At 42.2% G+C, this 69,495-nt stretch overlaps 7 protein-coding genes and 1 long non-coding RNA gene across 10 annotated transcripts in view; 6 read left to right on the top strand and 2 right to left on the bottom strand.

The window, feature by feature from the left end:
• LOC109474085 (SCO-spondin-like) overlaps nucleotides 1-13,559 on the top strand; it is a 15,726-nt gene extending 2,167 nt beyond the window's left edge. The window contains exons 6-16 of the mRNA XM_019774297.1: nucleotides 234-411; nucleotides 778-827; nucleotides 1,174-1,292; nucleotides 1,458-1,524; nucleotides 8,888-9,061; nucleotides 9,426-9,515; nucleotides 9,927-10,031; nucleotides 10,168-10,225; nucleotides 10,410-10,633; nucleotides 10,954-11,124; nucleotides 13,351-13,559. Coding sequence (XP_019629856.1) covers nucleotides 234-411; nucleotides 778-827; nucleotides 1,174-1,292; nucleotides 1,458-1,524; nucleotides 8,888-9,061; nucleotides 9,426-9,515; nucleotides 9,927-10,031; nucleotides 10,168-10,225; nucleotides 10,410-10,633; nucleotides 10,954-11,124; nucleotides 13,351-13,559 — 1,445 coding nt within the window. The remainder of the gene's footprint in view (nucleotides 1-233; nucleotides 412-777; nucleotides 828-1,173; nucleotides 1,293-1,457; nucleotides 1,525-8,887; nucleotides 9,062-9,425; nucleotides 9,516-9,926; nucleotides 10,032-10,167; nucleotides 10,226-10,409; nucleotides 10,634-10,953; nucleotides 11,125-13,350) is intronic.
• Nucleotides 13,560-13,679: 120 nt separating this feature from the next.
• LOC109474219 lies at nucleotides 13,680-15,372 on the top strand. The gene is made up of 4 exons (XR_002140464.1): nucleotides 13,680-13,810; nucleotides 14,246-14,361; nucleotides 14,729-14,814; nucleotides 15,142-15,372. It is a non-coding gene; the product is annotated as an uncharacterized LOC109474219 (long non-coding RNA).
• A 17,866-nt stretch (nucleotides 15,373-33,238) lies between these two features.
• Nucleotides 33,239-37,035, top strand: LOC109474292. Of its 2 annotated transcripts, none has more exons than XM_019774577.1 (5): nucleotides 33,239-33,480; nucleotides 35,417-35,492; nucleotides 35,706-35,769; nucleotides 36,059-36,189; nucleotides 36,609-37,035. In XM_019774577.1, the coding sequence occupies exons 1-5, from the start codon at nucleotides 33,357-33,359 to the stop codon at nucleotides 36,709-36,711; spliced, it is 498 nt and encodes a 165-aa protein (XP_019630136.1). In that variant the 5' UTR covers nucleotides 33,239-33,356; the 3' UTR covers nucleotides 36,712-37,035. The 2 variants fall into 2 exon arrangements, with proteins under 2 accessions (XP_019630136.1, XP_019630137.1); XM_019774578.1 differs by lacking the exon at nucleotides 33,239-33,480 and adding an exon at nucleotides 33,899-34,121 and having other exon boundaries at nucleotides 36,609-37,030.
• Nucleotides 37,036-37,541: 506 nt separating this feature from the next.
• LOC109474291 (sulfotransferase 1A3-like) lies at nucleotides 37,542-40,666 on the top strand. Its single transcript, XM_019774576.1, has 6 exons — nucleotides 37,542-37,726; nucleotides 38,971-39,191; nucleotides 39,629-39,755; nucleotides 39,873-39,967; nucleotides 40,166-40,355; nucleotides 40,529-40,666. The coding sequence occupies exons 1-6, from the start codon at nucleotides 37,582-37,584 to the stop codon at nucleotides 40,639-40,641; spliced, it is 891 nt and encodes a 296-aa protein (XP_019630135.1). The 5' UTR covers nucleotides 37,542-37,581; the 3' UTR covers nucleotides 40,642-40,666.
• A 900-nt stretch (nucleotides 40,667-41,566) lies between these two features.
• On the top strand, nucleotides 41,567-47,849 carry LOC109474290 (melanoregulin-like). Of its 2 annotated transcripts, XM_019774574.1 has the most exons (6): nucleotides 41,567-41,673; nucleotides 42,602-42,913; nucleotides 45,263-45,434; nucleotides 45,718-45,808; nucleotides 46,201-46,361; nucleotides 46,677-47,759. In XM_019774574.1, the coding sequence occupies exons 2-6, from the start codon at nucleotides 42,735-42,737 to the stop codon at nucleotides 47,004-47,006; spliced, it is 933 nt and encodes a 310-aa protein (XP_019630133.1). In that variant the 5' UTR covers nucleotides 41,567-41,673; nucleotides 42,602-42,734; the 3' UTR covers nucleotides 47,007-47,759. The 2 variants fall into 2 exon arrangements, with proteins under 2 accessions (XP_019630133.1, XP_019630134.1); XM_019774575.1 differs by lacking the exons at nucleotides 41,567-41,673; nucleotides 42,602-42,913 and adding an exon at nucleotides 44,273-44,986 and having other exon boundaries at nucleotides 46,677-47,849.
• A 6,457-nt stretch (nucleotides 47,850-54,306) lies between these two features.
• On the top strand, nucleotides 54,307-60,809 carry LOC109474289 (72 kDa type IV collagenase-like). Its single transcript, XM_019774573.1, has 11 exons — nucleotides 54,307-54,486; nucleotides 55,523-55,658; nucleotides 55,888-56,069; nucleotides 56,545-56,752; nucleotides 57,335-57,493; nucleotides 57,844-58,003; nucleotides 58,205-58,338; nucleotides 58,534-58,664; nucleotides 58,775-58,898; nucleotides 59,235-59,399; nucleotides 60,125-60,809. Exons 1-11 carry the CDS (start codon nucleotides 54,397-54,399, stop codon nucleotides 60,223-60,225), a joined length of 1,590 nt encoding a protein of 529 aa, XP_019630132.1. The 5' UTR covers nucleotides 54,307-54,396; the 3' UTR covers nucleotides 60,226-60,809.
• A 372-nt stretch (nucleotides 60,810-61,181) lies between these two features.
• On the bottom strand, nucleotides 61,182-62,900 carry LOC109474084 (complement C1q tumor necrosis factor-related protein 3-like). The gene is made up of 3 exons (XM_019774296.1): nucleotides 62,814-62,900; nucleotides 62,457-62,546; nucleotides 61,182-61,607 (listed from the first exon to the last, which is right to left on the bottom strand). The coding sequence occupies exons 1-3, from the start codon at nucleotides 62,898-62,900 to the stop codon at nucleotides 61,182-61,184; spliced, it is 603 nt and encodes a 200-aa protein (XP_019629855.1).
• A 1,838-nt stretch (nucleotides 62,901-64,738) lies between these two features.
• The window catches only part of LOC109474307, a 10,111-nt gene continuing 5,354 nt past the window's right edge, over nucleotides 64,739-69,495 (bottom strand). Inside the window, exons 3-8 of the mRNA XM_019774596.1 lie at nucleotides 68,330-68,453; nucleotides 67,738-67,894; nucleotides 67,164-67,394; nucleotides 66,667-66,768; nucleotides 66,074-66,265; nucleotides 64,739-65,738 (exon numbers count right to left, since the gene is read on the bottom strand). Coding sequence (XP_019630155.1) covers nucleotides 65,440-65,738; nucleotides 66,074-66,265; nucleotides 66,667-66,768; nucleotides 67,164-67,394; nucleotides 67,738-67,894; nucleotides 68,330-68,453 — 1,105 coding nt within the window. The 3' untranslated portion in view covers nucleotides 64,739-65,439. The remainder of the gene's footprint in view (nucleotides 65,739-66,073; nucleotides 66,266-66,666; nucleotides 66,769-67,163; nucleotides 67,395-67,737; nucleotides 67,895-68,329; nucleotides 68,454-69,495) is intronic.

Here is a 69,495-nt window from a genome sequence, read left to right as displayed (position 1 = left end):
GTAACGTTGGTTTTGCCCCCAGAAGACGAAAAATTATGTTTTGCAGTATTCACCTCAGTCCCTGTTTGTGAAGTTCACAGAAAAAAAGCATGTTGTTGTTAAGGTGCCTACGACCTGTTTGTATACATCCTAACCAGTGTTGATGTGAGATCACAGCGCTAATGATTTCAAACTTGTTTATTTGTTTACTTACATGTATGTCTTGCATAACAAACAAACATGTTGTTGTTCAGGAACCTACGAGCAGAACGGTACGTGCGTGCCTCCGGACGAATGTCGATGTGAGATCACGGCACTGATGATCTCGGACAGCAACCTGTCACCTGACCAGTTCCAGAACCTGACACAGGCTGGCAACGGCAACTACATCATGGACGCTCTGGACGTCATCATCGGAAACTGCTCCGTCTGGTAAGGCACCAGATAAGAATCTACAGCTCAGAGTTTAATCCTAGACTATCTGTCAATATTCTGAAGTCACATACATGTAAATGAATCCATCCACAAAACATTCATGTTTCAGTCCATCTTATGCTTATCTTATACATTTCCAAACCCCGGTCGGGCTGTTTGTATGAACCAAAAATAACAATTCATATCAAGAATGTACAGTAATAGTGCCCATGATTGTCATCAACAAGTTCTCTGTGCTTTGTTGTCTTTTATGTCGTATATTTCGTTCCCAAAAGCTGCCCAGCCAGGCCCCGTGTGGGAATTGTGACCTCAGCATTAGTATGTCACCATGTATGTAATGGAACAATTTTTTTTCTTTCACAGTATCTGCTACCAGGGTAGACTGAACTGCACAACAGATGAAAGCTGCTATGGTAAGGAATGGTGATAGAAATTATAAGTAGGCATCCCGGCCTTAAAAATGATATACATACAAACTATGCCAAACAAACTAGTCAATTCGTCAAGATATTACCACATTGGTGAATTTATTATAAAACTCATGTTGTAAACGGAATGATGTAAATAAATGGAAATCTACAGCTCAACTCACATATTAAACATTGCTCTGTACAGTGACTGCATGACAGCAATATGACTATAATTTAAAAGAAGTGTGTTCAAAAGTCATAATGAAACTTATATAAAATAATCAAAAGGATAAAGAGACCATAACACAGTCACTCTTTTTTACAATTCCATTCTCTACTTTGTCTACAGTACCACCCGGATGGTCTTCTTGGACCCCATGGACGCCTTGTTCGAAGACATGTATCGAGGTTAACGGAACAGACAGCGTGCGAGAGCGTGTCAGGACCTGTGACAATCCGCCTCCACAGGTATGGACTTTAAGTACCGATTGTGCAGCACTTACTTGATATATATATGTTATGTTACTTTGTTTGAGTTCTAAAGTGATTAGCCGGAGGTTGAGTTTCACTTACCAGTAATTCAACTAAAGACCTACAATAATTATCAAGAATTAAACACTACTTACGTTTCAGAACCCAGATGAGGACTGTGAAGGTTCAAACTACGAACAGACCACCTGCAATGTGCCAATATGTAACAGTAAGTATCCAGTTCTTGTACTCTTCACTTATTTAATGCATGAAAAATTTAATTATGTTCTACATGTAATATGTGCCTATGGATATAAGGTCATACCAATTTTCCTCTTGGTTTTCAAAACTTCTCAGAGATGTTATGTTTAAATCTAGTCTATACAACAAACGGCTGGGGCAAAAGCTCACAGGAAATTTATTCACTCACTGAAAGTGAGAACACTGGCTATCCAGTCAGAACTCTGTTTTCATGTTGGTATTCAAAATCTTGCTTTGTTTTAGATTTAATAACCAACCGATCAAATTGCTGTGGCCTTACATTAGTGATTGTATGGGAAAGTGATTCTAAACTCTGCACAGATTCTGATCTTTCTTTGACAATGCCTTAAACATGCGTAAAGGTTCCGTTTTTCTATTAGAAGGAATAAACAGGACCTTTATGCATTAATGTGCGCTGCATCCCTCGACCCATTCCCTACACCCCCTGCAACGCTACCCCAGTATCGCTCGCATGGTCGTCTGCACTCTGCGCATTAACAACTCGTATAGAAGAGCTGCCCGCTACCCTGCCATTCCTAGATTCCACCCTGATGCTCTGCCACATATTTTTAAATAGCTGCCGCAAAGCCATTTTTCCACACATTCATGCCCAATGTGTAGTTGATCACAGGGAATATGAACCCTAAAAAGGACACAAAAAAGTTTCGAGAAATAAACTACAAAATCAGAGCACAGGGTTTTTAGGGAATGGTCGGGACTTTGTTCCGCATTTTCAGCATCTTTTCGATCACCTTTTGGAAGTTATCAACATAAGCATTGGGCAAGGAATGAACTTTTTCTTGACGCCTTCCGCAATTCTGCATTGCTGGTAAGAGCCGCTGTGTATTTTTCTACACATCATTTTTCTATGTGACACTAGAGCTTAGAGCTACTAGAGCTGCTAGCAAATCCGGTGGAAAACCTCTTCATAGTCGTTTCTGTTGTAATTATGCAAGTTATGGTACTGTTACAGTAGTCATTTGAAAATCACAAAATATCCATAAAAAAAGGTAAATAATTTTATAGAAATTGAAATGGCAAAATATGAATCAAGGAGATCTGAGTTTTAAACCTCCATTTATGAACCAAAACAATCTGTTTCAACTGACATTGCATTGTCACTCAATGATAACTAAACTATGTATATGAGGCTTTACAATTATCTCAAAAAACAAAATTAAAGAATAAAGTAGTTTGATACAGAAGTGCAGTGCCTTAATTGTAGTTTGGCATCAGTCGTTATAATGACTGTTTTTGGGTATCCCTAGCACCCGGAGGTTGGACCCCATGGACCCTGTGGACCCCCTGCAGTGTGACCTGTGGGGCAGGGACCATCGTGAGGACAAGGACCTGTAGTAACCCCCCGCCGGACACCATGGAACTGGACTGCGAAGGGCCCACAGTGGAAACCATGATCTGCAATGCACCTGATGATTGCTATGGTAGGCTTAGTTCATTAGCAGTCCAGTTTTGGTAGACCTTTGGTCTAGAGAAGTGCATTGTTTGAGGCTGTAAGCTCCACAGCAGGTTTATAGATTTCTTTTTTAATTTCACTGTTTTTTGTGTATCTAATATCTCATTACGAGATTTTGTAGAGTTCGTGGGTTAGACAAAAAACGGCAATACAGCATGTTTACAAAAATACAGTGAAATGTGATGAAATTTTTCTCCTGGTTTATTTTACATATTGTTCAAGGAAGCCACCAAAATGTTGAAGATTATGAAGTGAGGACTGAAAATGAAACACATCTGGTTACATCCTTGTTCCGCCATGTTTGATGTTACATTTTACATCATAGATTTTTCTGAAAATAACCCTCTTCACTTGCACGTTTTAGAGTGCCCAGAGAACCAGCAGTACTACAGCTGTCTGGACTGTCCCAGGACATGTCTGGAGATCCAGAGCGGAGCGCACTGTAGCAACATTGGTGAGTGTCATGTAGCTTATAGGCTTCAAAAAGAAAGATGAAGATGTACAGATGTACAGATGTAAAGATGTACAGTCATGTGAAATATTTGTGCTTTTGCTGTCATGTTTTAAGCCTTACTTACACCTACAATTGATGGCTCATAATAGATCATTATCATTGTAAACTAAAGAAACATGGGCATATATTGTATGCTATAAAAGATGCAAGGGACGTATGTTAAGAGACGTAACTTTTGGCGAGCTTTCACATCAGTACAAAGTATCAGGAGCATGTTATGCATGAGATTACTTTAGCATGACTTACATGCAGGTAATTGCATCTCTGTTCCGGCAGGTTGCACACCGGGCTGTGGTTGCCCACCAGGAATGGTGCTGCTGAACCAAACCTGCATTGAGTATAACGAGTGTCCCTGCATAGTCCACGATCCAACAAATCCTGGTAAGACTCGTACTTTCTGAGGGCTGGAAATTCATGTTAAAATTTTATACATTGAGATGTTAATGCTAAAATGAATCAGCATCTGATACCGGTAATATCAGCAATTACCTTTCTGAATTATATATTCATGTATAATTTGTATGATTGAGCATCCTTTGCTATATCTGTTCAAACAGATGCAGATGCTGATGGATTTGTGAGCTACCCAGAAGGGTATAGCACAACTGTGGACTGTAACAACTGGTGAGTCTTATTATGAGCGTTTTTTCTTTACAGAAACAGTAAAATTAATAACTTTAACTTTTGTAAGGTTTCTGTGAACAATTGGTGAAATTAAGCTTTAAGGAAAACTGAATTTGTTCAAGGAAGATTTTTATGTTCTTGTGTCTATTTGCAGCACATGTGCAGAAGGCCAGTACACCTGTACTACGGAGACCTGCGACCAGGACTGCCAGTGGAACTCCTGGCAGACGTGGTCACCGTGCACAGAGACCTGCGGCGGTGGCATCCGCACACGCCAGCGCACCTACACCGCGCCGGTCGGGAACGGTCTCTGCGTTGACATGACGGAAACCACAGAGACAGAACACTGCAACACTGACTCTTGTCCAAGTAAGTATGGCCCAGTGGGCAAAAAATTATATTTCAGACAGATGCCAAGCGAAACGTCCAGAAGTAATCTTCGTACTCAATCAAGTAGTAGAATTTGCACTGTCTATAATTATCATTTACACGGATGCCTACCATCCGTTTATGCATATGCTAAATAGTCTGTTGTGCTTACAGCTGATGGCAACTGGAGTCCTTGGGGTGAGTGGACTCCCTGTGATGTGCCATGTGACGGAGGTATTCAGTACCGGTACAGGAACTGCACCAACCCACCACCCAAGAACAACGGCACGGACTGCCCAGCTAATGGAGGGGTGGAAACTATGCCTTGCAATGCTCAAATGTGCAGTACGTAGACGTTACATATTTCATAAAAGCTGTAAAGGGCCATACTGTTGGGCTAGGAGTCTAGAGTTTGAATTCCCGTTGTTGTCTCTCAACTCACCTACCAAAAACTTATGATCACACCTTATGTTGCCGTGTACCATGTATGCATACAACTGGAAAGGGGAAAGATTTTAGGGTGGAATATTACAAGTCCTAGTATTGCTCATTCCACTTTACTAGGGAAAAATACATGAACGTAATACTATGAAGGGAACTAGTGAAGATTTTACTTTATGATTGTAAATTTTTCAGTTTTCCCCATCAAAATTGCCTTTTTGTCTTGACCGGGTGTTTTTTACTATTAATCAATTAGACTATTTTCCTTCGTGTCCTATTTAACAAGTTCTAACATTGAATCAGATTTGTTTTTCCTAACTATCCCCCATGTTTCTGCATGGTTCCAGATGAGACCTGTCCGTACCCCACGGTTCTGTCTGGCTGTGCTAACCAGTGCGGTCACCAGTGTGGGGAGACTACAGGCAACTGTGTAAACGAGGAGGAGTGTGTGTCAGGTACAATGTACAGTCTGACAGTTACTGTAGTAAATAAACATCAACACTGTAGTAATGACTTACACCTGTCAAGAACTTGCCATTCACAAGCCAGCAACTGGACGATTTTGTACTGCCAGATGGTTCAGGTAGCATCCACTACCTTTCGTCAGTGATGTACGAAATAGTGACTCAAGCAGGATTGATTCTGAAAACTGTCTCAAATAGTATCCACTAGCTACTATTCGTCAGTGACTAATGTAGTATTGACTATAAGCAATAACAATGCATCTTATATTATATTACACAATATAACTAGAAGCAAATGTGACTTAACCCTTAATATACTACACAAAACATAAGCCTAACTATATGTTACAGGTTGCGTTTGCCCCAACAATACGATGTCCCTGAATGGAGACTGCGTGCCCGTGTCGCAATGTCCATGTATCATCGACGGAATTGAATACCAACCAGGCGATATCATCTATCAGGAGTGCAAGGAATGGTAAGGGCCCGGTCACAGACGTTGTCTGATCGCCCGCACTCTGAGGTCATTCTTGATATAGCCGTGCATTATCTACAGCATAATATGAAATAATAAAGTATCAATTTTCTGCGTTTTGTAAGTAAAGAAGCAAGCAAAACCAACTTAGGTACACTGCATCTTCAGTTCGAATTCAACCTTCATTAAACATTTCTGTGTTTTTCTCCACCAGCTTATGTGTGAATGGAGAGCTAAGCTGTACAGATGAGGACTGCCCAGGTAAAATATGGTCACTGTTTTTTAAACAAATTTTGTACTTTGGTGTGAGTAATACACTACTCCCTCCATTACGTTTACTCTTGATGATTTAGATGATTTTGATTTTGCAATTATATATATAGACATCTGTGTATACAATATGCATATCTACAGTCTGTACAGCATGTTTTGCTGCGTTAAATCAGTCCCCTTTGTCCCCACTGACATCGTTTCATCCCCTGTCTCTAGTTGACTGTGAGTGGAGTAACTGGCAGCCTTGGTTGACGTGTAGTGTCACCTGTGGCAATGGAACCACCACACGATACCGGTAAGACTTATATGTTTGCGTACACAGTAATAAGTTATAAATACTATGTGTGACTGTGTAAAATGTGAAAAAAACTTGAATATTCGGGAATGTAACTGACCGGTGTTTATTATAAGACATTTTTCATCTAAATGTATCTCAACTCGAATTCGTTTTCAGGTCCCCCAACAACCCTCCAGCCAGTAACGGTGGAGCGGAGTGTGAGGGAGAGGGCCAGGAGACTACTGAGTGTACAAATGATCCTTGTGAGACCCCGTGTCTGTACAACGGCCAGGAGTATCCTGTGGGCGCTGTGGTGGAGATATCCAACTGCAGGGAATGGTACGTGATTTTGATTCCTGCAGCCCTGTCTCTGTTTATCTAAAAGATATCAGAGAAGGAAAAGAAAGAGAGATGAACGGAAATTAGGAAAAAGGTTGAATCCAAGTAACATTTAGTACAGAAAGTGGAGAAAACAATAGTAGAAGATGTGCAGATCTTCATTGGCCGGTAGTATTCAAGTGAAGAACCAGTAAACCTTAAGCACTCTGCTGTATTTGTATGATTTATGTGCTTGATGTAATTTGCTTTAGCCTGACTTGTCTCACAATGCTTAAATAGTTGCCACTACATACTAACTGTGTTTCTATTCCTACAGTACATGTGAGGAGGGTGGCTTCACCTGCCAGGACACACAATGCCCAGTCGCTGCCTGGACAGACTGGGGCAGCTGGTCTGCGTGTGACGTGTCGTGCGGAAATGGCACCCAGACCCGCTCCAAGATCTGTAACGCTACGGAGACCGAGTGCTGCGACGCCTGCATGGGAGACCCGCCAACGGAGACACAGCCATGTCACCTCATGGACTGTCCAAGTATGTTACTTTATACATATATAACGTTACAGCCTTGAAGCTTTGCAGACAACAGTTTTGAACTGTTACAGTAACTGTAACATTAAGTATCCATTAAATGTGATTGATACTGATTTAACAAGACGCTTTTGTACGATAGACTTTCTGTCAAGTTACATCCCCAACTTGTGTCTTCCAGGTGTCTGTAGCGTCCAGACCGACGTGAGAGACCTTACGAAGGGCGAGTGCGTGGCCCAGGATGTGGAAGTGATGTACTGTTCAGGAAAGTGCGACTCCTACACCCGAATCAATTCCTTCGCGCCGGTGAACGACACGTACATCGAGAACCACCTGTACGCGCCGTTCTTCGACACCGTCTGTAAATGCTGCACCTTCATCCTAAACGAGAGCCAGCCGGTCAAGTTCGTGAGCCTCACGTGCCCGAACGGCGAGACCGACGACATCGTGCTGCCGGTCATTGACCGCTGCGAGTGCCTGGAGTGCGGAGGTGAACATTTCATTGTTGTTTGTTTGTTTAAGTAATTTCATACTAAGATTTCACACCAGGGTAAACGACTTTGTTGTTATGAAACCATTAAACTAACAATTGACTCATTCAACCACTTCTCTAAGAAAGGAACCTGTTTGAAATGATATTCTTTCCTCGCTATTGTTGTGCTTCTATTTTAATGTTAACAGTTATAATTCAAATTTCCTAAAGTCAATTAATAAATAAAGTCCATAGGCCATAATTATGTACCATCTCAACATGATGAAGAGAAACCACTAATGATATTTGTTGTACACTGATCTAATAACCGATACGGCACCACCCAATTTAACGGACAGTTCCATTATTTTTACAGGGGGCAATCCTGACGAACTACCCTCATCTTAAATAAACAAGAACAGACAAGAATCGATCAACCGGACCGGAGAACATGACAACGATATTGCAACTATCTTACGATAGTCCAACTTTTCCTTAGCTGGGACCTTCTCTGTTAAAGCATTCCTTGAAATCATTTCTAAGACAACTTTACAAACTTTGCTCTGGCTCAATTTAAGACATTAGTTATTTGCCAATGTTTAACATTGCTATATTCTAACGATCGGAAACTTTGTGATTCTGTTGTACACAACCTGCAAGGCACGTGTAACATATATCCCAGATATTGTGAACGTCATCAATGATATCAAGTGTAACATCTGAACAGGGAATTGAGGATTTAATGTAACTTGCAATATTCTGTTAGTCCCTTTCTGCTTTGTTCTGTCAAGGATGTGGAGAAAGTCGCGGCATTAAACTATCCCAGCATGTGAACACCTCGGTTGAGTCAGCGTCTTTCTTGAACTTGGCAGCGTGCGTGCGTGCGTGCGTGAGTGAGTGAATGAATGAATATATGAATGAATGAATGAATGAATGAATGAGATGTAGTAGTGTTCACCTCATGACGGACGAAACTAGGCTTCCCTGGCGTCCTTAGTCAAATTGCATGCAGCGCGATCTGAATAAATGATTACAGCCAGACTGTACCTAACGCATTCGCTACCATTAACGTATTTGACAGTTGAGGGTAACTGGTCCCCCTGGAGCCCGTGGTCGAACTGCAGCGCGATCTGTGGAGCTGGATCCATGATCCGGACCAGGACGTGCAGCGATCCGCCGCCCCAGATCCCAGAGCTGGGCTGTGTGGGGCCGGCCCTGGAGACGCAGGTCTGCATGGCACCTGCAGAGTGTGAGGGTAGGTCTCCTTCTTTTGTTTTACCATTGCACTATACAGATTCATTCTCCCACGGCAATATAGTGTTCTACAGACTACACAATCAGCACCAAGGACAGAACCATCATTTGTATAGTGTTGCAGAATGCACATATTTTGTTTACGGTGTCGTTTTTTTACTGTACAACTTCTGAATGTGCATTGGCCCATCTGGTAAAACCCACACTTTGGTGGAACACATCAGCTGACATACTGCAATTATACAATTTACAGGTTTATTGCCGACACTCTTTGCAATTCACGATATGTTTTATCTGTTACTGTTAACGTGCAGAGTCCAGTCCTTGTCATATTTACTCTTTATCCTTTACCGTTCCCGCATCAGAGTGTCCAGACGGTACTGTGTACCACGGCTGTCTGCCCTGCCCCAGAACCTGCCTGGACATTCAGGAGGGAGTCATCTGTACAGACGGAGGTAGGGAAAACTTTTATAACCTGTGCTAATATTATATGTACATTTGATTCATATCCATATTGACTTCAGTTGGTTTCTACATGATAGTGGTACATTTGCCTGGTATAATCTTATTGAAGGATTGTGGCAGTAGTCGTGTTGTTTTAGATAGTGTTCTTTGTTGCAGCTCCTCTCAGGTATCTGATGAAGCTGCACCACCGTTGCTCTAGTTTGCGTTCCGGGTTGCTTCCTTGACTTACTTTGACTTGTTCCGGTACTTGTTCCTGTACAAAAGCCCTAGTTTTGTACAGCTGTGTACAAGGCTGTTTTGCTGTTGCTGCTGTTTTGTAGTTGATGTTGTAGTTCGCTTTCATGGTTGTAGCTTTCCCAAATGACTGTTAAACCAGGCTGTGCCGTTGTTAACTGTTTCAGGTTGCATTCCGGGTTGCAGCTGTCCCGAAGGACTGGTGTTTAACGAGGCAGGCGAGTGTGTGGAGATGGCCGAATGCCCCTGCATCTTCGTCAATCCGTTTGAATGTGAGAGACTCGAAATTTTGTACTTAAGAGAGTATTTATGGAGTTAACATCATGTAGTTGGTACTGGCAGCTGTCTTCAACAATTAAATAAGCATACATCTAAATCTTTTTCTCTCAATCTTTTTTTCTCTCCCAGCTGATGAACTACAACAGCATGTAGCCGGGACTGTGTTAAATGTGGACTGCAATAACTGGTAAGGAACCCTGTTTCTGAAAAGTTTGAGATTTTGAGACTTAATTTCTCTTTCTAAGAGAAAGACTGCGTATCGAAAGCTCCCCAAAGTAGCGAATAAGTCTGTTGTGTTCAAAAATTTCGTCAAAAGTTTGAGTTCTATTGTTAACGTTTCTTAATCTAAATCTGACTTTTCTCTACCCTAGTACCTGTGTGAATGGCCGCTTTGAGTGCACGAACGACATCTGCGACCAGGACTGCTCGTGGAACGCCTGGGAGTCGTGGGTGGAGTGTTCCCAGTCCTGCGGCGTCGGCATGACAACCCGAACCAGGACCTACACACAGCCGACCACGTCCAGCGGACTAGCGAGCTGCGCCGCCATGACAGAGAACAACGACATTCAGATCTGCAACACCCATGCCTGCTCAGGTAAGGGTCAGAAGTGGATAGGCAAGGGTGAAAGGTTGACAGTTAAGGGTCAGTATCATGGCCATGTAAATGAGATGAAAAATTAACAGATGTAATAGACCGAGATCGTAGTATTATTGTTTATATTAACGATTTTGTCTTTTTTATACAAAGGGCAACAGCGACAAAATCCATGAAAAAGTGACCAGGGTTGGATAGTTTGAAAAACCTGAAAAGAAATGCTAGAAAAGGCAGAACACAAACAACATATTACAGACCACAACAATACCAAATCTGACATGGGAGGTTAGATTATGACCGATTTAACCTTGCTCCTGTAGTTGTTGGGGAGTGGAGCCCGTGGGGCCCATGGTCGGACTGCAGCTCCACCTGTGGCGTGGAGGGCTACGCCTACCGTAACCGCTCGTGTGACAACCCGCCGCCTAAGAACGACGGGCCGACCTGCCCGGGAGACAGTGTGGAAGTGAAGATCTGCTCTTCTCTGCCGTGTGGTAAGGACCTGTTTCATTGAAAAATGGCCACAATGATTAGTAGTCGTTATGCTGAAGTGCACAGTGCTGTGCTTACCTCGAAATGTAAATTGCTTTGCATAAAGGCGCCTCTGTATTTCATGGTACTGTTGTTGTTTCTCACAGAATGTGTGAATGTTACTGTGAACTACACACTTCCCAACGCCCCGAGTTCCAACCTGACTGACTGCTGTCCTCCTGACATGATCTACTCAGAATGTGCGAACCGATGTGGACAAAGGTAACGTTAAGTGAACATAGAACTTTTGTCGTGAACATTTGTTGTGAATTTGATAAATCAATCATCATGGCAAATTTATTCCCGAGGGCTAGTGGCAAGTACATTGGAAGTGAGAAAATTATTGTAAACAATAAAAATGGACAGAAAAATACATAAAACTTACTAAGAATTCTCTAGTAATGCCCACCGTGAATTACACCTGCGAACACACAAACATTGACCAAGAACAGAACCCTTCCTTGGACGGATCGATGTCTCCTTCCCCGATGGCAATAAATAAACGCGTCCTTTCCCCACAGATGCTCCGATGTCCAGCTGGGTGCTACGTGTATAGAGGACGAGGATGACTGCCAGCCCGGGTGCGTGTGTCCAGACGGGTACGTCTGGCGAGCCGACCTGCAGCAGTGCGTCACGGAGGACGACTGTTACTGTGTCGTCCCCGGCAACGACACCATATACGAGGAAGGAGAGGTGATACGGGTTGGCTGTAACAACTGGTGAGAACTGACCGTTTATAGCGTCTGTAATAATTATTTTATATTATTTAATGAAAAATGGCTATGAGGTACACACGTCAAGCTTAAGACTCAAGTGTTACGCAGCTTTTCAAAATTCAGTTGCTTGAGTGACAATCTCCTTGTGTAGCTATTTCTAAACTAAATTTCAGCCCTTAGGATGGGGTGATGTACGTCATAGTCCCTAGTCCTAATCGTTGCACGTATGAAACTAAAGTTGAGAAGCACGCAAATTTTGGAGGTAAAGTTGACAGGTATCCGCTGTACATACTACATGTTCTTGTTCTTCTCTGTAACACTTCCTTATATATTTCAGCACGTGCACGCTGGGCCAGTTTGAGTGTGGGGACGAGCCGTGTCCGGTGGACTGTGGCTGGAGCGCCTGGTCACCCTGGTCAATCTGTAGCGCCACCTGCGGCAACGGAACCCAGAGCAGATACAGGTGACGCTAAAAATAATCAGTTTTAAGCCTTGCCCGCCTAGTGTAACTTAAGATGGTAATTAAGATACAGAGCAGATATAGATAACAGTTAACCTATTAGAGTTATGTTGTATTGCGGCACCCTGGACACTTTCAGAATTGTCATGATCAGTTATATCATCTCTTGATTTTGATTTTGCTTTAATAGAAAAGTTGCTCTGTACGCTATCCAAAACTGAAGTTCTAGTGTTCTACATGTGAAATCGTTTTTAAATATGTACATAATTATGTACATTTTGTAGTACTGTAACGGAATGGCCTTAATGTTATAGCCCATGGGGTTTGTATCGGCGATGCATCCACATTACAGTTTTTAATCTGCTGTTTCACAGATCTCCCAACAACCCGTCGGCTGCTAACGGAGGCCAGCCGTGCGAGCCCGCCACGTCCGAGGAGGTTCAGCCCTGCTCTGCGGACGACTGTCCCGCGGTCTGCGACTGGCTGGGACAGGTCGTGCCCGTGGGGGGAACGGTCGTTGTGGACTGCCGCGAATGGTTTGTGTCTTCACTTGTTTGTAATTGTGTGAGTTATGTTTGTTTTTGTTTATCTACTGAAAACGATGCTTACAAAAGTTTGACATGTCTTTTTTAACACCTTTGATGTAAACAAGAACTCACATCTATATGTGTTGAAAAGCTTGACTGTATACGTAATGTTATCAATTCGTCTCTACTTTTCTTCCCGCAGTATCTGCATGGAGGATGGAAGTGTGGTGTGCTACGACGTCGAGCCTTCCTGTAGTCGTAAGTGCTTCATAAAATCTTTCATCAAGTTGTATGACTTCGAAAGGAGGTACTAAAGCCGCCACCTGTACTTGCCACGTACATGCAGTAGAATATTCTTGATTTGTTAACGGTCACTTAATTAGGGACTTAAGTGTCACCATTCCATTGAAGTATGATGATGTATACTGATGTATACATGTACCAACAGAATTACTCTAATTTTCCTATCTATTATTCTTACATCAGTGCTGTCCTACTGGTCTGCCTGGTCGGAGTGGTCCGGCTGCAGCGCGTCGTGCGGCGAAGGGACCCAGACTAGAACCCGGGCGTGTGAGAATGTCGCGCCGTGTCAGGGCTGTGACACCTGCCCTGGGGTCAGCACGGAGGAGCAGTCCTGCAATGTGCAAACTTGTCCAGGTGGGCTTGTGTGTTTTCTTGTGTCTCATATGGCATAAAATGTTGTTGCACAGCAGATTCTGTTAAAATCTTCTCTGAAAATCGCATAACCAAATCTCACATGTCGAATGTGACATTAACGCATTTTCTTCTGTTTTCTTCCGTCACAGCTACGACCCCTCCCCCGACCACTCCTACCCCGGCGCCGACCACGCCCCTCCCCACCACTACTGCAGAAGTGTCTCCGTGCGAAAAGAAACAGGACATCAGAAACCTCACGTCCGACTCCTGTCGGGCCGAGAACGTGGAGGTAAATAAGGACAGTCTACGACGCATTTTCTCCATCTTAAGACACCAATTTTTCTGAACTACACCAGACCATTTTGATTCGTTGGTTAAAGAAACGATGCTGAGATGGAGGAATGACATAAAACGAGGAGGAAGTCAGGATATAAGGGTTTTCTTTTACACAATCAAAAGTCCTTGCTTACGTTTCGGTGTCTATTAGACACCTTCTTCAGAGCTTCTGACTGGAGTTCTGCTTCTCGCCGCTATATGTAGCCGATGTAGGTGGCGCTCTGATAGACACCGAAACATAAGCAAGGTAGGAACTTTTAGTTGTGTAAAAGAAAGCCCTTGTATCCTATACTTTACCAACACGATGAAACTATTTTCGGGAGGAGGAAGTCAATGCAATACTTTCGTCCTGGACGTTATATTCAACTTGAACTTGCACCCCCCCCAGGTCCAGTTCTGCTCCGGAATGTGCGACTCCTACACCCAGCTGCTGTCCTTTGATCCTTACTTCGAGACGGTGTGCGAGTGTTGTACCTACATCCTGGATGAGATGCAGCCTATCAGGTTATTTCGTACCTTTTTTTATAAATACGTCAACGGAGATGTAGAAAAAGACTCTTGAATCATTTAGATGCATTTGTGTTGTGCATTACCACACCGGTAGCCTTCTTGTATTAAATAATAACTGTACAGATACAGCCATATGAATGAAGACAAAGTACGTATTAATACAGACGCCGACGATAACTTGCTCCTTCCAGATTGTTACGCTGTGTCTGCATTAATTTGTCAAGCACCTAATACCCTCACGCCTGACAGTTATTTTATATCATGCAAGATCTTCTAGGTAGATTCGTTAACAACTTCCACGTTACATACATGGTAAAAACATGTTGATTTTCTTCTAATATTTTATTCTTTATTTTCCCAGATTCGTGACAATGCAGTGTGATAATGGGGAGACTGAGGACACCATTCTCCCCAACATTGCGGAGTGCCAGTGTCTCACCTGTCAAGGTAGGGATCATTTTCAGTGTCGTCTTTTTTAACACCTTCTTCCACCCATTTTGTACCTTTATTAAAATGATGGGAGTTACGGAAACCTCAAACACACACACCACAAACAAAATTCGATAATGTGTTATCAAAGAGATGGAAAAATGCAAGTAAGAAGATTACAATAAGCTTTAATTTAGCATTAACATTCTGCAAATAACTAACTTGATATGTATGAAAAAAATTATATCAACCGTTTCCATCACTTAATCGGAAATATATTTGGGGTAATTTGTTTATGTTGATAAAAACTAAGTCTTGTTTTCATTTTTTTTTTTGTTGCCACAGGAGAAAGCAACGTGCAACCGTAACAGGACGAGCATGGACAAAAAACATTAAAAAAGCGCATGGACAAAAAGAAATGAACGTTTATGACAATAAGTAGACATTAGTTCTTAGTAGTGACACACGTCAGAAAGTAAGAGTGAGTGACAACGTTTTCCGTTGTCTCAAGTGGAAGACCTCAGAAACACGCACAACTATGAAGACGCACAATAAAGATGAATAAATAAAGTTGAGCAGCATAAATGTTACTGTGTTGAAATGTTTCTTGTCTCACATAAGCATATAGTTTAACTTATACTTTAAACAAACCTTACTGTAAACATTATTAACACAGTGTTGAAAATAGAGCGAAAAATAAACCCCTCTGGCATTACATCTCCTACCTCGCCTAATTTTAGAATGCCCTTTTCAAAAACGTATTTCGCCAACAAAAGAGTCTCAAATTTCCAGATTTGTTTATGTTGTTAGACATGAGGATGCCATCCATAAAATGTTCTTGCTGTGGCCTTAAACTGGTTTAGTAGACGGAAAAGTCTTTCCGGACATTATAAAGTTACGTGAAGACGCCGAGACCTATGTCACAGCTGGGCTGTGTGGCGCTTGGAATATTTTCGTAGTTTACAAAACAGGAGTATATAATTATATTTATACCCAATTAGAGCATTATCTGCCGTACCGGTCACGGCCGTTTCCAGAAAAGTCATACTAGTCGACTAAACTCATGAACATCTGCTCATCTTAACAAGAGTTATCCTCTTAATTAACTGACAGATACTAAAGATCCCTACAGCAAGATTTAAGTAAGCATAACCAGACTTACCGTCATCGATAAATCCCACCTGTTAAGGCCACACTGACTTAATCATAAATATGACATCCGCTCGCGCATCAATTTTCGTCCATTTCCAAAAAGAATCAGTTTCAGTTTATTTATTTAACCAGAAGATACACTCAGGTCATTTGACCTGTTTTTCAGGTAGATCTGGGTACAATAAAAATGCAGAAACAATACAATGATAACAACACAGTACATAGCACATAACATAGCACATAATAGCCATACAGCAGTACAAATACAATATAATTACAATGAGTTTTTGAAGGCCGTTACAGTTCGGAGCTTTCTCTGTTCTATTGAGAGCTGGTTCCACAGCACTGGACCCTGGTACTGCAGGCTCCCTTTGTATGTGTTAATGTTTGCCGGTGGAACAACCAGCATGTGAGGGTCCCAATTTGCTAACTGGTTTACAGCTAACCTCGTCCGTCTGTTCAACATTGGGGGTGGCATCCACTTACACATTTCAGACAAGTAAGGCGGCATTTTCTTGTTTAGTACCTTAAAGACAGAATGGCTTTTGAATATAATGTGTTACTCCTTCGTTCTCGTTCTTGTCCTTTTGAGTTAACCCAGTTTGCCTCAAATGGCCACGAAGATTTTATTTTGTGGCTAGCTTATGATTGTGCTTTACTAAAATTGGATGGTGTTCAGCACAAACGATAGGATAGGTGTGTTGTTCTGTGTGTGAATTGTGTGTTGTCCTGTGTGTGTCGGCGCTAAGACAGCTGTGTCTACCTGTTTGTGGATGGTTTTCAGAACAAAGGAAATACATATTTTAACCACGAACTTCAAACACCTCAAAAAAATCCGTCTTTTTGCTGCCGCGGAAGTAAATGTTACCACGAAAATGAATGAGTTTAGAGAACGAAAATGGGCCAAAAAGGTTTCGTTTAATACAGAGGCTTACAATATCAGACATAGTGGATTTTTAAGCCCTATAAAAAGTCTTTCTAAGATTGAAGTTGTCTTCGTAATAAGATTAACAGCTTCATATTAATTCGATAGGGCTGTTTCGAACACCTGTGCATAACACATTTGGTATGGTCCATTCAAGATGGCTGTTCGTTCAACCGACGGGGATGCTTTGGAATAATTTTTTGTAACTTTCCGGGTACTTTTGCGAGTCTTTGTTGGTAGAATACCTTTGTAAAGAGTGCAACAGGAGGTTTGAAAGTTTTCATGGTCAATTCATGCCGTTTTGGAGGAGAAAATGCGGATTTATTGACGTCAATTTTGGAGAAGAAACCAAAATGGCGAGGTGCAGTTTGGCATGGGAAGAGCGGCGTGGTTCGGAGACGACATCCCTTGTCTTTGGAGGTACGTTTAATATTAAATAAATACCAATTAATATTTTGCTGAATTATTCCCTCGCAACTCAGAAAAAGTTGTTAAGTTGTATGCTTTATAGGAAATAGAGAAGCTCTGTAAATTCTGAGCGACCATTCCTGATATAAGACATGTTTGGAAACGGTCATTTTTCCCCGTTTTGCCCATTTTCCATGTGTTGTGTTCTTGTTGAGTAACAAATGCGTATGTCTTTATTATCATCTATACGTTTTAAGTTTCTATTGCAATGAAAGAACACTCTAGCAAAACTGTCTTTTGTTTGTCTCCACGTGGTTCAAAAACACCCGTTGGAATGTGCACGTGTGCATAATTGAATCCGCCAAATACTCGAGTATAAGTCGCTTATGACATGAACGTAGCGCAAGGCTTGCTTTGTATATATCATTTAAAAACTTGTTTATTTCCCTTTAATATCAGTCGTGGAAACTCCAGATAAAAATAGCTGTTCCCTAAAATTAATTGATCGATAAATTATAATATGTGGTCAGTAGTGATGGAGAGCTTTTTGTGCTGTTGATATCTGCAGTAACTGGGGCGAGATGTTTTTGCTGTTGATTGTATTTCCTCAGGTAGCAGGGCTCGAAATTCATTTTTGGGAATAGGTGCGCTGGTGCACCCAACCTGAAAAAGCGGATGCACACAAAAAATTGGGTGCAGCAAAAAACTAATTATGTTGTATTTCTTAAGAAAAGTGTTATAACAATGATTTCATTATTCTTTTTACACTTAGGCCATAGCAAGTAAATTTCATGGATGGCATCCTCAGCAGAATTCAAATCTAATGCGATAGGGCAAAAAAACAAGGCTGGCTAAAAATAACAACATTCCTACATTTTCACATTTTTTTCCAATTCATGATTTACATACAAACATTACAGGCATACGATATAGAATTATAATGTTGACTGACTTGCATTGGTATTGGCATTTTACATTATAACCTTGTTAAGCAAGAAATGATACCTGATACTGTGGTAGCCTGGCCTGGCCGGTACCTGGTTTTCCGTAAACCCTGTTGTTCCTTTGTGTTAATCCTCAGAACATGTATAAAACTTGATGAAATGTACATCTTGTTGATATACAGGCTTCAATGTACTATATACTGTATATACATGTACTAAAATACATCAATCCCTCGCTTTTCCATGGGTGTACTGTTGTGTCAAACAAGCTGCAATACTTAATACATGCTCCAATACTTAATACATGGAATTGATGGTGAGTTCAGCACCAAGGACAGCTCCACGCTAAGGCCGCACAACACAGTATTTATGGGCGAACCCCTCAAAAGTAGTCCGGGCACAAAGTAGTGCTGCACAATAATAGAGAAAAGTGCAGAGACTGTTCTGTGAATGGCTTCGAGATGGCACCTGTGGTAAATTTTAGAGGAATGCGTCAGTTTTGAGACTGTAAAAGTTTAATTATGGTGCGTGTTCAGTCGGCGTAAATTTGCGCTTGGATACTTGTCCCGCCTGTGTGCGTCGGCTGAAGTTCCATAACCTTTGACACTTGGGCTTGGGGTCTCCCAAGTGTGCGGCGCGGCGTTTTGTGTGCGAATTCTCTCCAACATTTGAGGTACATTTTCGGCTTTTTTCCCCCGCAAATTATCCGTGTAAAGTATACAGTATATCGTCTGGACGTTTCCATGTTAGATGTGTGCCGTTCCTTGGATGTTTAAAGGGAGAAAATGCGTATTTTTCCTGGCGCTCGCGGGCGGAGTTTGGAGACTGGTGACGAAAATGGCGACTGCAAATTGCGGCGTGGTGCTGAAAAACACTCGTTACGTTCTTTCGAGGTAAGACAAGAAATTAGCTCTTAGCATGACGTAAAATTAAACTGTTATCATAAGAAACTAGAGGTCGGAGATCTGATGTCTTCGTCAGAGGGACGTTGTTCTAGATAAAGGAACGTTTTTTGATACTAGAAATCAATTTGGTCTAGAGTACAAAAGAATCTCTGTACCCCTTTTTTTCATATACATGTATCATTAAAAAGCTTGTTTATTTCCCTTTAATATCAGTCGTGGAAACTCCAGATGAAAATAGCAGTTCCCTAAAATTAATCGATCGATAAATTATAATATGTGGTCAGTAGTGATGGAGAGCTTTTTGTGCTGTTAATATCTGCAGTAACTGGGGCAAGATGCTTAAATTTGCTGTTGATTGTATTCAAGAAGTGTGAACTAAATTCTTGGATCTGTATTTGGTTGATGTTATCAACACCTACATTGTACAGTGCTTTTATAATCATAGAAACAGTACATGTACCTGTTCATGTTTTTTTAAACCAAAGTCATCGTAATGTCTTTCTATAGTAGAGTAGAATGACGAGGCATAAGTAGGAGCCATAGAATTCCAGTCTGCGCTACTCTTTATTTGGACAAGGACATTTTTTGTTTTCATATATTATCTGTCTGTATCTGTATCTGTATAGCCTGTATAACCGCCTTTCGGCGTAACACACCAGCTTCGCAGGCACGCGGCGCGGCGGTAGCTGGCTATATTACACCGATCGACTTGTTACACCTAACCCTTGAACTTCTAGCTCTAGACATTGTTTAAAGCTATCTATTGACAATGCCCCTACTGTACTTGGTGACAGTGAGTTCCACTCTGCGATAGTTCTAGGAAGGAATGCTCCGCAGTACATTTGTAGGTCAACCTGAATCTACCCTCTCCATAGCACCTTAATTGTTCTTCAATGCCAGATGCTTAATTATATATTATATAAAAATATTATATGCAGAATTATATAAAAAAAATTATAGCCTAAGGGTACTTATTAAGGGTACATTGTATCTGTAAGTGCCAGCCAAGGCTCTCTTGTTGCAATTGTAAATGCTGGTAACTTGAAAAACGTAAACTGAGCTATTCACTATCTGACTCTGAGCTCAATTGACTGACATTGAGATGGAACATAAGTCAGAGAAAAACACACCTTATTACACATTAAAATTGTATGACAAAAGCATGACAACTCCTGTTACGGTTTAACGATTTTATTTAAGCCTTAAATCTTTTATTAGAGACTTCGTAGAATATGCTGAAACACTATATATTTTGCGTACAGTCTTTGGTGAAATTTCTACTCAGTTTCGTATTATATTATACACACAATCCTATTTTATAATGTAGGGATTATCATTATCACAGTACATGGATTTGGTCCTTTTATCCATTGAGGAGGATTCTGGCTGATAGAGGAAAGCAGGATTGGCTCTGATACATTACAGAGATTGGAAATTGTGTCTGTCCGGATCAGTTGAAGCATCTCAGTTTCCTTGATTTGTAGCCTAATCTCTTGTTCATTAAGGTTTGTCCCCTTAAATTAATGTACATCATTGCTTAAGCTACAAAACAATTTGGGTACTACATGTACATGATAGTGTACTGGTCCATAGCCATCATTACCTACAGTACTGTTTCCTCTGAAGTTGTCCAACTGCTGGGTAGAGTGGGAGGCATGTTGAGCAATGCTGAGTTGGCTCCAAACAACTACTCCACTCTACTAATCTCAACATTGACTTCTGTGTAAGTCAGTCTGTGTTATAGCAATGGGAGCATGCCGTTCTTGGTGGCTTGTGTAAACTCCTGCTTTAGACTTACTGGTATTTCTCATTCTAACAGGTGTGCTTCAAATGAGACCTGAAAAGACACCAAAGGTGACAGAATCGAAGTGTAAGAAGAGAAAAATCTGCATTCTTCACTTTTGTACCATTTAGATATTAGTGTTACATCTTTACCCCAGACTAACATAACCATCTACATAGTTAGGTGTATCCTGAAGAGTTACTCTGTAGCAATGTAGTTGTACCTGTCTACACCAGATGAGATCTGACAAGACACCTCAAGTGACTGAATACCAGGTGAGAAAAATCTGCATTCTTCAGTTATAATGTTTTTTCTCCAGAAGAATAACTAGGTGCACATGTAATCTGAAGAGTAGCAGTGCAGTTGTACTTGTTTTCAACAGATTAAACTTGATAAGACAACACATGTCACAGGAGTATTAGGTGTTCGAAATCTGCATTCTTCACTTTTCTACCAGTTATTCAGTGTTACATCTCTACCCCAGACTAACATACTCTTCCTAGATAGTTAGGTGTATCCTGAAGAGTAGCAGTGCAGTTTTACCTGTCTCCAACTGATGAGACCTGACAAGACACCACAGCTGACAGGATACAGGAGCATCAGGTGAGAGAAATCTGCATTCCTCATTTTCTGTCGGTACTTCAGTGTTACTGTGTGTAACATCTTTGCCCCAGACTAACTTTTCTTTCTACATTAGCTGTCCTGAAGAGTAGCAGTGCAGTTGTACCTGTCTCCACCAGATGAATCCTGACAAGATGCCACAAGATGCCACAAGATGCAGGAGTATCAGGTGAGAGAAATCTGCATTCGTTACTTTTTCTATTAGTTATTTAGTGTTATATACCTCCAGTCCAACTCCTACATACTATATTTTAGTTAGGTGTATCCTGAAGAGTAATAGTCAGAGCTGCATCATAATAGCCAGATGTGCAGGGATTCTTTTCAGATTTGTGCATAAGCACTTATTATGTTACTAGTTAGGAGACTCCTGAAAACCTTTGAGTAAATTCAGGGTTCAAAGTGAAATGTGGTTTATGATTTTAGCAGCATTCTACATATAACTGTCATAAACTTGCTTGTTGAATGTTGTATGACATAATTTCTTTTCATTGCTGTTTTCAATCCACTGACTTTTGTTTCTATGTCTTCAAGATGCAGACCTGGAGACCAGACTGATCGGGAGGAAGAACCAGACTTTCATCGGCTGAGCTGTATGAAAGAAGATGGGGAGGTGTGAGTATGGTTTCTTTATTAACACGAGACAACACTCCACATGCTGTCAGGTGCACACACTGCACTCACATTGCTCTCTTTTGCCCAGTTCACTCTACTCTACTCTACTCTACTCTACTCTACTCCGTCTGCATGCCTTTTTCCTGTGAGGAGCCATTGAACGTTTTTCGTAGCCGCAGCCAGTATCACTGAAAAATTGGCGCTAATTGGACCTTTACACTGAATTAAAATGTTAAATGTGCCAAACTGCCCCAAAATTATTGCCTGGACCTTGAATCCCCGAACACGTTTGCCGCCCCCAAACTATCTTAGCCAGCCGCTTTAAACCCATGTCACTAAAATGTTTCATATTGTGTAGTTGAATGAGCCAAATTGCCCCAAAATTATTGCCTGGACCTTTTTCTCCGAACACGTTTTTCCGCCTGAAAACTATCTTAGCTGGTCGCCACTTTAATTGTACGTCACTGAAAATTCTTCGTATTGTGTAGTTTAATGTGCCAACTTGCCCCAAAGTTATTGCTCGGACCTTTATAACAAAATCTCCGAATACGTTTTCCTGCCAAAAACTTACCTTAGCCAGCCGCTGAAAATCCTCATTGCTTAAAAATTTTCATATTGCGTATACGAATGAGCCAAATTGCCCCAAAAATGTCTCTTGCACCTTGACACTTAAAAATCTCCTGAAAACTCTGTCCAGTTCACTCTGCCCCAAAATTATTGCTCGGACCTTTACACTTAAACTTATCTAAGCCAGACGCTTAAAATCCTCATCGCTAAAAAAAAATCTTCATGTTGTGTACTTGCATGTGCCAAATTGCCCCAAACTTATCACCTGGACCTTCACACTTACAACCTCCAAACATGTTTTTCCACCTGAAAACTATCTTAGCTGGCTGCTTTAATTGTACATCACTGAAAAAATCGTATTGCGTAGTTGAACATGCCCAAAAATTGTTGCTTGGACCTTTACACTGTTCCCGCCACAACTGATTACGACCCTCACCTGTCTAATTAATTGGATTAAAATTTTCCCGCCAAAAAACTTAGTATATACAGCACTCTAACCTTGAACTTGTGCCCCCCTCCTCACTCTTCCTGCCCACCTCCCACAACTCAGTATGTTAGTTGCACTGTTCTCTCGACTTCCTCGCACATGTAGTCACCACACTCTGCTACACAAACACTTCGTTTATCGAGTGCAGTTTTTCCACCACTTAGACTTTAGAATAATCTCCGGCTCTCCTGGTCAGTCAATTGCACTGGTATACTGATGTGTCGAAGCATCAATGTCTCCGGAAAGACATCCCACGGGGAGTACACTTAGTGCATTGACCGACCAGGAGAGCGAGAGATTATTCTAAAGTCTAAGTGGTGGAAAAACTGCACTCGATAAACCAAGTGTTTGTGTAGCGACTACATGTGCGAGAACAGTGCAACTAACATACTCTGAGTTGTGGGAGGTGGGCAGGAAGAGTGGGGAGGGGGGCACAAGTTCAAGGTTAGAGTGCTGTATATACTAAGTTTTTTGGCGGGAAAATTTTAATCCAATTAATTAGACAGGTGAGGGTCCTAATCAGTTGTGGCGGGAACAGTCCAAGCGAGAATTTTCAGTGACATACAAGTGGCCAGCTAAGATAGTTTTCAGGTGGGAAAGTTTAAGTGTAAAGGTCCAAGCGATAATGTTGGGGCAATTTGGCACAACTACAAAAAATGAATTTTTCAGTGACGTGGATTTTAAGCGGCTGGATAGGATACTAAGTTTTTGGCAGGAAAACGTGTTCGGTGATTTTATGAAGTGTAAAGGTCCAAGTGACAATTTTGGGGGCAATTTGGCTCATTCAACTACACAATATGAAGATTTTTTTACTTTTAGTGATATAGAATTAAAACGGCCAGCTAAGAGTGTTTTAGGGACATGGATTTTAAGTAGCCGGCTAGGATATAAGTTTTTTTGGGAAAACGTATTTGGGGATTTTATCATATTGATAAATGTGAAAATCCAAGCAATTTGGGGGCAATTTGGCACATTCACAACAGTACTACACAATACAAAGAATTTTCAGTGATCTACACAGACTACAGTTAAAGCGGCCGGCTAATAATAGTTTTTGGGAGGGGAAAAAGTGTTTGGAGATTTTACGTGTAAAGGCCCAAGTGATAATTTTGGGGCAATTTGGCTCTTTCAACTATACAATATGAAGAATTTTTCAATGACATTTAACATGAATTCAGGACAACAATATAGCAGCCAATAATAACTTCTTTGGCAAGAAAATTCAGTCAACTACGTGTTCAGAGAATTTAAGTGTAAGGTCCAAAAGCAACAATTTTGGGGGAATTTACATGGCTGGCTATGACAAAACGTTTAATGGCTCCTCTCGACAAAAGAGAGAAATGTGAGTGCTAGTGTGTGCACCTGAAGGCATGTGGTGTGTTGTCTCGTGTTAACAAAGAAACCATACTCACACCTCCCCATCTTCTTTCATACAGCTCGGCCGATAAAAGTCTGGTTTTTCCTCCCGCTCAGTCTGGTCTCCGGATCCGCATCTTGAAGACATAGAAACAAAAGTCAGTGGTTTGAAAACAGCAATGAAAAGAAATTGTCACACAACAAGCAAGTTTATTACAGTTACATGTAGAATGCTTCTAGAATTATAAACCACATTCAACTTTATTCTCAACCTTAAAACCCTTAACCCTTGTCCTGCTGGCATTCCTGGCACAATATTTTTCAATATTTTCAAGTCTTAATTAGATCATAGACCCCCCAATTTTTTTGCCCCGCAGTGGCATAGTTACTTCCGCATTCGTTGCGTTTCGCTGCGGTGTGATGCGTTGCACGAGAAATACCCCCAAATGGTACCTACACAGGGTGTTATATAGATGGTACTGTATGTGCCGCGCGACATATGTTGCGCACAGCAGGACAAGGGTTTTAATTTACTCAAAGACTGGTCTGGAAAGGTTTTCAGAATTCCCTTAGATGATAACAAAGTGAGTGGTTATGCACAAATCTGAAAAGAATCCCTGCACATCTGGCTTTCAGGATGCAGCTATGACTGATACTCTTCAGAATACACCTAACTATGTAGGAGTTAGACTGGAGGTATATAACACTAAATAACTGACAGAAAAAGTGACGAATAAAGATTTCTCTCACCTGATGCTACTGTATCCTGTGGTGTCTTCTCAGGATTCATCTGGTGGAGAGGGACACAACTGCACTGCTGCTCTTCAGGATACACCTAATGTAGAAAGAAAAGTTAGTCTAGGGCAAAGATGTTACACAAAGTAACACTGAAGAACTGACAAAAAGTGAGGAATGCAGATTTCTCTCACCTGATGCTTCTGTATCCTGTCAGCTGTGGTGTCTTGTCAGGTCTCATCTGGTGGAGACAGGTACAACTGCACTGCTACTCTTCAGGATACACCTAACCATGTAGACAGAAACAAAAGTTACTCTGGGGCAATGAGGAAACACGTAATAACTGATAGAGAAAGTGAAGAATGCAGTTTTTTCTCACCTGATCTCTTGTCACTTCTGGTGTCTTGTCAGGTCTAATCTGGTGGAGACAGGTACAACTGCACTGCTACTCTTCAGGATACACCTAACTATGTAGACAGAAACAAAAGTTACTCTGGGGCACAGATGTAACACGTCATAACGGATAGAGAAACTGAAGAATGCAGTTTTTTCTCACCTGATCTCTTGTCACTTGTGGTATCTTGTCAGGTCTCATCTGGTGGAGACAGGTACAACTGCACTGCTACTCTTCAGGATACACCTAAACAAAACATCTCCCTTACATAACTCCTCCACTAAAGAGCCTGATGAGGAAAAGAGATCGTTATTACAGAAAGACTAAAGGAGTAAACACAACTGAGAGAAAAGAAAAGCTCAACCAGTTCAAAAAAGAAATAAATAAGAAAATGAAAGAGTGCTACTGGAAATACATCGAAGAAGTAGTACTCGACATAAATACAGACACAACTGACTCTAACCAAAGCAAGTCTCCGTCATGCAAACAAGTCAACAAAAAATTCTGGAGCTTCTTGAAAAGCCTGAAGTCCGAGAGAGCCGGAGTATCTCACCTTAAGAACGAAGGTAGGCTCATCTCGGACGGAAAGGCCAAAGCAAATATACTAAACCAGCAATTTCAGTCAGTTTTCACTAATGAACCACTAGAAGCCCCTCTGCCTAACATGGGGCCAAGCCCTCACCCACTAATGCCAGAAATTAACATCGTTACAAACGGAATCACAACCCTGCTGGAAAACCTAAACCCTCACAAAGCATGTGGCCCGGACCATGTGCACGCATGTGTCCTTAAAGAACTCAGTTCTACATTGAGCCCCTTTCTCCAGGTGATCTTTCAAAAAAGTCTCGACACTGGAGCTGTACCAGAAGCCTGGAAGGAGGCTAACATCGCCCCGATATACAAGAAAGGCAATCGTCTCGACCCAGCCAACTACCGGCCTATTTCCTTAACATGTATCTGTTCAAAAATCATGGAACACATCATAGCAAGTTCTATGATGTCCCACTTTGATACTAATAACATCTTGTACGATCTCCAACATGGATTTAGGCACGGCAGGTCATGTGAAACTCAGCTTCTATCTCTTATTGATGATTTGGCCCACAACAGGGAAAACGGGACCCAGACGGACCTTATCATTATGGATTTTGCTAAAGCCTTTGATAAGGTCCCTCATCTACGGCTGATACACAAACTCCAGTTTTACGGCATTACTGGTAAGGCACTTGTCTGGATCCAGAATTTCCTGCAGGGCCGCTCACAAACTGTAGTGCTGGACGGGGAGCGTTCGGACCCAGTGCCTGTAACATCGGGCGTACCTCAGGGTACAGTCCTGGGTCCGATTCTCTTTCTAGCATACATCAATGACCTTCCTAAATACGCTGCACATGCTAAAGTCAGGCTCTTCGCCGACGATTGCATCCTGCAAATGAGTATCAAGGAAGAAGACGACTGTAAAAGACTGCAGCATGACATCGATAGTATATGTAGTTGGGAGAAGGAGTGGTTGATGGCCTTCAACCCATCTAAATGTGAAGTGATGACCGTCCCCTCTTCTAGGAACCCAATAACGTTCCCTTATTCCCTCCATGACCACGTTTTAACCAAGGTAAGTACCACCAAATATCTCGGTGTTTCCATCTCCTCAAACTTGACCTGGGGCAGACATGTCGATCTAGTTACAGCGAAAGCAAACAGAACCTTAGGAATGCTGAGACGCTGCCTACGAATCTCAAGCAATGCGGCAAAGGAGAGAGCTTACATGGCTCTTGTAAGACCCTCCTTAGAGTACGGCTGTAGTGTCTGGGATCCCCACACCAAGGACCAGGTGAGTAGGGTGGAGATGGTCCAGCGTAGAGCTGCCCGTTTTGTCTGCAGTGACTACAGACGTACAAGTTCTGTTTCATCGATGTTGCAAAACCTGGGCTGGCAGTCTCTGGAAGTACGCCGGAAGATCGCCCGCCAGGTCATGCTTTATAAGATCATACATAACGCTGTCTCCGTCCCACACTCAACCAGGATTGTCCCGGTGGCTCGATGCTCCCGTCGCATCAATCACACTCAAACATTGCAGGCCATCGCGAGCAGAACCAACTTCTACAGGCTCTCGTTCTTCCCCCGCACCATCAGGGAATGGAATGAACTTGAGCCTGGTGCGGCGGAGGCGGGGTCTCTTGCCCAGTTCAAATCTGAACTGGCGAGGACCCTGCTGCATTGAGCCACCCCATCATGTCTTGTATATATGTAAATATTACTAACGCACTAATGCACTTGTCCCGTCTTTAGCACACACAAAATCAGTTGTCTTATGTTCCCTTCTCATTTATCCTTGTTTTACCTTGTTTTATGTACTGGATCACAATTGTAACTAATCAATGCGTAACGGCTGCCAATAATCCTACATGGTAGGGCTAGGCAGTAACGGAGATGATGATGATGATGACCTAACTATGTAGAATGAATGAATGAATGCATGAATGACTTGATTTCAGGAAAAAACCCATAGTACAGACATAGAACCACATAAACGCTAAACATACAACAATCTATATACATTTTAAAAATATGTATTCCTGAATTGACAGTCTGACCTCAATAGACAGCATATTATACTATTGTTGGTGGTGTAGAGTCTATTAATGAAGGAATACCACAATTTCCTGCGTCTAGCATCGAATGTATCGGTCGAGAGGTGTACAAACATTGAACTAGCACTACAACCTCTTGGCAACTTGAGGATACGAAAGCAATTATTTTATGCAACACAACACTTAGCTAGTACACTCGCATGAACAGAGTTCAATAACTGTACTCCAAACAACTGAGAACAGTAGGTCATAAACAAAGTCTTTTTCACAACGGGCGAACAATGATAGAATTTACGATTTATACAATTAGTATGGCGATATAGGCGTCTAATTTCAACTCGAACACAGTCATTGTCACTTAACTTCGCATTTAAATGAATACCAAGATATACAAAAGAATCCACATATTTCAACTCAACATTATAAATTTTCACGGCGGGCAGAGGCTGCTGGAGTGGAAGGCCAGCGCTCGGAAAATACATACAACAAGTTTTATTTGTGTTAAACAAAATATCATTTTCCTTACCAAAATGTTTAGAAATCCCAACCAGTTTCTAAAGGGATTTAACACTGGGGCAAATCAAACACAGATCATCGGCGTACAGCAGATGGTTTACAATAAAACCGCCGACGCGACATCCAACTCTGGCATTTTTCAGTTTTATACTCAGATCATCAATATAGATGTTAAATAGATGATGCGACAGAAGGCTGCCTTGTCGTACCCCATTGGAGACAGTGAACCGGGTTGACAAAGTAGAACCCCATCTTACACACATGGTCTGGTTCTCATACCAGTAGACAGAAACAAAAGTTCGTCTGGGGCAAAGATGTAACATGCAATAACTGATAGAGGAACTGTAGAATGCAGTTTTATCTCACCTGATCTCTTGTCACTTGTGGTGTCTTGTCAGGTCTCATCTAGTGGAGACAGGTACAACTGCCCTGCCACTCTTCAGGATACACTTAACTATGTAGACAGAAAGAAAAGTTCGTCTGGGGCAAAGGTGTAACACTTAATAACAAGTAGAAAAACTGAGGAATGCAGATTTGTCTTACCTGATCCCCTGTGACTTGTGGTGTCTTGTCAGGTCTCGTCTTGTGGAGACAGGTACAACTGCACTGCTACTCTTCAGGACACACCTAACTATGTAGAAAGTTATGTTAGTCTGGGGCAAAGGGGAAAGATGTAACACTGATAACTAAATGGTAGAAAAGTGAAGAATGTAGATTTTTCTCACCTGACACTTCGATACTGTCACCTGTGGTGTCTTGTCAGGTTTCATCTGATGAGAACAGGTCTGAAGCACACCTGTTAGAATGAGAAATACCCGTAAGTCTAAAGCAGGAGTTGACACAAGACAGCAAGAAAGGCATGGTCTCATTGCTATAATACAGACTGACTTACACAAATAGAACTGTAGGTAATGGTGAATATGGACTAGTACAATATCAATAGGACACAGCAAGTAAATTTTATGGATGACATCCTCCGCAGACTCCAAGTCTAATGCGAGCGGGCGAAAAAAAAAAGGCGGGCCAAAAAAAATATATAAAAATTCCTACATCTTAAGATTTTGAATTAATCATTGTACAAATGGTTTTGATTCAGTGGAAACATCACATATACACAGCCAGCATCACATATCACTGCATCAATGTAAGAAACAAAACATTAAATCAAAGCTTTTTTGTCTCCTCTCTTCATAGTTATCTGCCATCCACCTTCTGGCATGGCAACAGACATCTTTGCACAGTTTCGGCATGTTGACCACTTTCAGAAAACAAAATTTCTTGTTTTTTTGTCTCCAAAATTAGGCAAAAATTAATGCGCGCACTGATGTCATCCATAAAAATTACTTGCTTTGGCCTTATATTAATGTCTTGTCATCAGCCACAGGAAACAAAGTGCCCCCAGAAAGTTGGACCGCACACAGAAATTGAAGTAGTCATAGAAACTCGAAATACTCATACAAACACTAAATAAATTCCCATACAAACCCCGCGTCGAGAGCGTTTTGTATCTCACCCTACCAGAGTACTGCGGGGGCGCTAACTACCCTGGCCGGCTGGATCGTGTTTCGCGGGCATATGTGCTTGCCGGGCCGATAAGAAATCAGCCGCGACCCGCTGTACTCTGGCTTTCCAGGGTAGTCTTTTTTCAGCACCACGCCGCCATGGTAGTCGCCATTTTCGTTTCCACTCTCCAAACTCCGCCCGCGAGCGCCAGGAAATACGATTTTCTCCCTCAAACATCCACAGAACGGCACACATCCGACCTGGACACGCCCAGACGATAAACTGTATACTTTAGACGGGTAATTTGCGGACAAAAAGCCGAAAATTTACCCCAAAAGTTGGAGAGAATTCACGCACAACACGCCGCACGTACCGCACACTTGGGAGACCCCAAGTGTCAAAGGTTATGGAACTTCAGCCGACGCACACAGGCGGGACAAGTATCCAAGCGCAAATCTACGCCGACTGAACACGCACCATAGTTAAACTTTTACAGCCTCAAAACTGACGCATTCCTCTAAAATTTACCACAGGTGCCATCTCGAAGCCATGCACAGAACAGTCTCTGCACTTTTCTCTAGTATTGTGCAGCACTACTTTGTGCCCGGACTACTTTTGACGGGTTCGCCCATAAATACTGTGTTGTGCGGCCTTAGTGTGGAGCTGTCCTTGGTGCTGAACTTACCATCAATTCTATGTATTAAGTATAGCAGCATGTATTAAGTATTGCAGCTTGTTTGGCACAACAGTACACCCATGGAAAAGCGAGGGATTGATGTATTTTAGTACATGTATATACAGTATATAGTACATTGAAGCCTGTATATCAACAAGATCTACATTTCATCAAGTTTTATACATTTTCTGAGGATTAACACAAATGAACAACAGGGTTTACGGAAAACCAGGTACCGGCCAGGCCAGGCTACCACAGTATCAGGTATCATCCAAGGTTATAATGTAAAATGCCAATACCAATGCAAGTCAGGCAACATTATAATTCTATATTGTATGCCTGTAATGTTGGTATGTAAATCATGAATTGGAAAAATATGTGAAAATGTAGGAATCTTGTTTTTTTTTAGCCAGCCTTGTTTTTTGCCCTATCGCATTAGATTTGAAATCTGCTGAGGATGTCATCCATGAAATTTACTTGCTATGGCCTAAGTGTAAAAAAAATAATAAAATCATTGTTATAACACTTTTCTTAAGAAATACAACATAATTAGTTTTTTGCTGCACCCAATTTTTTGTGTGCATCCGCTTTTTCAGGTTGGGTGCACCAGCGCACCTATTCCCAAAAATGAATTTCGAGCCCTGCTACCTGAGGAAATACAATCAACAGCAAAAACATCTTGCCCCAGTTACTGCAGATATTAACACAAAAAGCTCTCCATCACTACTGACCACATATTATAATTTATCGATCAATTAATTTAAGGGAACTGCTATTTTTATCTGGAGTTTCCACGACTGATATTAAAGGGAAATAAACAAGCTTTTAAATGATATATGCAAAGCAAGCCTTGTGCTACGTTCATTTTATAAGCGACTTATATACTCGAGTATTTGGCGGATTCAATTATGCACACGTGCACATTCCAACGGGTGTTTTTGAACCACGTGGAGACAAACATAAGACTTTTTTGCTAGAGTGTTCTTTCTTTGCAATATAAACTCAAAACGTTGTTAAGTTGATAAATAAAGACATACGCGTACATGTTTTACTCAACAAGAACACAACACATGGAAAATGGTCAAAACAGGGCAAAAATGACCGTTTCAGAACCAGTCTAAAATCAGGAATGGTCGCTCAGAACTTCCAAAGCTTCTGTATTTCCTAAAGAATACAACTTAATATGTTGTTACTAGTTGCTAGGGAATAATTCAGCCGAATAATTAGTTATTTTACCTCTTAAGACAAGGGATGTCGTCTCCGAACCACGCCACTCCTTCCATGCCAAACTGCACCTCGCCATTTTGGCTTCTTCTCCAAAATTGACCACGTCCAGAAATTCGCATTTTCTCCTCAAAACGTCACGAGAACGGCACGAGTCCACCACGAAAACTTTCCAACGTCCTACTGCACTTACAAAAAAGGCATTCTACCACCAAAAACTCGCAGAAGTATCCGGAAAGTTGCAGAAAATTATCCCAAAGCATCCCCGTCGGTTGAAAAACAGCCATCTTGAATGGACCATACCAAATGCGTTATACACAGGTGCTCAAAACAGCTCTATCTACAGCTATTAGGCTATTAATCGAATTACGAAGACTTCAATCTTGGAAATACTTTTTAAGAGCTTAAAAATAAATCCACTATTTCTGATATGCACGTGTAAGCCTCTGTATTAAACGAAACACTTTGTCCCATTTTCGTTCTGTAATCTCATTCATTTTCGAAGTAACATTTACTTCGAATTCCGCGGCGTATAGACGAAAGTTTTTGAAGTGTTTCAAGTTCGTGGTTAAAAATATCTTTCCTTCCTTCTGAAAATCATCTCCACACAGGTAGGCATAGCTGTCTTTAGCGCTAACACACACAGGAAAACACACCTTCACACACAGGACAACGCACATATTCTATATTTTCTGCTATTCTTCTGTATTTGGTGCCATTTACTTGCTTACATGGCCTATAAACGTGCGAAACGAAATAGGTCCCCAGCCTGACTTCACGGCCAATTGCAAGACCGCGGAGCCGGGGCCTAAAACCCATGGTTTATTTTGTATCATTCCCTTAATATGCAACTTGATATAATAACTCTGAAAACGTGTAAGAAAATTGGAAGGGGCGGCTAAATTTAGAGACTACCAGTATTTCTCACAATTAAACGTAAAAGCATCAAGAACGCACACCTACTTACGTCTGTAACATTTGCGTGACTGTATATACTGCCAGGGCAACTTGATACACTGCATAAGGTTACCTGAGGACAAGTGAACAAAGATAGTTTTACCCTTTGACCTCTGACACCGTCACACCAGGAAGTCAGGCATACTAGCATGTAGACAACAAGCTAGTGAGGAAACAGAACGATTTTGTTGCTTTCTCCCAAGTTTGATGAGGACCGAAAGCAGCATGAAGACCCTGGCGGTGTTTCTGATGTTCCTGGCCGGTACCTGGGCACACATGTGTATGATCAGTCCTCCTCAACGGGGGTCGATGGTGGGGATAAACAAACCTGGTAAGAGAACAGGAATACATGCATGTACCATTGTCATTTCATCGATCTTTGAGACACTTGTAGTTAGACAAATACTAAAGGTAAAGTTCAAAATACACTTGAATGCCCTCTTCACACTGATGAAAATGAGTACCTAGCTTCAGTTGGGGACGGTCTCTTGGATGGGACGTAAACCTGTATTTGAAGAGAGTCACACCGTTAAAGATCCCACTACACACCAAGTTGTATCGGGGTCCTTCCCAGTGCATGTGAGTGATTCAAACCTTACTGGTCTCTGGGTTGGCATCTTCAAAAGGTGATCGTCAAATGTTGAAAAGCTAAAAGTAGAATTAAAAAAAACACTTCGGCACACAAAGGTTCACCTGAGGTCAGACATTGTTTGCCTTTGTTCTCACCACTCCGACCATTGCACCCGGGGCCGGTATGACAGTCACGGGGTACACCGGGCGAGTAAAGTCTGAGGACGGGGCACTTGTTGTTCAGACGGCGGCGTGTTAACACATTTTCACTGTAGCTCCAAACTCTTCCACTAACCATGAAGACCCTGGCGGTGTTTCTGATGTTCCTGGCCGGTACCTGGGCCCACATGTGTATGATCAGTCCTCCACAGCGGGGGTCTATGATGGGGATTAACAAAGCAGGTGAGAAAAGACCCTCCAAGGAAAAATACAAGATACTACAACTACGCATAAGGAAGGTTTATATCAGTGTTACATGTAAAACGCTCGAAGGAGGAAAACCGTTGATTAGTTTTGTTGTTGGAAGGGAAAAATCCGTAGTATTGTGAATCCATGAACTTTACTTTCGAGGGGGTTTAATTGTCGCCGTTACCTCTCTACCACGATGTCATGACACCGCAAATAATATGTGTTTTATGGTGCTTAACTGTACCACGGAATTCTTTCAACCTAAAAGTTCATTTTTCCCAATACAGCAAAATAAAAACAACGCGAAGTAAATGTGTATATGGCCTTGAGGGACGTGTATACACGTAACAACGGACCCCGTAGAATTGAAGGCCACGCCCCCTTGTCTACATAGTCTTCGATTATCCTGTGTTTTTTAATCTTCATCATGTTGGTGTACAACTAATTATTATTCATGTGTGCATTTGTGACCTGAACAAAACGGTTTTGATGAACGAGACACATAACAGCGGGCCATGTATAATTCAAGGCCACGCCCCCTTGCCCATGTCTTCTTCAATTTCCTTCCCTTCTCTTCAATATATGGGTCTACAACTAACGTTACCCATTGACGATGACAACTGATGCAATTGTGACGTGTTTTCATGCAAGAAACTTCTATCTCCTCTACCATGTTACATAACCAGTGTGTGCAAAGCTAAGGTTGTTTGTGTGGTGTTATACCAACCTGGGCATGAGATCATCACGAGATGTCTGGAAACTGGGTCAGCTGACGTTAGGTAGAGCACAGTCCGAGGTCACTCTGCTCTGCGTGTGTACTGTGAAAACACACCTTACTGGTTATTACAAACACCTAGTAGCTAACCAAAGAGGCGCTAAAAATAAATCATGTATTGTTCAGTACCGTCGGTAAAGAGGTCACGTGAAACTGTAAATTTAACTTACTTCTGACCTGTGTTTTCTAAACAAACTGTGATTCTATTAACTTACATCACATATCAACACCAATTCTTGACCTTTTACCACAAAAGCCCGTCAATTTTTCATGACAGCACATACATATGATTTATTTTGTCTGTGTTGAGGTATGCATGTATGTCTGAGTCAATCGACGAGTTGCACAATTAGCCTGAAATAATCATGTCAATCAATTGATTTTAGATATTAGTTTGTAATACTAAATATTGTTTGCCAAGTATTACTACACTTATTCGTCATCATGACGTGACTTTATGTTATCCCCATAAAGCTTGGCTTTCCTGTAACCATGCCGTGTTTCCGTGTGTTAGGAGCGGATGACTGCGCCCTGGTGACTGGGCCGTGTGGCGGGAGGATGCCTATGCCACATACCGGGATCGCTCTTATGTAAGACTTGAATACTATACCTCTTCAAGAATCGTACATATTTTCATTTTTGGCTTAAACTGTTCATACACACAAACATACGTGCACAACTACACATACGTACATACATACATGCTCTAGTAATACACGTATTGTTAAATCTAAAATGTCTTGACAATGTGGTCTGTAGCCTTTGATATAATTGGTTTTATTGAATTATTTTCCTTTATCCAGGGCGGGCGAAAACTTCACCGTGACCCTGCAAAAGAACCTGGACCATTATACCGCCTCCTCACCGGTACAGTAGACCTTAGTAACAATCACCATCAATCTATGACAATCATGGTTTATTTTTATTAATTGCACACAATGCAGAATTACTTTTTTTAACTTCCGAGACAGAAGTATTGTTTTGGGCGGCGCCGTTGGTTTAGGCTCTGGGGTTGTATGTTTATGTATATTAGCGTTTGTCGGGGTCAGGGCTTGTCAGTGTGTAATGGTTGTTGAACTCTCTAATAAGTTGTAATAACGATTAGACTACATCATACAATCCGTCAGTCTGACATCTCCGCTTTCTTGCTCAACAGGGAATGTTCACTATCAACCTGAAGGAGGGAGAGCAGGGAGAGTTCAAGCAGCTGGGGATGATCAAAGACATGGGTGAACCGTCCCTGAGTCTCTACTCTACAAACATCACTATCCCGATGCACCCGATGGGGTAGGAAACAAACACATTCCATAGTGTTCATGTGTCATTTTGTTCAAAGATTCCTTGGGTTAACTTTCTAAACCGAACTTTGCAGCACACATTTGTTGCAAACTATACATGGGGGTGATTTATAATCTAATAACACTGTATATGACCGTGTATGACGGAGGAGAAAGAAATCATTTTTGTTGTTAGTGTCAAATAATAAATGTGCAGTTCTTGGTGCATTGGCACCACCAAATCAGTGTATGCCCGTGTTGGAACATTTTGTAGCCAATGGACTAGCAAAGATGCTCCGTGGGCGCCATTCTACATCTAAGTGATGTAATTACATCACTTAGATGTAGAATGGCGCCCACGGAGCATCTTTGCTAGCTAAAATGCCTTTTAAATATAGGGCAATTGAAAATGTTCTCTTGTCTCCTCAGGCACGGCATGGCGACTCTCCAGGCTGTGTACGTCACTAAGAACCCGCAGGCCCCCGCCATGTTCTATGAGTGCGCTGATGTCCACATCATGCCCCGGCCTTAAAAAAACATACCCGGGAAAATTCGATAACTGAAGGAAGAAAATCTGAATAATTAAAACATTGCATAATGCTTTTTAAATTGTTAAAAGATGGCACAAATATTCCTTATTTTGTTCTCTAGATTTTTTCTAAGTCACCTTACAATATGAACAAGTAAATGAGTTTTTGTTTTTCGCAGATTTTCCTCATTCAATTGTGTAAAAGATTACAATATTATCGCTAACTACAGTCTCCGCTACGCTAGCCTTGGAATCTTTGTGAACGACACTCTATGAATGTCATGACTCCTTTCCGCAAATGGTAATAAACTGCTGAAAATGACCAAACACATTTTGGTAACTATTTCTTTCTCAGAACTTGACTCAAGAACATAGTTACTACAGTAGTCTATGGGTTCTGCCACATACGTTATACGAGCATATCCCCATATGAGACGTTAAAAAATAGCCTGGATGCCGGCAGACCCACGGCACACTAGGCTGAAATTATCCAGTGTGCACGCTAAATAACTTTGAGCCTAGTACTAGTGTACTATCCAGGATATACTAACGAGGTATTCTGTGGACATGGCGATCTTAAGTATGCAAAATAGACTCTGATTTGCATAATGACCATTTATATATGCTATTGCCAATTATGCATATTCAGCAACACTTAAGGCTAGTTAAGCTATCTACATACAAAATATCACGACGATCCGTGAACTACTTGAGTTCTTGAGTTATCCTCCTGCAAAGATTTTCCAATAAACGCCAGAACGAGCTGCTAGGGGGCCAAAACTTACGTCACTTTTTCACCGAGCACAAGATTTCGTGACCCTGCCAGGTAATAGATACGGTGACCCCGGCACTGTCCGGTTCACTGCACCCAAAATGGCGGCCAGCGACGATCATGTCGAGTATAACTGGTACAAGGGGATGCGTCTCGCTAGTCACCTTGTACCTGAAGACATGGACGACATTCAGGACTTCGTCGTTCGAGACGATGACGTCTTTATCATCACGTATCCCAAGTCAGGTGAGTTTTCCCCGTCAGAATCGTCTGAACTAGAACACTTGGTGACGTACGACTGCGGAATTCGCAAAAATGGGTGAGGCTAACTTTTGAATATGCCCTCGAGCTCCCGCTTAACACTGTCGAACTCGTCCCAACCATGATGGGAAGTAGGTAGGGAACAAAGTCGGCTGTGGTTGGCCAGTGTTCGGCGATCGAGGTTGGCTAGGTGTTCGGCTGCGCCAGCCGAATGTTTCAAAATGTTCAAAACATTCGGGTGTAGACTTGAGGTTTGGTCATGCATGGTTGGCTTGCCAGGTGGTTGGGGATAATAGTAGTTCACCAGTGGTCGGGCGTGTTTGGGGGTCGACGCTCAAATTTAAGGGGTTTACGCTCAGATTTTAGGGATCGACGCTCAACTAAATGCAAACGTTTTAACTGCCACCAGACGCCTTTCCAGCAAAGTGTCTGCAAATAGTCTGCAAATAGCCTCCACCCAAACAGGAGCACTTGGGTTGGTCGTTTCACGGATTCAAGGAGTGAACTAACATTCATTCCACAATCTCATAGGGCTGCTAAAATGATTCATCGTAACGATTTAACTTATGGAGCGGACGTGTGTTGTTGTATCGGTTGGTTAGTTTGGGGTTTTTTTAAGAGTTTGTATGTTCAGGTTTCAGACATATGCTTCAGGTCCCATGAGAGACCACATGTATGATAACAGGGTCATGTGACATCGGGTCAAAAGGCCGGGTGACCGTACAGCCCGCTGAGGCACAGGTGCGTCCGCATATTGGGCATAGGACGTTGGCGCTGGGGTCGGGTCTCCTTCCCTTCTTGTCTCGTCGTTTCCGGTCCAGCTCGCTGAGTCTGTTCTCCTCGAAGGTCCTTACTCCTTGGCGAACAGCATGGCGCCAGGCACTTCTGTCAGCAGCAGTGGACTCCCATTCCCGATGTGGAATGCTGCATGCTGTGAGGTACGACTTCAGCGAGTCATTGTAGCGCTTGTAGGGGTGTCGGACCTTTCTCGAGCCGGAAGCAAGTTCACAGTAAAATACTATCTTCGGGAGACGAGTTTTGTCCATCCGAACCAGATGGCCACCCCATCCCCCATCTCAGCTGTGCTTTCACAGTCAGGAGGAAATCCAGAAGGCCGTCCATGTACTGACTATATAACATACAATCCGCTCCAAAGTTTCAATACATTCACGAAAACCCAAAAGAGTTTTGTTGTTTATACAGGAGATTATGTTTTGTTGTTTATACAGGAACAGCCTGGTTACAGCGCATCGTTTCTCTGCTGCATTTCGGCGGCGACGTTTCGAAGACTGACCAGAAAGAACAAGACGAACTGGTGCCTTACTTTGAACAGAAGTGTGGGGATAGCGCCACCTTTCGAAAACTACCGGAAGCTCCGTCACCAAGGTTGCTGAAGAGCCATCTTAACTTCTGTCATGCTCCTGTGCAACTTACGCAGGGGAAAGGAAAAGTAAGTGAAATGTAATATGTGTGCATACATATGACATATCATATGTACCTTTGTACAAATATGTATATTCTCTATGTGTACATTATGTGAAATGTTAAATGTGGTTTCTGTTTCCATATGCATAGAAATGTGATTGTAAAACTTTGTGCGTGCGTGTGCGTATGTGCATATATATGTGTGTGTGTGTGTGTGTGTGTATGTGTGTGTGTGAGTGTGTATGTGTGTGTGTGTGTGTGTGTGTGTGTATGTGTGTGTGTGCGTGCGTGTGCGTGTGTGTATGTGTGTGTGTATGTGTGTGTGTGTGTGTGAGTGTGTATGTGTGTGTGTATGTTTGTTTGTGTGTGAGCGCGCTTAAATGCCAGTGCGTAAGTTTATGCCATCATCATTCATTTTTGTTTCTTTGCTGACAAATCACATTGTATAATTATATGTTGTAGGTTATTTACGTCGCCAGGAACCCAAAAGATGTCGCGGTCTCCTATTATCACTTCCACTTCATGGTGACAACACTCAAGAACCCCACATCCTGGGAACAGTTCGTACAGGACTTCGTCAACGGCGATTGTAAGGGTCATTTTACACAATAATCAGGTATTTCATTTCTTTTGTTCTGCGTCATTAAACAGAACCTAGAACTTGACACTTAATTTTCTCTCAAACATTATTTGATATATTTACCAGTGAGCAGGGGTGCGTGGCACGATCATGTGTTGGAATGGTGGCAACATAAGGACAACCCAAACGTGTTATTCCTCCGGTATGAAGACCTACAAAAGGTAAGCCTTCATAGCGTCGGCCCGCCCAATATTCCCATTGGTTTGAATCTAAACTTGACATAGGATATTATAATGGTCTTAGTGCACAACCGTATATTACTGCTTACCTGTCCGTCAGACATCTTCCTCATAGCTTCTGACTGGATTACTTGACATATTCAACATTACCATAATTATTTTTTTACAATTTTCTGGCAGGACACCAGGAAGGAGGTGGAGAAAGTGGCAGAGTTCCTGGGCTGGTCTGTGACCCCGGAAGTGATTGATACGGTCGTGGAACACAGCAAGTTCAAGAAAATGGCGACCAATCCTACCACGAACAAGGTTGACGGGAAGGAGGTCAAAGGGGGGATATTTGACTCATCGAAGGGAACTTTCTTTAGAAAGGGTATAGAATATGGCTTTTACAATTTGTACTTTTTACGCTGTCAAGATTTTGATTTGAAATAGAAAAAAAAGAATGATGATATCAGAAGTCATCATTAAATTCGATCACCGTTATCGAATATGATTTTTTTTTTGCAAACCAGGTAGAAAATATATCTGTGTTTGTTTTTTCAGGTGTAGTCGGTGACTGGAAGTCTCACTTCAGTGACGAGCAGAGTCAGTGGTTTGACGCCTTCTACAAGGAAAAACTGGGGCCAACTGGACTACAGTTCGACTTTGAAGGATAGGTCCAAAAGATATTACATTGTACAATCTTTACTTCACAAAAAAAGATTCTAGAAACAGTAATATAATTCGGCAGCTGGATTTAAACACAATTTGTGTAAACAAATTAATGCATGGTTACATCTGAAAGCTGATGCGCTTTTGTCTCAACAAAATACAAATTATCGAAGACCTCTCAGATGTTACAACGTATGAAAAGGTTTTTAAATTCTAGTAAATAGTTTTATTACTTCTATTCTTGTCATTCAACTTGTAACAAATTTGTATGTGCAATGTTAAGGCAAAGAAATATCTTACATTGAAGTTGAAACTTTTTTTTTACAATTTCAGTATTGATTCTGGGAAGCCACAGTTTTATAAGATGTATAAAACATTGTATCTGCTTATTTACTATATAGCTAATATTAACCGACGCTCTACAAGTAGCAAAATTTAATTAGTTCCCACCCCCTTGAAATAAAAAAGTGGCGAAGCAACGTACACAAGATACGATATTGTGCGAAAGGATCTGCAAATACTGTACGTCGAATACCGTAGAATAAAAACTCAACCCTTAATTCAACACTCTTGCGTGTGGCTGGTTTATTTGTGCGTCTATCACTCATTAACCAGTATTACTCGTACTGTGTGCGTACATGTCATTAGTCACGTACCTTTCATCAGTTCAGTCACCTTTACATTGACCATAACGACCTGTTGCGGGTATCGTACATTAAAATCGAGCGCAAATCTGAGAAAATTACGTTGCCAATTTCGTTCCTGATATTCACTTCAGCAAAGGTATAGGCATATACAGAAGCATGCGTATTTGGCATTCCATGAAGTACGTTATCTCTCTGTCATCAACTTCTGGTAAAAATAGACTCTTCCAGGGACCAAGGTCCATTCTCCTGCCACTCATATGACCAGCTAGGTGAGGTAATGGTTAAAAGGAGCATTGAAACCGGCGAAAAGGGGAGGTACACTGGACTCTTCAATAACGGGAACTCGTTCAGGAAATACAACACTGCCGGTTTGCGACTTAACAGTTACTGGTAGGCAGACTTACTTGTCTTTTCGCTCGTCACACCTGTAAGCATTAGTCCATGACATATCTGGTGATCAGTGATTTGTTCATGACGACTTAAGTCCATATGTACCTGTTCACTGCATTTTGCTATTCGCCGTTTCTTACATCTGAAATACCAATGAGGTTTCTCTTTTTAAACCTCCTTGGAAATACCCACTGATGTTCCGAAAATAGTTTCATCAGGTTGGTAAAGTGTAGGATACAGGAGTTCTCATGTACACAATTATCTCACCTATAGAGTGCCACCTACATCGGCTACATATAGCGGCGAGAACTCCAGTCAGAAGTTAAGAGGAAGATGTCTGATAGACACCGAAACTTTAGCACTCTAGGTGAGATAATTGGCTGTGTAAATGAGAACTCCTGTAACCCACTGATGTTAAATTACAGGTGCAGTAAAACCAGATTTCTAGCTGACCCACCCTCACTTGTCTATGTTTTTGAGTGCCGTATAGCTTATAGGTGTTTTGGCTAGATAAGTAGCCCACAGTACACGTAACGACGTTACAGAGACGTGTATGAGATTGCCATGTAAACTGTACATGCTTCCTTTTTTTCCAAACTAGAATATTTGTTCAGTTTATAATTGTTTGTTATTCTCATCCTCCTAAAAATAGCTGGCCTTAGGTAATCATTTTCGCATCAATTTCCAAATGCAAACAAACTACCGACCGATGACAAAGTTTGCGAATCGAGTCCTCTTTTTTTCCCCAGACAGAATCGATTTGTCGAAAGAAAGTACTATCTAACTACGATTCTCTGATAGTTTATTTATTATTGACGTTAATTATATAAGGATGAAATGAATTGTATAAATTTATTTTGCAGATTATTTTCTGTTGTAGTCTAGACCTATTAAAGTAATTATGCTGAATTGTTATTCTTTCGTACAGGCAGAACAACTAAGAGAGATCAGGAGCTTATACATTAATCAACCAATTGGAACTATTTGTCGGACAACGTTGGCTTTTATGAAAAAAAAAACTATAGGCAACCCAAATTAAACGTCTGAAAAATTAAAGACAAATGGCAGAAGCTGTACCAGAGGGGAGAAGACGTCGAGTTAGGAGACGTCGAGTCATAGGACCAGACGACGCCATTTTGGAAGATGGCGGCCTGATCTCCATGTTGACATGTTGTTTCCGGGGGGAACCTTCAATGCTGAAAGATGAGAGGCAAGAAGAAACACAACCTCTGTTGACCAGGTACGAAGATAACTAGAATTAATAGTTTTAAGTTATAAATATATTTTATATAATCATAAAATATATTCAAGTTATAATTAGAAAAATCGTAAATACTACTGAGTCAAGGCCTACAAACTAAGATTAAATATCACAAACGACCTGAATCCTTTGTCTTATCATTTCGCTGATGTATCATTCTTCGTTTAGCCCTTCAATAAGGACGCCATATTTTGCTGACTATGCCTGAATTCGTACGAGTCATAGTCCATCCCGGTCACAAATAGACCAATGACCTAATACGAGAGAGCAAAGATCACGACTTGTTTGTGAAGTCCAATGGTCTAAAATATATGTATCTGGAACAAACACGTTGTACTAAAACAAATCGATAAAGCTTGTACAGTGTCGGACATGAACAAAGACACGAGGCGAGTTTCGCCCCCAAATCTAATGCGACGACAGTACGTGGCAAAACTAATCCACGATAAATGGAAATTAATATGAAGAAAGCAAAATGAATCAACACTTTTATCGAAAGGCCGCGATATGAATGACATGTTGGCATGGACAAACACATTATTCTGGTAATTATGCAAGCATGCAAGTAATGGTCTGATAATTTGTTATTCTGGTCTTTGATTAATGGGTATCGTGTCAGTCTTTTGGGTACAACTGGCTAAACATGAGTGCCGCAGACCCGTGTGTTCAGAGCTACGGAGAAAAAGAGGAACAGCTTTTAATAATGGTTACGGCTCTTGCCGAATATGGCAGTTATCGCCGTATAAAATATGTCAGAGTCAGGTTTCATGCATTTTAGACTGTTGTTGGCTTGTCAGACTTGGTTAGACCCCGAGTTCCATGCTCTACTGACTGAGCTAAATTACAAAGGCTGGGTTCTGATCACAGTTATGCTTTTGCGTACCCATTTGGACATACAAAGTGCGTGAGCTGGCTGAAAACATGTGTCCTACCATGTGCCTGGCACAGCATGGAGGTACTGTAATTGTCACTAATTGCCATGTATTGTTCTCCCAAGCATAAAATGAGGTATTAAGGGGGCGGGTAATTTGTCACTTAGATTAGATCTTGTTATTCGTTTAGATACAACTAAAGGGCTAAAACAGAATTCAAGGCACACCAGACAAGACCACGTTCCCGTATGCGATTCCTGGATTGCGTTGATGAACTAAGAATAAAATTTCAAGCTTGTATCAAGTCGTCTGAGTCCTAGTCTACAACAATACTGAATTTACAAGTTATGTAACAACTCCATAGTGCCTTGAACTAGGTAAGAGTGGAACAAGGGGTAAGCCACGTTGTCCGGCATGTGACAAACCTAGCTTCTAGGTAAAGCTTAAAGCCATGCCCATTAGGCCAGGGCATTCACCCTAATCATCGTGTAATTATGATAATTTGACCTGTTGTGTGTTTTTGGAAGTACTGCACGAGTCAGTCACGAGGAGACAGAACGCTGTACACAGGCCCTGCGTGTGGAGCTCTGTCGTTTGGCACAAGTTTGGTAGTCAATGTTTGTCCCTATAGCTTGGTGATAAAGACGTTATTTTAGAAGTGATTGTTGGTCTATATCGGGCTGTGTACACCCAGTGTCGAGGCGGTCTGAGAAGGCCTTGAAGATCGGGACGGAGACTCCAGGTCAGTTCCGTTGCGGTATGCATACCGCGAGTTCTTACCCGAAGTGGGCGTGAATCTTTCCACCGCTGGCCTGAAGACAACACTCTGAACCGATCGACTGGTCGTTTCGTTGCTTGACGCGTATATGGGATGCCCTTGAACGCCGAAAATGAGCTAGCTTATTATAAAACAATTTCACTTTCTGTGCTTTGATACCAAAGCAGCGAAAAAAGACGTTGTGCGACGGGAAATCCATGCTTTGAGACGAAGTACAAGGTGCCAAACTCGGGAATCCAAGCCAGTAAGAAGAGACAATTGTAAAGACGGACATTCTTTACGGTTCTTGATAGCTAAGACTAGTACTATGGGTCAGGTGTTAGCGACGTTACTCTGTGGACCGTTGTTCTTCCAAGGTCAGCAGCAGAAGCGAGTGTCCGGAAGACCATCGCTTCGGGACAGGTACAGTAGACACACTTCCCTGTATCAAGAACCAGTACGTATGCAAACGTGCGAGTAGATGCTGTAGGGTTACTGCAGGGACATTATCTAGCCTTGCTGCTTAGGTCAGGCAGGGTACGTACAGGGTAGTTCCACGGCTCCAGGGCCAACATGTCCCAAGGAAATTTTACCGAAGTAGCCCTTAGTTCTCAGGGTCTAGCCGAGGAGCTGGCCCCAACAACAGTTTGGCGTCCAGGCTAAAATGATATTATGACCCCGATTGTGTTTTTACCACAGAGATCGAGGTGGCAGTATCCACTACTACGACCAGCTTCCCGCCAGAAGACTGAAGGATGACGACCTCAACATCTGGCACGACCCCCATGACCGCACGCACATGGAGACTGATGAGGACCTGGAACTCTACAACCTCATCAGGCGGAGAGATGAATGTCCTAGGGGGTCAGATGTAAGAGGAATTATCGCTGTTCGATTGGTCAGATATCGTGAAATATCATACATAACGTAACGCTTAGTGCGTTTTATGTTATGTTGTATTGCTTTATTATACCATGGAGCTAGAAAAGACTACATGATTATACTATACGTACAATGTACTTGTGATGAAGATATTGCATGCAAGGATGGCTAAATATTTTGTCTATCTATATAAAGTGACCCACTAAACCGTGGTCAGGCGCTTCTTCTTATAATTGTCTTCTGTTTTTCTGTTGTTGTTTTTTTAACCATAGGAATGGAGTCACTTGAACTTTGACATCCACACCGTGCGGACGCGCAGAAGAGAAATCAGGGACAGATGGGTCAAGATTCTTGAAAGATTGGGTAAGTAACGTTTAAAACTAAAAGTACATATATCCCCTGTTTTTGTTCAAAAAGTTTTCGAGACGTTTCAGGATCCTTCTGATATGTAATTATGTTTACCGAAGGAAAACATATTGTTTTTGCACAGTTTCTTCTTCTTCTTCTTCAAACAGTGACCTCTGACCTGGTCAATGACCTGAACTAGGTTTTAAACTAGACCGTCTGTCACCATGGTAACTGGTGTTGGGTTACATAATGTTGCAATTTTATAGACTTAGACTCCTGTCACCATATATGTGAATGTGTTTAATGAGTAAGAATTAACAGAGCAGACCATATGCGAAGGTAAAAATTGTGTATTGGTTTTGCAAATGTTACTTTTCTAGTAGACAATTATATTTTATCGCACGCAGGTTTTGACGACCTGCAGGAGATTGACAACATCCTGACCGTGACAGCGGTTACCAAGGAAACCATCAGTCAGGGCGCCAAAGACCTGTTCAACGAGCTGGCGTCAGAATCGTCCATATTTGGCGTGTCCTCGACTAACCCCGCCAGATATCTTTACGTTCTGGTAGGTAGATTTGTAGATTATTACCTTCACCAAGAAGGTTATGTGTTAGCTATATCTAGCTACACTGTGACTATATGGGGTTAGCGATTTTAACCGGTCATAACTTAGGGTGTGGTACATGTATCTTTATGACATTTAGTAGGTAGGTTGGGTTTGGGATGACAAAGGTCAATGTCAATTATGGGTAGTCTAGCGGCTATGTATGGTACTGCAGGGTGGGCATGGGTATGGCAAAATAACAAATAGAGATCACCAATACATGTACTAGTATAATGATGATAGAATAGATTTCTAATGTCGTCTTTTTATCGACAGGAGCGCCTGACAGACATCGACCTCGCCCAGGCGTTTGTGGAGACGGCCAAACAGCTCTACCCCAGCTCCCTGGTTGTGTCGTGTTGCCATGGCAGAGCCACGCCCATCCCGGGCCAACCTGTCCTGATGGCAACGACCCCTGGCGGTCACCACGTGAAAGTCATGTCCAGAGTCCCGGGTCATCCAGTTCGCGTCCGGTCGTCTTCTCCAAAGCCGCACCAGAAAGTACACAGATCACTCGTCCCGGGAGATGTCTCCATCCAGACTAGGAAGAAGTCGAGCAGTCCGCAGACGTCTGACTATTCCAGTGGAGAGGACAACACGCCGTGAAATTAACAGTCAGGCCATTTCTATTGAACACGTGTTGAAAGAAAACAAGACGGCAAAAACAAGGTGTTAAGACAGTTCATCTCTTTTGTTTAACTCATTTGACACTCAAAAGAACGGATAGATGGAAGAGAGGCAGATATATTGCACATTTGAAGACAATTAATAAAATTGTTTCTGACTGAAGTTATCCCCATTTCAGTGGCCATAGTTGCAACAAATGTATACAGCCGACGATGGTTGTCAAAAGTCATTCAAGGTCATTCAAACGGAAAAGGAACGGTGCCTATCATTGGACTGTCATCTCAACATTGAAATAACGAATCTACTTCATAATTTGTATACTTAAGAGTCTAGTACTGTTGTGGAAAAATAAGACCTCTTAACGTTTTGTTATCGTGGAATATCGTGGAATGGATTTGTTGCAGATCCAGCATTTTAGAAAAGATGTTGCAATATATTTCTAGATTACTGTGATATATTATTGTGTCTCTGTAGTAGTACACGGTATCATCAAGAAAGTCTACAACAATGAAATGTATAAAGATGCATGTTGTGAATTTGGTCATTTTTGTAACGTTATCGTTATACATGAGTGTACGTACTACGAATATTGTTCCCCTTGCGTAATAATCAATTTTGATTCCCTTCATATTTGTCAGTATAAGACCGTACAACCTTATAAATGCGCCACGTGTGTAGACGGCGTTCTGTGTAAAGAACTCAGCTTGCCTCCCTACTAATTTTAAGCTTTGCAATCTTTAAGCATTCGTTGTATTCAATCATGTAGGCTTGTTGGCGAAATGTTCTTGGTTGTATGACGCTACAAGCTGAAACATAAATACATCATAATAAATATCAGACACTGTCGATTTTGTGTGTCGCATTGGTGAATGTTGCTGTGGTGATAATGTGTAATGCTTATTGTTGCTTTTTGCCCTGCGCGTACCGGTACGTACCGTACGTAAGCAGCACGTGTAAGTACGGCCTGCATACGGTAAAGTGGCAATCGCTCTTGCGCAGCGAACGATGCACGCAACCGTTCATGGCCAGACGTGGCATCCAAACCACATACTTACACCTTGCGCAACCGTTTGAGTGATGTGTGTTGACCATACTGCTCATGCTAGTCCTTCCCCACGTTTTCAGAAAAACGTAGCGGACGTGGCCTCCCAAAGAAATGTACGGACAAGAAAACACGTACGGCGGGTTGTGCCCCTCGCTTTAGCGGTGTCCGGGAGGGGCCCAGGGCTTTTAGGAAACATTTTGAGAAAGGCAGCTGATAAAATCTCTCTGTTATTTTCCGAAATCCGGGAGAAATCCTGGTGGTCCCAGCTTCTAAGTAGAACATGTATAGCCTGGAGCGACGGCGGTGAGGTCTTGTTGTTGTTAAACAAGGTTGCACTTCCTGAGGGGTTAACCCCAAACACACACTTCAGTCACATGGGCTCAGAGCCAGCACGTCGGCGGAACGTACTGCGACTGCGCAGAACCACGTATTTCCGCGTTTTTCGTTGGTTTTTTGGTCAACGTTGCATCAGAATTTTGCCTGTTGCAGAGGATATTCTTTCCGACAGAACATTTGGAAACTACTGTCGAAATGCTAACCTTATATGAGCGAATACAACCTTATATGAGACATTCTGCCGAAATGCTATGTACAATACATTACGGGTTTCGCGCAGGTGCAGTACGTTCTGCCGACGTGCTCTCAGAGCCGATGTTTCACCATGATATGCAGTTTTTTTTCACAGAAGAAAGAGGGTGCGAGCGTTGGTAACAAATGGATTTCACAACACCGACAGTCGTTTAGAATCAAAGAAGTCCGTAGGAAGAGAGTATATCCGCCGTTTGGGGAATTTGAACTTGTCCCATTCACTGGATTTCAAGAAGTTTGGAAGGAAACATCCTCTTGGTTTCCACGTCGTCAGACTTGTACGAATGGCAGTTGACGTTCTGCCTGTACAGTACACTTTGAAGTGAGTGTGAAGGGAACTTTCTGTATACCGACGAACTGCATACAGAGGTCCTCAATGGTTCGGTCACACTGAGACTTACCAGAAAGCCAAGTATTTAAAACTGGTAATGACCTGTCACAGCTGATACGCTATAGGCTATGAATATCACATTGTACCTATTTTGTCCGCGCGTGTATATGTATGTATGTATGTATGTACATGTATGTATGTACGATGCGCGCGTGTGTATGTGTGGCGTGTGTCACGGTACGTGTGCGCGTGGTATGTGTGTGTGTGTGTGTGTGTGTGTGTGTGTGTGTGTGTGTGTGTGTGTGTGTGTGTGTGTGTGTGTGTGTGTGTGTGTGTGTGTGTGTGTGTACTTGGGTACACTTTAGGACCGTGCCGCAATTGAAAATCACTGCCATATTTAAAAAAAAAATCCCTGCAAATGACCGCATGTGACCTCACATGGTACACCTTTTCAGGTGATTAGGGGGGAACCAGAGTTGATTCAAATCTACTGACAACATCATCAGAAAATCAAATCAAAACAACTTTATTGCTCAACAACTGTAATAACAAGAAAAAACAAGGGTAGATACATACTAAATATATTTCTAACAGAACCAGAGTTGTTTCTAATCTATTAAATACAACTACCTAACGTCATCAGAAAATCAAATAAACTTTATTGCTCAACAACTGTAACTGGTACAATGTATGGCAAAGAAAAAATAACAAGGGTAGATACATGAACTATACTAGATATATTTCTAACAGAGCGAATCCATAATAAAACTAAAGCTAAGCTATTGCGTTTTCTTAAGAAGTGTAGTTTGAGTGAGTACACCTGTGCACGTCACGTGACCCAGGGAAGGACAGGAAAGACGTTACTCACACTTCCGGTTGAGCGTGTAAAGGATCAAATTGTGGTCGAGGTACTCCAGAATTCGACAAGTACAACGTTTCTCATAACGTATTTACATACCGGATAAAGTACAAAGCTTTCACAACAACAGAACAACACGGGAGCAAGAGCCGTTTAAGGGACGGGTTTGAAAACAAAAATATTTCACTGAAAAAAGGCTTTGTCATTTCCTAACGTGAGTTAACGTACTTAAGTGTTTCCTGTGTGTGTTTATTTTTCTTAAGTTTTTAAGCGGCGCGCCTACATTTTAACTAAAAGTATAACGCTTGAGAACTAAATGAAAGTTGGGGTAAAAGTTTCGTTGGGTTTTTGGTCAACGTTGCATCAGAATTTTGCCTGTTGCAGAGGATATTCTTTCCGACAGAACATTTGGAAACTACTGTCGAAATGCTAACCTTATATGAGCGAATACAACCTTATATGAGACATTCTGCCGAAATGCTATGTACAATACATTACGGGTTTCGCGCAGGTGCAGTACGTTCTGCCGACGTGCTCTCAGAGCCAATGTTTCACCATGATATGCAGTTTTTTTTTCACAGAAGAAAGAGGGTGCGAGCGTTGGTAACAAATGGATTTCACAACACCGACAGTCGTTTAGAATCAAAGAAGTCCGTAGGAAGAGAGTATATCCGCCGTTTGGGGAATTTGAACTTGTCCCATTCACTGGATTTCAAGAAGTTTGGAAGGAAACATCCTCTTGGTTTCCACGTCGTCAGACTTGTACGAATGGCAGTTGACGTTCTGCCTGTACAGTACACTTTGAAGTCTTCTTCTTCTTCTTTCCCGTACGTGCACAACCTCAATAAGTTGAGGGCTCCAAGTAAGTTTGAAGGTCCACTAACGAACTGCATACAAAGATCCTCAGTGGTTCTGTCACACTGAGACTTACAAGAAAGCCAAGTATTCAAGACTGGTAATGACCTTTCACAGCTGATACGCTATAGGCTACGAATAGCACATTGTACCTATTTTGTCCGCGCGCGTATATGTATGTCGCTCGTGTATATGTATGTATGTATGTAACGTTAAATGTATGTATGTATGTAACGGCGCGAGGGCGCGTGTGTGTATGTGTGTGTGTGCACTTAAGGACCGAGCCGTAATTGAAAATCACTGCGGCCATATTTGAAAAAAAATCCTTGCAAATGACCGCATGTGACCTCACATGGTACACCTTTTCAGTTAATTAGGGGGTAGCCAGAGTTGATTCAAATCCACTGACAACGTCATCAGAAAATCACATCAAATCAACTTTATTGCTCAACAACTGTAAAAACAAGAAATAACAAGGGTAGATACATACTGAATATATTTCTAACAGAACCAGAGTTGTTTCTAATCTATTAACAACTACCTAACGTCATCAGAAAATCAAATAAACTTTATTGCTCAACAACTGTAACTGATACAATGTATGGCAAAGAAAAAAATAACAAGGGAAGATACATGAACTATACTAAATATATTTCTAACAGAGATAATCCATAATAACACTAAAACTAAGATATTGCGTTTTTTAAGGAGTGTAGTTTGAGTACACCTGTGCACGTCACGTGACCCAGAGAAGGACAGGAAAGACGTTACTCACACTTCCGGTTGAGAGTGTAAAGGATCAAATTGTGGTCGAGGTACTCCAGAATTCGACAAGTACAACGTTTCTCATAACGTATTTACATACCGGATAAAGTACAAAGCTTTCACAACAACAGAACAATACGGGAGCAAGAGCCGTTTAAGGGACGGGTTTGAAAACAAAAACATTTCACTGAAAAACAGGCTTTGTCATTTCCTATCGTGAGTTAACGTACTTAAGTGTTTCCTGTGTGGGTTTATTTTTCTTAAGTTTTTAAGCGGCGCGCCTACATTTTAACTAAAAGTATAACGCTTGCGGAACTAAATGACAGTTGGGGTAAAAGTTGCGGATCTTAAGCTTTTTTTTCTTTATTCTAAGTGGTTTATACTAGTACAGCTACGAATAAAGATTACAATGGATGTACAGGTACTGACAAAATAGTCGAGATTTGCAGCACCACGTACACGTTATTTCTCACTATGCCAACCTTCGGCTGTGTTAAGCATGGTGATAATTGGTACTTACCGGATCTTGAGCAGACACTTGGAATGTGGAAACAAGCAATTACGCAGATACTCTTATAAACTGCTAATTATGTTTGCTTGGGGGTTTGCGTAACGTGGTCGATGTAAGCTGTTTTTTTCTGCCCATGACACAGTCACCGTGACAAAAATAACACATTCACACGGTGAATAACTTGTTTAGAATGGTAGGCACGCGCTGGTGCGAAAAATCAACTCATTATCTAGACCTAGGCATTGTTGTTCATATCCTAACGATTTTTATAGGTCGTCCTTTGTCTACGTGAGTGCGTCATTGAAGAGGTTCGGTCAGTTCTGTCAATATTGTCTCCGTTTACGTTAACGAGCGGGGAGACCCTGTGTGTATTTGCTCTGCACGGATAACCCTGGTCTAAAGTAATCTTTCAGCTTGACCAGGGCACCAGTCACTGAGAAGGCTCTCCACATGCCTTTATGAACCTGCTAAAGGACGAAAGAACGTGAATTTTAAAGAATAGAAGAATGAATGATTGACTGAATGAATGAATGGATGAGTGAGTGATTATCTTTGCTTGTGGGTCGTCTTGAACTAAATCTTGATCTAAATCATTCAATTTGTGAAGGAACTGTGCCATCCTGTTGTTGCGCCATATTCTTTTGAGTCTGGCTGACAGAGGGAGAGAGAAGCTATACATATAGTAACTAGTAACTACACAGAAAACTATATACGCACAAAACTGAACAGCGTACCAATTGTCTTACAAGTACACTGAAGAAAAACTGTCCAGAAATCTGGTGCTCTAATGTTTGATTTTCAAGTGAAGACAGGGTTTCGTTTTTTTTTATGATCATGATAATGATCATTCTAATTGCATACTCATTTTCACCTGAAGTAAGTGAGGAAAGTCGGGTAATGTGCCTTTCCCAAGGGCACAAGGTTGGTGACTTAGCAGGATTTGAACCCGGGACCTTTTGGTTCTGAGCCGAATGCTCTGCCGTTGCGCCACACGACCCCAAAGACCCCAAAAAGGCTTTCTTGTTTTATTCTTTCCATAATCTATAAGGTAAATGCTTGTCAGTTTATACACTTGCTTGTGTCTTCTTGGTGAGATTACATAATGTTCTACCTGGGATCTGTCTCCTGTTTCTCCGTACGTCGCGTTTCCTGTGTATGTACGTCATGACAAGTGGTTGTACATCTCCGTACGGTGACACAAGTTGTCCGTGTGTTTGTTTAACCTGTACATTACCCCTGCCGACCAGACCATCCGCAAATAGCAGGCATTGTGCTGCTTTATTTGCTGATCAGATAACCGTGAAGATACGTAAGCCCGAGGCGATACACGCGCGATCGGCCGTACACGGTGACGACAACTTCCATATAAGGGAATATTCGGCAGTGTGTCGCGAACAGGTTTGCCGAAGCAAGCGATAGTCGTTTAACTCCTTTCAACTGTCCACGCACTGTAAGTCTTTTAAGACTCACAATGTGTAAAAGTGTAAGAAAACAACATGTTTTGAGGAAATGTGGATTTACAAGTTATGAACAGGATATCAGAAGGTAGCCTCCACCAGGCCTTTCTACGGTAATACGGATCGTAGAATTCGGCAAAAAAAGAGAGTAAAATTGGCCAAGGGAGTCCGGCCGCGGGAAGGTAGTTTCTTTCCCTCCGCGGCCAGTCCAACTATGAGGCGGCCAAACTCCCCTGGCAAATACTCTCCTGTATATATATATATATATATATATACGCAGCGTAGTTAGTCTGGTACAGACTGATCAGAGGGAGTGCGGTCTGTAAATGACATGAGAGATTTTTGATAAGGGAACAGTGCCTCAGGCAAACATAACCGGCAAACATAACCGGCCATGTTCCCAGAAGCTCGGTGCCATATCCGCCTATCTCTACAAACATGTACATCGGTATCTTCATTTTGCCGTTGAATCTTTCTCAGTCACAAAGTAATAAAAAGAGCGTTACTGCGTAAATCTGACGTATTTTGCTTACTTTTCCTGTGCGATTCTCATAAACAGTTGTCATTGCATGACTCGTCCCTGTGACACTTAAAGTGGACATTCCTTGAGTTTAAATGTATCATGATGGGATTTTTTACACTTAATCCCCATTTACACCTTTAAGTACTTGAACCACATCCTTTCACGGATGAGTGGCTGGACCGCTATTTTTATCTCCGTGTGGTCGGTGTGCTGACGGCATCCTTCCCGCCCGCGGTTGAATGCTCTCCTGAGAAGTCCGAGGAAACGCCCACGGAACCTGTGACGTCAACACCTGTGACGTCAAGGCCTTCGCCGCCTATATAACAGGGCAGGTGGTCGGCGTGAACAGCAGAATAGCCAAGCGGCAGAGAGCAGGCTTCAGCCAGGCATCCGCTTTTCACTGAGCAGTAGGTAAGAGACAAGACAAGTGCAGACATGGGACATCTCGGGCTGATCCGGGCCTTGATGCTTGTCGTCGGGCTGGCGGCTACCATGGCCAGGCCATCCAAGCGTATGGACCCTACGGTACGTGCACATTTTCACTTGCTCCATTCTTTGAAATGTTATGTCTAAGGCAGCCCCATAGCCTTTTTGAGGCCGTGTGTTGTTAGTACAATTGCGACTAGGGCACGGTAAGAGAAAGCGGAGCCCATCCATGCATTTTACGTCGTATTTACCTCCCCAACCAAAGTCAGGTTCCATTTTACACCTGAGTGAAGTGAAGAAAGCGGTGTCAAGTGCCTTTCCCAAGGGCACGGCGTCTGTCAGGGATCGAACCCGTGACCTCTTGATGTCGTATCCACTAGACCACTAGGCCTTTCTATGCCACAAATAGTACTTTATAGACGTTCATTCTTTAGCGCTCATGTTCAACAGCACTTGTATACCTACTACCATGTCGACTACAGTATTACTCGGAAGTTGACGGCTCGTCGCTTGTCTTTTGTCTCTTTTTCCGCTCAATATCCTAGACACCTTTCCGCGCCAAATAACCGCAAGGCAAATAAGTACAATGGGCGACCGGTGTACCAAACTAACAACCGGCATTCTTGTGGACAGACCTTTAAAACAGCGCAAACCTATCCTAATAACGACCAAACTTACTGCGTTTTCTCGTGTAATCCTTGGCCAATCGAGATTAAGCTATTACTTCACGAAGAACTGTACCGATAGTCGTTTGTTGTAACACCTTTGCGTCCTGGTCTGTGCAGATTTTTATTTTCACGTCCGAGAAGAAATCAGGAAGCGACAAATTGGCGACTTCATGATGCCCTGCGGCAAAATATGACCGCAAAATGTCCTTAATGCTGTAAATGACACTGCAACTGAATGTCCATTCCCTAAACTGCCTGTTTTAGTGAGCTTAAGCCAAAATTATCTGCGAATTATATATGAAGTATATGTTTTATATCTTTTCCATCTAATTTCGTACAAGTGGACCCTCACATAAGTGCTGCTATTTTGGTCTACTGTATATGCAAGTATCGGGAAGCAGCTTGGGTAAAAGGGTGAAGTCTACCACCTCTGATATCCTCTATTGTTTTTTTTTTATCTCGAACAGAAATACCTGACGAAGTTCGGTTACCTGAACAAGGACAAGATGAGTAAAGCTAATGAGATGACCCCCACCGAGATGGACAACATGGTCCGAGACGCCGTCATGCTGTTCCAAGAAATGGCACACCTCCCCATGACAGGTGAGCGTTTCTTTTTGGCTCTTTGTCAAGCTTTTATGTTGTACTTTAAAACATTATAAGTAGGGCAGATATAGTTCAAATAGTGACGGTTAGTTCATTGCCCAAAAGTGGTGCATGGCCTTGCCCTGGTCAATCTCGTTAAAAAAAGAACAAGCTAAAAGATTAAACTGTTATAAATTGTTTGACCGTTACAAGAATCTAATAAATAACACGTGATGTCCGTCACCAGGGTCACTTGACGAGATGACCATGCAGCAGATGACCATGCCCCGGTGTGGTGTGGCTGACCTGGGCGAGTTCAGACTGACCGGTCGGAAGTGGGACAAGACTGACCTCACCTACCGTCTGATCAACACCAGTCCGCAGCTGGACAGGGCTGAGGTGGAGGACGCCATCTACCGGGCTTTCAGGGTACTGCAACCTTTGTACTACATCCAGTGGGCACTTGTCATAACAAATGAATGAACGAATCAATTAATTGACTAATACAAAAATTAGAAACTCGAGATCCTCGAAAGGAATGAATGAGTGAGCGAGTGAATAAGGGAAATCATTTTATATTCTACGCATATTATTAATAATGTATGAATAATACTAATTGATACATTGAATTGATTATTGATGTGATCATATTTTCGTACTTTGTATGTATTTTGTGTTCATTTATTTTGACGTAGTACCTGTGTCGTGCATGTCTGTTTATGTCTGCTTTTTTGTTTTCCTCTGAAAATTGAATATAAAAAACATAGAAAATAATGCTAATTTTATTTCGATGTAGTACCTGTGCCATGCATGTCTGTTTATGTTTACTTTTTTGTCTTCCCGTAAAAATTGAATAAAAAGAACGTTAAAAAATAATGCTGATTGATGTATCTATCTTTGACAGGTATGGGAACAGGTGACGCCTCTCCGGTTCAGGAGGATCACCGGTGTGTCGGATATCGAGATCTCGTTCGTCCATTTCGACCACGGGGACGGCAACCCCTTCGACGGGCCGGGAGGCACCCTGGCGCACGCGTACTTCCCCGGGGCGGGCATCGGCGGAGACGCTCATTTTGACGAGTCTGAACAGTGGACAGTCAGGACGGCACGAGGTAACATTGGTGTTCCCAGAACCGCGCTTTAGATTTAATCTATCAAGACCCATGTTCAAGCACGGTTCTCATAGTCCAGTATCCCAAAACCATGCCTAGCACTATCCAGAACCGTGCCTGATCCTAACCCATTCAGGCATAAAACAAGATTCTACACAGTTCTGTATACACTAGGGTGACACATTCTCTAGTAATAACGACTGAAAATGCTCTTATTTACTCTCTTATGCGTTTTAACTACTGTATAGGACAAGTCAATTAAAATATTGCACATGTGTAAGCACAAAGTGACCGTTTTGTTGACGCATTCAATTGAAAAGTCAAGGCAGTCCATCTATTAAAGGTGACAGTCATTGAATAGATGGATAGCAAGAAATGAATTAGTAGGAACGAATGGTTGAACGATATGATATAAAGTTCAGGGCATATACTTACTTAGCCTGGAACTGTCGTAGATGTACAAAATCCAGCCGTCTTGTCGTTGATCATCGACGACGCTCGTGCGACCAAACAACACGACTTGAGAATCGCACGACAAATGAAAAAAAAACACGTCTTGAACTTGAACCTTTGTCTCCGCAGGTACGAACCTGTTTATCGTGGCAGCTCACGAGTTCGGCCACAGTCTGGGGCTGGAGCACTCCCAGGTCCTAGACGCGCTCATGTACCCGTTCTACCAGGGCTACGTCGAGAACTTCCAGCTCGACTATGACGACATTCTCGGCATCCAAACAATCTACGGTTAGACTTCTCTCTTTGAGTTACTACGTTTGAATGAAAGATCGATCTTTTAATGTGTAGGTGCATTAAAATATATGCAGTTGTGACAAAAAAGGGTCACTGAGTGAAGTTATTATTTCACCGGCAAATGATGAAGTATTGCTGTGCTATGTCTGCTTGCCCCCCTCCCCTGTGTGTGTGTGTTTGTAATTTTATTTCTGTATATCCTTACCTGAGTGCTGAGCTTCTTCTTAGTAGATGAAGTCTGCCATCGCTGATTGCCTTGTTTGCACCCCTTATCTCTCTTGTTGTGAGTTTTAACGCTAAAAACACCAGGTTCTAAACACACCTTGTCCCGATCCCCTTCGCAGGATCAAACCCAGGTGACAGCGAACCGACGCCGGCCCCAACACCACCACCTAGCGGAGGTGGCGGTAACCCCATCCCGCCCAGCGGCAAACCCGACATCTGCAACACAGACATCGACACCATTGCACGCATCAGGGGAGAAACCTGGGTCTTCAAGGGGAAGTAAGTACAAGAGACGACTATACATTTCCTCAAAGACACAGAGATGTCCGCATACAAAAAAAAAGAAGAATCAGAACTTAAAAGCAAAGGGAATCACTTGCAATTCATAATGATAAAAATGCGTAATAAATGTCATAAGTTCTAACAGTACAAATTTGTTCATTTCGAGACCTGACATGTTTGTTTTCTCCGTATCAACAGGTACTTCTGGCGTGTGCGTGACCGTGTGTCCGGCCCATGGCTCACTAGCAGCTTCTGGAACGGTCTGCCTGAAACCCTGGACCACATCGACGGCATCTACGAACGGCCTGACTACAAGATCCTCATCTTTAAAGGTGGGTCTTGTCAGCAGTACAGACACCGTGAATTGTTGTTGTAGACTGTGAGGTGTTATAAAAGTTGTCAAAACGTCTGTTTGGCTGTTCATAAACACAAGACTTTTTGTTTACGTAGGAGGAATAAATATATCGTTTCTCACAAAACCGAGAGAAGTAGACTTACGTTAGACTTTGCTTCCTCGGTACATCTAGGCCACCGTTACTGGGTGTTTGACGCTAACAATCTGGAGAGCGGTCCCCACCAAATCTCCGACCTCGGTCTGCCCAGCAACTTAGACGCCGTCTTGCCATGGAGAAGCAACGGGAAGACCTACTTTTTCAGGGTAAGAATTTTAATTTGAATGCCCATAGATACACGTCATACACAAGTATGTGGTAAAAATCAACAAATTCAAAATATGAATTCATGGAACTGATAATCTGGCCATTACAGGGAAACAAGTATTGGCGTTATAACGAGAGAGAAGGTCGGGTGGATCCTAACTACCCGAGAGCATTGAACATCTGGAGGGGTCTTCCGTCAGACGGCGTCGACGCTGCAGTTCAACTTGATGACGGTAGGTGGTGCTTCCGTACCAGTACAGGTTACCAATTTTTCCTGATAGACGTACAATAAAACGTTTTCTTTAACACAATTACAGAGTACAACTAATCTTCACGGATCAAATCAAATTCTCATCCTCAACTTTTCTGTAAGATTATGCAAAAAAAATGCGCAACAGAAAAAAATTGAGAAACCACTGAAGTGGCTAGAGTCCGAAGCATACAACTACTGTGCATACAAGTAACGTTACTGTTCTTTAAATGCACTTTTCTATATTTAAAGTGGATTAGAAAAAGATTGGTATGACTGATTGATTGACTTTATTTTATTTTTCTTCTTCGTTGCGCAGGGTATGCCTACTTCTTCAAGGGGCAAGACTTCTACAAGATGGCTGAGCGTACCATCACCGTCTTACCAGGTTACCCCAAGGCAGCTGCCCAGGACTTCTTCGGCTGTCAGCCCGATTCATTCTCCGACTTCTCACCCCTGTTTGCTGGCTCCGTCCAGCCTGCTGGTGAGTTATCATCCATACTTTTTTTTCAACCTTTATCTAAAGCTTTCGTCACACTCGGTCGAATATGACCTTCCAAATGCTAGTCGTGTGGCGTAGTGGCAGAGTGCGCGACTCGGAACTTATATTAGAGTCCCGGGTTCGAGTCCTGACATGCCACCGATCTTGTGCCCTTGGGAAATTAAGGCACTTAACACGACTTTCCTCACTTAGCTCAGGTGTAAATGAGCATTGTCCTGTCATGTATTTGTCCCCTGTGTTGGTGGCGGCATTAATATAAGTTGAAAAAACTTGAGTGTGTCGTCACCACGTCTGTGTGATTACATGTTGGAATAATATTTAAAAAAAAACGCTAGTCACCACTGCCCCCCTCCCCAACCATGGTCAGGAGCAAGGTCGGCTGTGGTTGGGTAGTGTTCGGCCAGGTCGCCTACTTTAGACTGCCGAATCACTTTCACAATGTTTAAAACATTACGGTTGACCGCCGAGGTTCGGCCCTGGTTGGCGGATGATTGACTGGTGATTGGAAGAAGGTCGGGGCGTGGCTTGGCGGTTAGAGTTAGATAATACCGGAACCGTGACACTTAGTCAATGATACAAACATCCTAAAAATAGTTGCTCCACACATCCACCAACATTTCACTTGATACAGATCAGAGTACCAATCAGATTCAGTAAGTTGTGAAAATAATGTTTCTTTTTTCTCTTTCCTTGTCCCTGTGTACCAGGCCTGTCGTACCACGCCGAGGATGACTGTCAGTGGGAGCAGCATGTTTGCGACCTGCTCACCCGTATGGAAGGCGGAGAGACAGATCCCTTTGCTCCTTAATCAAAACATCCCGTGACATGTGTTATGATTCTTGTACGAAGTTGCATAAAGATATCGGTACAATTAATTGATTGATGTATAAACCACCGTCAGTATTATCTATACGTTTTAGAAGTCCAGATACGTCAGAGAGAGAGAGAGATAGATAGATAAAAAGATAGATATTAAAATAGATAGATGGATAGATATAGACAGATATAGATATATATTATTATGTGATGCGGTTGTAGTCTCTTGTTTGTAAATACTGTCACAGGATATCATATTTTTCGCTGAACTGAATAGATTGAAAGTTCTAAGGTATTAACACTGCGATGTTAGAAATAATGTTGAACTACCTGGAAAATAAAACTGATGTTTATAAACTCGACTGAGTGAGTCTAGTTGAACGATAATGATAAAATGTTATAGTATAGCATAGTATAGTATAGTATAGTATAGTATAGTATAGTATAGTATAGTATAGTACGGTATAGTATAGTATATCATAATTCACGGTTGAACTTCGTATATGGATTGGTTGTTCCTGTAGTCAGTTTTACATTAAGTTGTTACCAGTAAATAATAATAAAAGTATAAGCAGACGTGCATGGAGAGTAATAATCTAGAGGTGGGAGTATTGTACTCTACCATCTCGTTGTTATTCATAACCTCTAACTGCTAAGTTTGATTACATTTCAATCGTTCAGCAGATAAGGGCCAGTCTACAACCTATAGTGTAAATGTTTAAGACAGGTGCCCTTTCTCTTCAGAACAGCTCCAAGAAAACGAATGATAAAGTCGCTAGATTACCTATAATTGACCTTGAACTTTGTCATCCCAACCCCAACCTGCCTACCAAATATAGTAAAGATATATGTACCAAAGCCTAAGTTATAACCGGTTAAAATCGCTATTATATATGGTGTACCTAACACATAACCTTCTCGACGACGGTAAAACACTTTCAATATCGTCTACTCGTCTTCCAAAGCATTCAGTACTCCAGAGAAGGTGGCTTCTCCGCTGGCATCGCTCTCTAGGTACCCGTCGGAGAGCATTATCCACACCTGGTCCGTACGCCTCAGGAGTAAGACGGCGCTGCTGCTTGCCTGGGTCTGCCCGCCCTGCGCGGTCAAAGACACGATCTTCACCCCGTTCTTCACCAGCGAAACGGTGCACCGGGAGTCGGTCGCTGCGCTCTTCCTTGCCGTAAATGTGAAGGTGTACACGCCACGCGTCGTAGCCAGGAACTTCCCGGTCTCCCTGTCGTACCCTCCGCCCACGTTGGTGTGGATGACATCGTATGCCAGCACGGGTGCAAGGACGTCTGTGCCGGAGCTTAGAGCCACAAAAAACGCCACAGCGGGAGGGCTGGGTCCAGGCAGGCCTCTCTGTCCAGGCTCTCCAGGAGATCCAGGCAGCCCAGGATATCCAAGCGTTAACAGTACACGCGTTTACAGTACACGCGTTTACAGTTTACAGTACCCGCGTTTACAGTACACGCGTTTACAGTACACGCGTTTACAGTACACGCGTTTACAGTACACGCGTTTACAGTACACGCGTTTACAGTACACGCGTTTACAGTACACGCGTTTACAGTACACGCGTTTACAGTACACGCGTTTACAGTACCCGCGTTTACAGTACACGCGTTTACAGTACATGCGTTTACAGTACACGCGTTTACAGTACACGCGTTTACAGTACACGCGTTTACAGTACACGCGTTTACAGTACACGCGTTTACAGTACACGCGTTTACAGTACACGCGTTTACAGTTCACGCGTTTACAGTACACGCGTTTACAGTACACGCGTTTACAGTACACGCGTTTACAGTACACGCGTTTACAGTACACGCGTTTACAGTTTACAGTACACGCGTTTACAGTACACGCGTTTACAGTACACGCGTTTACAGTACACGCGTTTACAGTACACGCGTTTACAGTACACGCGTTTACAGTACACGCGTTTACAGTACACGCGTTTACAGTACACGCGTTTACAGTACACGCGTTTACAGTTTACAGTACACGCATTAACAGTAAACGCGTTTACAGCACACGCGTTTACAGTACACGCGTTTACAGTACACGCGTTTACAGTACACGCGTTTACAGTACACGCGTTTACAGTACACGCGTTTACAGTACACGCGTTTACAGTACACGCGTTTACAGTATACGCGTTTACAGTACACGCGTTTACAGTACACGCGTTTACAGTACACGTGTTTACAGTACCCACTGGCACTCCAGACGGTCCAGGCAGCCCACGTGGCCCGTTCCTTGGCCCAAGCATGTCTGGAATACAGCCAGGTTTGCATTTGGGACCTTCAAGGGTACAAGGAGAAAACAAATTGAGTAAGCAAAATGTTACTAAGCATTTCGAAAAAACTTTCAGCGTAAATGGATATCACGAGCCTCTGAATATTACAATGATATAAAACTAAATTCTAAAGGGCAAAGTAAGGAACGATACACGTGATTGTGATATCTTTATCGGTATGTCCAGAACATTATACGCTTGGATATGGATGGGGGTCTATAGGCAGTTTTTCGTACAATATGTACAGTATACTGTATTTTAGCCAACCTTACCGGGCTGTCCTCGGCTCCCAGGTAAGCCCGGAGGCCCCGGCCGTCCTGGAGGCCCCGGCGGTCCGACGGACACTGTACCCCCGCCATCACCTACCGGACCTGGAGGGCCTACACAGAAAAACACCGAGTCAGGAAAATAGTCATATCATCTAAGCGAATTCACTTGGCCTGAGACATCACATCACATATTAACGTTTAAATCTATGATACCTCAGCCAGGTATAGGGTCCTGGAATTGTATACTCTCTACGTGCCAAAAGTCTGACGTAACAGTTGGTAGCAAGTAGAGTAAATATTACAAAAGTACGTTCTCAGACAACACATAAAATATCTCTGGGGTACCTTGCGTCCTGGAGTTTAGCTTCCCACCTGAAGTATTAGCTAAATTACCCTGGCAGCCAGACTCGTATCGGGCTGTTAGCCGGTTTCCTTCGGTAGCAAAAAGCACCACGTCCGCCTATCTAACCTACTGCTAAGGCCCGATACTATTCTGGGTCCCAGGGCAAACGCAATGCAGATTAAATCACCTAACTGGAGGTCACGGGGGCCCTGGTGCAGCAATGACCTTGATTACACACGGGTTCTTTGGGCATGCTCCCTCTTCTTCTTCCCCACTCACAGGGTAGAAAACATTGTTGAAGGAAAGAAAAAACACCGCAACGACCAGGTTTGCTGTTCCAAATGGGCGCAACATGGCGATGTTGTTCACTTCAAGTTCTTAACGCTTGCACAGATGTATTATGTCGTGTATGGCAAAAGGAGGGCGTGAATGGCGATATGTCAGATGTTTGATGATGTTTGATGTAACCCGGATAATGACTAAACAATGATACACTAAATAAAACGATTGATGTTTGCTTGTATAGTGTTAGCAAGGCCATGTTCGTATGATTTCTACACACCATCTACAGGTTACAAAAATGTAATGTTTCTTTGTGTGTGCACTTCGACAAACCCTTTGCAGACCCTTGCATCTAGCATGAGCTGTTTTGATCACCACCTGTTGGTGCTTTTCTGTTCCTGCTTGCAATTTATTAACACTGACACACACGATGAAGTCTGTATTTGCAGGAAACGCGGTGCAACTTCGAGGAAAACCAACTAATCTTAACTACCACTAGCAAATGTTGTTGCCAGAAAATAATCAGACACATCTGGTTTCTACATGCAGCAGGGCATTGAAGGTCAGTTCAGCTGCGGGTCAACAAAGAATAATTCAAGCTTTATCTCGACATGATGAACGAATTATTGCTCGTAACAGCACATCCTGGATATTTCTGAGCAAGTAGATTTCAGCCTTACTGCATACCCCAGAGTTCCAATGTTAAAGGCATCCAATGCAATTTTAGGCCTTGGAAACCTGATTTGTCAAAGTCAATATATATATTTTAGTCACTTATCTTATCTATATACTGAGTTGAAACCACATAGTAGAGAAACAACATCCTTTGTTACAAAAGTAGTGGTGTAAGAGAGAAGTTTGACATCACATTTACCGAACTCGCAAAGAAGGTTATCTTTTCGTGGCTGGGTGTGTTTGTGTGTCTGTTTGTCAACAGCACAACTCGAGAAGGGTTAGATGGATTATTTGATATTTAGTAGGTGGGTATCTAATCAAAATGATTAGATTTTGGGCCCCCTGGTGGCTTGATATTGTACTGCAGCGGAACTTTCGGTTTTGATCTGTCGTGATCTGGACATGCTATGGTTATGAAATAAGACTGTAATTGGGTGGAGTATAAGCAACTGATATAACACATAATGATGATCTTATTTGCAAGATTGAGACAATGAAACATTTATAATTCGTCAATCATAAACGTTAAGATTATTTGGCTAAGATGTAAGCTCGTGGAACTCTAGTTTAACCTTTTTAATTGGAGAAGAGGAAGAAACGAAGCAAAAAACAGTATGTTTTTCTTCTACGAAGGTAACATAATTTATTTCACTGAGCTAGTATAACGCTACGTAATACACAATAATACGATACATATTGCACAATTACTAGTAACACGAATATTGCACATAGAGTATTAATAGACAATAGTCATCCATTTCTTGTAGATATTCTTTTCTCACTTCCTGCAAGGCTATATTCAATTCTGTGACACAGCTAAGTTGCTTTACTCTATTCATCAATTGAACACGGAGTCTTATTAAATCTTAAAGGTTTAAAGAAATTCAAAATACGTTTTTTACTGGTAACCCTGTTTCTTCTTAATGATGGAAAAGTCTAATAACATTTTCTAGGCGTATGTCTGACATTGGCGTTGTGACGTTGTACTTGAATCATGGAGCATTCTTGTGAATATCCAATTTGACACGCAATGATAACCCTCACTAACATTTCTCCACCAAGTTACATACATGCACTCTTTTGAGGAAAATTGTGTTTGATATATCTTTATAATGCAGCATGCCCATGGATGCACAGTTTGGATATACAGGAGTGCATTGCCCGCTGCATTGCACATCTTTTTCAGCACTTTATTCTTTACTTTCTAGGTGTTGGTTGTATGACTTGGCAGATGAATATTGATATTTGGTTACATCATATACTTATCTTTGACTGAAGGAAGACTGACGTGTGACTTGCTCAATTTTCGTTAACATTCCTATGTCTCATTCATGAGAGGCGCTCCAGCTCCGAAGTAAATTTTAAAACACTGCTAAGGTCCTTCAACCCAAGATCTGATTTCAATGAGCTGTAATAGAACTCTGGCGCTCTCACTGATAGCTTTCTAAGCTGTACAATCATCTGTCCATCGTAGTCTCGGAAAATCTCGTGATAGCTGTCCATACCTATGTCGGTGAGCCATTTTGTGACGTCATCCTTGGACCATGATGCAACGCTGCTGGATTTTGCTGTCCCTTGCACCTCTGCAATGTGTCGTACAACAGGGCTAAAACCTGCGTCTGTAGAATCTGCAAAGATCAAGATTCAAACACAGGATATATGAGACATATATAAAAGACTCAACAAAGTCTTTGACAAAGAGAAGCGTCGACCACTGATGATTTTTTTCGTACGAAGAATAGAACTGCAATCTTCTCTGACCAAAGAAACATTTCCCTAGCTGACACAAATACAAGAACAACCGGATGCGCACAGTGATCAGAATGGATGGTGACTGGTATTCTAGAAACAACGAAAACAAAAGAAAAGGGTAGTCACTTTTTGATTGTTACATAGTTTAAAAACTGTTATATTCCCTGACCAAATATAAATTTCCCCCGACGCTTTTGTTTGGAATACTGACCTCGTTCCCCTCTTCCTCGATCGCCAAGTTCCTTGATGAAGCCGTCCATGTTCTCGTTCATCCTGTCCTCGGTACTGAGGTCGAAGTAGAGTTTCATCCCGACCAGAGCCCCGAGCCACCCGTCCGGGTCGTACCGCGGCTGCAGACGCAGCGGAACGATATCTTTCCGCAGCTTGTGGGTGTACTCCGCCTCTGTAAAGTAGTTCGGAATTACACACAAGCATCCTCTGTCAAAACTTGGCGTGTAAGAAATGACACAACGTGTTGCAAATATGTTTTAATATGATATAAATATGATTTATGATATGTACTAAATCATAAGCTGTGTGTTGTCTGTGTATTGTCTCACATATGTCGTAGGTGGTCGTAAGATTTTGATACGTCATATAATTTTCAAACTGGCTATAACCAATGAGCGTATTGCTGTAACAGAATCAACCACCGGCAAGGATCTGATTTGAAAGGCAGCCCTTTCCGTAACACGGCAGCCTAATTTCGCAGGGTACATACATGACTATCTAAATAATAAAAAAAATTTTTGACCATACGACGACCGTACGACGACTGTACGATGTATGTGACTGGGCCCTTACCTGTCCGACAGTTCGGACTATCCTTGTATTTCTCAGTCATGCAGATCAACACAACTGCAGCGCCCTCTACCGCCTCCGCCATGGCCTCCAGGATATCTCCACCTGAAAGTACATTCGGGAGAAGTCAGCTCAAATTGTAAGAAAATGTGTTTTCTGGCTGGTCAGTGAAGGCACTGAGCTAAAATAAACAGAAAAACTAGAATCGTAACATTTGCAAAGCAAATGCATAATGTTTACCTTCGCATATTGTCTCTGTTAATTCTTACTAAAAACATCATATGATGAGAGGAGTCTAAATCCCTCCTGCTATAAAATTGCAACATGATGTAACCCAACAGTAGTTACCATGGTGACAGACGTCTGGTCCTGGTCATTGACCTTATTTGTTTGGAACGGAAGAAGAAGAGGAAGAGGAAGAAACAGAGCAAAAACAACATGTCTTCCTTCGGTAAACATAATAAATATAGTTTAGATACACGCAGAAGCACATTCCTTACCCATCTGTTCCACGTCCATCCAAACTCTGTAGCCAGCCTTCGTCAGGTTCTCTTTCACCACCAGGGCCTTCGGCTGAACATCCCATTGGTAGCTGATCATCACGTGACCACCTTCTGCTGTGGTCTTGGTCAGAGACCTGTCATGGCCGCCACCGTTGATTTCCCACAATGCACCGGCGCAAACCTCTTTCAGTTCTTTATCTGTAGTCTTGCGCTGTAGCGCCTTCAGTGCTGTGAAATAAATCAACGATAAATAACAACATTATCAGGGAACTACAAACTCAGCCACGTTTGGAATAATAATTGTGTTCTAGCCGCAAAAGCGCCACCTATATCGGCTACATACAGCGGCGAGAAGCAGAACTCCAGTCAGAAGCTCTGAGGAGCGTAAGCGTAAACATTTAGGTGACAAAACCTCGGTTGTGTAAAAGAAAACTCCAGTATCCTGCTCCCAATATAGTCATACAATTATATAAAGACATTTAAATAGAATTTCACTTGAAGGTACTCTATTCAAACAGATACAACTTTGGTATGCTTCCATTCATATACGAGTACGTCTACGTCTAGGTACCTTCAACGCAGCCTGTCTTCTTGATGGCTTCTTTGTTGCTCTTGTTAAAAGCGAGAATCCACAGTCCCTTCGCGGCGAGTATGTTCTCCTCCAGACTGCTGCCGTCCAACAGAAGCTGGTACAGAAGAGTCAGGCCTCCTTCTTCCACGATTTTCACCTGCAGAAATAAAAATCGAAGAATAACTAAATCTAAAATAAATTTTTCTGTCGGTAGATTCTTGTCAAAATGCATATGTGACAACGTTGTGAGATCTGTTTTTCTTTGGCAGTTCAAGTCAGTCTAGTAATAGTTTAGATATGGATTGACTTGTTCTAATTTGGTCAATGTCGGCCTTGGCATTTACATGTATTTTGCAACAAATGTCTGTCTGACTTTATCTCTATGTTTGTTATGAAGTGTTGTCGTGAAAAATAGTCACAGAGTCAGTTAGTAAAATAGGTTAAAACTCTACATGGTACACGGTCCAACTTCCAGTTCTATGTGTTCTAGTGTTCTAGGTTCGTCAGAATGGAAAGTGTTCTAGGTTCGTCAGAAGGCATTTAGGATCTAGGACGATGTTAATCCATGACATGTAAGGCCGTGATTGTTTACCTTATTGCCGTCGTTGCTCGCGAGTTCGTTCAGGCCGCTGACGAGCTCCGACGCCGAGAAGTTGTACGTCTTGGCCCGGTGATCAGGCTGCTCCAGGGCCGCCCGCAGTAACTTCAGGATGAACCTGCCGAATGGATGGATGGATGGATGGATGGATGGATGGATGGATGGATGGATGGATGGATGGATGGATGGATGGATGGATGGATGGATGGATGGATGGATGGATGGATGGATGGATGGATGGATGGATGGATGGATGGATGGATGGATGGATGGATGGATGAATACGTTATTGTACAAAGTGACATGTCCCATGCTCTCAGTTAACACAAGGCACATCTTTGCAAACGTATACATATACAATATAAAAATCGAATAGAAATATAATACACTGTAGTGCATTTGGCCCAATAACCATGTGGGTAGTCAATAGCAAAAAAGTTAAGAACTTAAGAGAAACCAAGACCTATGTTTGACTAAAACATAAGCATATTAAATCTGTTACAAGTTTAAAGTCATTGTCACACATGTTCCTCTACATCAGAGCCCTCCTATAGATTTATGTATGGCGTTTCTGTATCACAATGAATTCGCTAGGTGGCGCCTTAATGGCAGCCGCACATTTTGTGGCTCTCGTTGTTTCTCGTAATTTCTTCAGTTTTAACTGTGTCAGTTCTTAATTTGGTGAATCTTAGTAGGTGGGAAGACTCTATGAAATGCTGTAGGCTGGTTGTACACAAATTTGGACTTTCTCTGACGTGTTCTCATCGTCCTTTTGTTGAGTTTTGTGGAGTCTACGCCAATCATGGCTACCTGGTCACGGACACTGTTTCACTATTCCATGGACTTCCTGCGTGGGCTAAAGCGAGTGGCTGCACCATCCGACCCTCATCTTAAGGAGCACCTTCTCAGTCTCGGTGTATGGAGGCTACGGACCAGAGCGAGAGGAAAGAGGGGAGGCAGACTTTTTCAACGTGACATTCCTACGGTTGTAGGTAACAGGCCATTATTATTCAATTGCAAGTCGCCCATGTCGGAGCCAGGTCATGTACCGCTACACACATGCAAATTAGGAACATTCCTTCATGTGCTGGACAATCGGGATGTGTGTACAAGAGGCCCTACTAACCGGGTTCTGACACGCATTCCTCTCATCCGTTCGC

Source organism: Branchiostoma belcheri, unplaced genomic scaffold, assembly GCF_001625305.1.
Source record: "Branchiostoma belcheri isolate BF01 breed outbred unplaced genomic scaffold, Haploidv18h27 scaffold30, whole genome shotgun sequence".
Taxonomy (NCBI): domain Eukaryota; kingdom Metazoa; phylum Chordata; class Leptocardii; order Amphioxiformes; family Branchiostomatidae; genus Branchiostoma; species Branchiostoma belcheri.
This window is presented reverse-complemented; position numbering and strand designations above follow the sequence as displayed.

What these genes read in the sequence shown, in the direction of transcription:
- LOC109474292 (XM_019774577.1), top strand. Translation starts at nt 33,357, where the DNA reads ATGAGGACCGAAAGCAGCATGAAGACCCTGGCGGTGTTTCTGATGTTC. An exon ending in GGTGGGGATAAACAAACCTG is followed by an intron (nt 33,481 to 35,416) that starts GTAAGAGAACAG and finishes TCCGTGTGTTAG; the next exon opens with GAGCGGATGACTGCGCCCTG. An exon ending in CATACCGGGATCGCTCTTAT is followed by an intron (nt 35,493 to 35,705) that starts GTAAGACTTGAA and finishes TCCTTTATCCAG; the next exon opens with GGCGGGCGAAAACTTCACCG.
- LOC109474291 (XM_019774576.1), top strand. Translation starts at nt 37,582, where the DNA reads ATGGCGGCCAGCGACGATCATGTCGAGTATAACTGGTACAAGGGGATG. An exon ending in TTACGCAGGGGAAAGGAAAA is followed by an intron (nt 39,192 to 39,628) that starts GTAAGTGAAATG and finishes TATATGTTGTAG; the next exon opens with GTTATTTACGTCGCCAGGAA. An exon ending in GGACTTCGTCAACGGCGATT is followed by an intron (nt 39,756 to 39,872) that starts GTAAGGGTCATT and finishes TATATTTACCAG; the next exon opens with TGAGCAGGGGTGCGTGGCAC.
- LOC109474290 (XM_019774574.1), top strand. Translation starts at nt 42,735, where the DNA reads ATGGCAGAAGCTGTACCAGAGGGGAGAAGACGTCGAGTTAGGAGACGT. An exon ending in AATGTCCTAGGGGGTCAGAT is followed by an intron (nt 45,435 to 45,717) that starts GTAAGAGGAATT and finishes TTTTAACCATAG; the next exon opens with GAATGGAGTCACTTGAACTT. An exon ending in CCAGATATCTTTACGTTCTG is followed by an intron (nt 46,362 to 46,676) that starts GTAGGTAGATTT and finishes TTTTATCGACAG; the next exon opens with GAGCGCCTGACAGACATCGA.
- LOC109474289 (XM_019774573.1), top strand. Translation starts at nt 54,397, where the DNA reads ATGGGACATCTCGGGCTGATCCGGGCCTTGATGCTTGTCGTCGGGCTG. An exon ending in CCATCTACCGGGCTTTCAGG is followed by an intron (nt 56,070 to 56,544) that starts GTACTGCAACCT and finishes TATCTTTGACAG; the next exon opens with GTATGGGAACAGGTGACGCC. An exon ending in CAAGATCCTCATCTTTAAAG is followed by an intron (nt 58,339 to 58,533) that starts GTGGGTCTTGTC and finishes CGGTACATCTAG; the next exon opens with GCCACCGTTACTGGGTGTTT.
- LOC109474084 (XM_019774296.1), bottom strand. Translation starts at nt 62,900, where the DNA reads ATGGCGGGGGTACAGTGTCCGTCGGACCGCCGGGGCCTCCAGGACGGC. An exon ending in TGGGAGCCGAGGACAGCCCG is followed by an intron (nt 62,547 to 62,813) that starts GTAAGGTTGGCT and finishes GTACCCTTGAAG; the next exon opens with GTCCCAAATGCAAACCTGGC. An exon ending in ACCGTCTGGAGTGCCAGTGG is followed by an intron (nt 61,608 to 62,456) that starts GTACTGTAAACA and finishes TCTCCTGGAGAG; the next exon opens with CCTGGACAGAGAGGCCTGCC.